Raw genomic sequence first — 72,089 nt, 5'->3', positions numbered from 1 at the left:
TGTTCTAATTTTGTGTTCTCTGAATATTTTTCTGTTTAATTGAATTTTTAATGTTTTAAATTAAGTTTTGAACAGTTTTATGGTGTTCTAATTTTGTATAAATTGTTTTGTGTGTCTACAAGCCTATAGCCATTGTTTTTCAACTATATAAATGGATAAGTATTTAGCTTGTAATGATGCTAGATGCTTAAGTGTGTAAGGTATTGTTTTGTGGATTTGTGTTGTATATTGCCAAAATTCTTCTGAAGATTATAAGTTGGTTTGCTCTGAAAACTGGATTTCTCATTCATAAGCAATAGATCCATTCATAGTTTATCAAGAATCTACCATTTTGGAGCCGATAACTTCCTTTAGGTTAATAGGTGTGAAATGCTATCCAACCTTTTTAGGAGAAATTGGTAGCATGGCACAATTTATTTCAATTCAACCGAACTGCGTTGGTTTGTGTTGGCGAAAACTTCCAGTAAAGATCAAACTCTCAAAAAATTCACACTCTGTATCGAAAGAACCACTCTGTTTCAATTTTTTTTCAAACCTTACTATTTTCCCAACCAGAGAGCAATTTTGAATACCTCAAGGGCAAATCAGATTATTGTTTGTATAAAATTGTTTATCATAATACATTAGGAACCAAGAAGAGCATCAACATAATAAAAAATGTTTAAAACATGTATTGATTACAACAGCCAAATTAGGAGTAGTGTTGTTGTTCTTGAAAATATATCATGATCATCAAAGTCCTAAAGTGTACTTCTTATTCATCATTTCCAAAGTCAAGAACAATGTTGAAGGAAAATATTACCTTCTTTAATTTATTATTGATATCAATTATTTTCTAGATGCGGATCTATTCCTCACAATATATAATTAAAATATGATTAAAGTTTGTTAAAATAGCTAACATCATTATTATATGTATTAGGTCTGTACAATGACAAAACAATTATTTTTTTAATTTGGAAGTTCAATTGCATTAGCTTCACAAACCATTTCCAAAAGATGTATTTTCTCTTTACTAGGTACCCACGGTAATTGCTAACTTATAGTCTATATTAATATTTAATATTTGTAAATATTTAATCTAGATTTATGAATTATTAAATGATGCTGTTATTAAATTATGATTTAATCATAGATTTTTGGTAATTTTTTGAGTAGCGATTTTCCTTGTTTTATTCCTCCTTCTATACCACCCTTACTTTGATGATAACAAAGGTTACCAGAATAAAAATAATAACATTTAGTGGCAGGACTACAATAATAGGTGCTAACTGCATTAATTCAAAGAAGTTTGTGGCTGTGCAAATAAATATAGTAGGCTATACCTAGTTATAACATCAGGTCCCGCAAATAGAATAAACTCACTAGTACCGTAATTTACATCATAATATAATGACTAGCCGTTGGGCTCGCATCGCTCAACATATCCATCTAGCAAGGGGGCTCCGCCCCCTGGCCCCTGACTGGATCGTCCAAAAATGAGATTCGCTCGCCTGCATTTTTCATTTGAGCATGCTTCATTCCATCAGAAAGTCAAAGTACTGAGAAAACGCAGAAAAGCTGAGAAAAATGTTGATTTTGGGCATATCTTTGATGAAGTGATAAAGTCACCTTATCACAAAATTTTTAGACCCTACCTAAACCTCTGTATCAAATTTGAACATTTGAACATAGACATTCTGTCTATTACTTGATGAAAGAACAGAGAAAACGAAAAAAACGCTAATTTTGGGCATATCTTTGGCGTTATTTCAAATTCCTTCTAACACAACATTATTCCCCCCAGTTGAGCTTAACATTATTCCCCCCAGCTGAGCTTCTGTAGTGAATTTGAACATTTTCTGTGCATTAGTTCTCAATAAAGCTGAGAAAGCGCAAAAAACCGCTGGAAAAACGCAGATTTTGGGCGTATCTTTGGTGTTATTTTAAATAATTCCTTCTAACACAACATTATTACACCCTAGCTTAGCTTCTGTACTAAATTTGACTGTTTGAAACATTTTCTGTTTATTTGTTCTCGATAAAGCTAGATTAGATTAGATTAAAGGTAGATTTTTAGTTCTGCGAGTGCGTGAGTCAGTCAGCCAGTCAGTGAGTGCCATTTCGTTTTTATAGCTTCCGAGCTTCGTTCTGGAGTACAGAAGCATAAAAAAATTACGAAAGAAGAAATTATAATAACATTTATACAGAAATGTTTTATCTAATCACAGTAAATTAAGATTATTCCCAGAGGAATGCAAAAATTTCCCTCACAAAGACCCAGTTGCACAAAAGCCGGTTAAATTTTAATCCTGATTAACTTCACGTGAACCAAATCAGAGAAGACCATTTAAAAAAGATGGATCCACTGGAATTAATCAGGATTTAAAATAACCCGGCTTTTTTGCAACCGCTAGCACTGAGTACCTGATTGAATGATTACAAAAGTTCAACAGCTGAGTCATAATTTTGACACAGTCCCACTCACTCACTTCCATCACCAACAGAGGACGAAATAATTATTATCAGCAGTTTTTCAAAGGATGAATAATAATTATCCTTTTTATTTCCTTCAGCGAGTTTTCCCAGGGATGACACCTAGTGCAATCGAATCTTTATATTATAAACCTTACTAAGTTCTGAATTTCGTGAGAATCGTTAGAGCCGTTTTCGAGATCCGGTGAAATACAAACATATGAGCATCTAAACATATTAACATAAGTTGCTCGTTTAATAGTATGTAGGGTAGATATATTACCATATTTTTATGTTTATTTTAGTTGTGGACTTGCTGTTATGAGTATCTACTAAATTGCACAGACTTGTTTGATCGAGAATGAGCGCTTTTACTTTTATATTAATAATAATAATAATAATAATAATAATAATATTTATTCATGCATGTACATTTTACATTAAATGTTTCGCATTTGTCAGTTACAATAAAATCATATAATCTGTCAGGTCATCAAAACCTCTGTGAATATTTGAAGTCCAAAAAATAAAGATGACATCATCTTAACTATTATAATATTTCACTTAGGTTTATTTCTCACACTGTATATGAGAAAAACTCCAGTAAACTGTAGAAACATCTCTCTTGTAGCCAACTCCTCAGTAGTCTCTAATACTAATATTAGTACTAATACTAATATTAATCCAGCGCACATAATATGATGTGACTGTTAACTACAGTTGTGCGCGCAATTGTTTAGTAACCTTGGCAGTGCATTAAAGATTGAAGGTAGGTTGGTAGGTGAGCGTTTTTCAGGGCCGTTTGCATAGTATCCTACATTAAAAAGCTGCGTTTACACCAAAGGTATTAACAAAATGTTAATAACTTAATCCTCATAGATTGAACATAACTTTATCATACACATGATGAACATATGTGTTTGTCAAGTTCCGTTCAATCTAATAAAATAAGGATTAAATTTTTAAAACTTCGTACAGTATTTAACTTTGGTGTGAACCGCCCAGCAGCTTAATATTAGTAAATCTAAAGCTGGAATCAAATCTGGTTTTTCGTCTAAACTAAGTACTATTTTTCATTTATACACTTTTACTATTGCACAGTGCAACTAAATGTAAAAGTAAATTAAATCTTATCATTTTTTGAGAAATTTCTCAATCGCTTTACCTCTCCTATTACAGTAGGCTACTGTACCTATCAGAGTAGGCTACAGCTCTAAACACACAAACGACGAATGAGTTATTAAAATAACCAATGAACTGCTGGTTTATTGTAAACAAAAAATAACTAATTCCCTGAAGAATTACATTAGGAACCGATTCAAGTTTTAATTCTGTTCACTCAAACTCGATCAACTCAATCTATATTAGTTTAGCTAGCCTATCTAGGCCATCTATGTAAACGGCATTTTAAATTAATATACCCTACTGAAACTGATACCCTACTGAATATACCCTAATGAGTAGAACTTAGACATCAATAAGCTACTAGAACTCTAAAACTCAACAATTTCCATAAAATTGGGTTATTGTTGATAATAGCCTGTTACCTTAAACCACATTATTAACACTGAGTCTCAAGTTCATTTTGTTGATTCTTGTAATTCAATTCAAATTGTAAAATAGAATTCAACATCATGAACACAAATTAAAGATTCAAATTCAAATTATGAGGCACAAGTCAGTTAATCAGTTTATACAACCAATTTTCTGTATTATCAAAGGCTATACGATATCGATAAAGTACAATATATCGATAACAGAATCTCGATATATATTGTCACATTCTGAGGTGACCGCATTTGTCGTGTCATGAGGCGACAAATGCGGTCGATTTTCATTTTTGCACCTCCCAACAAATGCGGTCAGCGACAGAGTGGGTCACATTCCTGAGGTGACCACATTTGTTGTTTCATGAGGCGACAAATGCGGTCGAAAAAATGACCCACTTTGTCGTCGACCCAGTTTGGCGCTATACCAAAAGGAAGAAGCCTGAGTGCCTGAGTGAGGGGGCGCGACAGTCGAGACCGACGACATTCGACGACATTCACTGTAAAACAGTTTTACAGTCCTCTACGGTCGTAGGCCTCGATTGTCGGGAGTGTACGAAAATTAGAGTGGCCTCAACTGTCGCCTAATGCAGGCGACATTTGAGACCACTTTTTCAGGAGTCCTTTCCCGTCGTAGGTCTCGACTGTCGGGGCTGTACAAAAATTAGAGTGGCCTCAACTGTCGCCTAATGCAGGCGACATTTGAGGCCACTTTTTCAGGAGTCCTTTCCCGTCGTAGGTCTCGACTGTCGGGGCTGTACAAAAATTAGAGTGGCCTCAACTGTCGCCTAACGCAGGCGACATTTGAGGCCACTTTTTCAGGAGTCCTCTACCGTCACTGGCCTCAACTGTCGGGCCTGTACAAAAATTAGAGACTCGCTTGCAGCAGGCGACAGTTGAGGACACATCCTACTGCAATTCCAGACAAAATACATTTTATGATGATTATAACTTCTGATTTGTTGAAAACTAAATAATGGAAACTTCCTTCATAAAAAAAGCATATGAACTTTGAAGGTAGACAGTGCTTATCCTTGAAGGATTTTCAGAACGATCATCTTTGTGAAGAATTACAGCTTAATCAGTCAAGTATTTCAAGCGTGATGAGCTCACATACAAACAGACAGAAAGGCAGACACCATCTCGTCTTATAGATGGATAGAAGATAGATAAATATTTAGATTTGTCAATGAAGGAGGCATAATGCAGTAGTAATGGATTCCCATTACTTGAAAATATGTTTAGGGACCATCATCCAAGTACTGGAATGTATATGACTTGACCACCTTTGTTGACGAAACTCAATTGGAGGATGGAAAGATGCTGGTATCTTTATTTTACATGCTGAACTTTCAAAGTTACACAAATTTAAAGTTATAAAGAATTTAAAAGTTACAAAATTAATAAGCTTCAGAGAATAGAAAAAGGTTATTTACAATAGTATGATGCTTAGAGTAATGAATAAATTTACCTTTTTATATAATCTAGGAAGTTGATTTGAAAAATCAACATCTTTACATAAACATTCTTCCTTAAAAATATTTTTTACTGTGTTTTTGAGGGGGCGCAACAGTCGAGACCGACGACATTCGAGGCCTACGACCGTAGAGGACTGTTTTGTAAAACAATGGTCGTTGGCCTCGACTGTCGGGAGTGTAAGAAAATTAGAGTGGCCTCAACTGTTGCCTTACGCAGGCGACATTTGAGGCCACTTTTTCAGGAGTCCTCTGCCGTCGCAGGTCTCGACTGTTGGGGCTGTACAAAAATTAGAGTGGCCTCAACTGTCGCCTAATGCAGGCGACATTTGAGGCCACTTTTTCAGGAGTCCTCTACCGTCGCTGGCCTCGAATGTCGCCGGTCTCTACCGTCGCTGGTCTCGACTGTCGCAGGACTCTTCTGTCGTTTGCCTCGTTTGACTTCGACCCCTGAGTGGTTTAAAAGACTTGACACTGTAGAGCGACCCAGCATGCAGCAACAGTGCCTTTGTATTCAATCATAGCACAATGCGCAGCAGCTTCTCTTTGTCTCAGATACAGAGTAACGGCTAGCAACGGTCACAGTTATCACATAGTTATTCAAAAGTATTCTTTGAGTATCTATAGTGAGGTCCACGTTATAATGGCAGTGTGTGATTAGCAATGGTGTTGCTATCCTTGTGTATCATTCAACAAAGCAGATGGCGCTATCTCTTTCACCCATTGCAAGGTTGCCACATCGTTTATCAACAATGTAGAAATTCAGACAGAGAGTGGTTTGTCAATGCGCTACCTCATCCGCTCTTTCATGACATGGCCGCGGAATTGGAAATATCTGGAACTCAAAATATCAATGTTAAATGTCCTATGCTTGAAAACTGTTGATGGGTGGATCTCCGAATATTTGTCAGACAGCGGAATTGGAAATATCCGGAACTCGAAATATGTTGCTAGGTGGAATTGGAAGTATCTGGAACTCAAATTATTTGTTTGTCAGATGGCGGAGTTGGAAATATCTGGAACTCAAAATATCGGTGTCAAAGTGGGAGTACTAGTAATGTGTTTGAGATTGAGAAATGGTTAAAGTCTGACTTATTTTCTGGAATGATATGGTCTAATTAGCTGACTTAGCGTAATATTCATAGCTCATTATATATTAATTTTGGATGGAAATATTGGACTTGAACTTTAAACAGTAAAAACAACTTGGTTGTATATTGTTTGTATATTGGTTTATCAAATAATAGTCATGTACATATTATGCAAGTTCTCAAAACTCTGCTATCTGTTTCAAACAAGACTGACAACTGTTGATGAATTTATTTTAGGTTAACTATATAGAATACTTCATATTTGTTTTGCGATAAATTTGTTTCATCACACATGTACTCAGTCTCGCTAATAACGATCGATATTGTGAGTTCGATATATTTCCAATTCCACCAGCTGACAAGTTATTTAGCAGCTTCTCTTTGTCTCAGAAACAGAGTAACGGACAGCAACAGTCACAGTTATAACATAGTTATTCAAAAGTATTCTTTGAGTATCTATAGTGAGGCCCACGTTATAATGGTAGTGTATGATTTGCAATGGTGTTGCTATCATTCAACAAAATGTAAAAGATTTGGTGGTTAGGTTTTATTTAGGTTATATATAATAATTTTTTATTAGGATAGGTTAGGTTTTTGCTTTAAAATTGCAATATGCTAAAAGGGGCTAGGGTCTAGGTAGAGTTATGTTTTTTTATGTTTCAAAGGTAAAAGGATAGGTTAGGGGGTTAGGATTTTGCTTTGAACCACATGTTTGTGAACATGTTCATGAAATGAACCACATGTTTGTGAACATGTTTATGAAATGAACCACATGTTTATGTTTTGTTCTAAAGATGACAAATAAATCTAAAGTATAGAATGTGAAAGGGTTAGAGGTTAGGTTTTATTTAGGTTATATTCAATAATGTGTTATTAGGATAGGTTAGGTTTTAGCTTTGAAATTGCAATATGCTAGAAGGGGCTAGGGTGCAGTTAGAGTTATGTTTTTTTATGTTTCAAATGTGAGAGGATAGGTTAGGGGGTTAGGATTTTGCTTTGAAATCTGAATTATTAAATGTGAAGGGGTTAGGGGTTAGGTTTTTTGGATTATATTTAATAATGTTCCATAAGGTTGAGTAAAGTTTTCGCTTTAAAATTGCAATATTCTAGAAAGGGCCAGGGTCCAGGTAGAATTATGCTTTTTGATATTTCAATGGTGGAAAGATAGGTTAGGATTTTGCTTTGAAATTGCAATATGCTGGAAGGGATTGGAGGTTTTTCAAATAGTTATGTTTATTGATGTTTCAAATGTAAAAGGGGAGGTTGAGGGTTCGGTTTTTGTTTTGAAATGACAATAATTATGCTGACTTAGTTATAGTGTTTTTTAACATCAGTTAAATAACAACTGTTATATTTTATTAATTATATTTTTCAAAAGTACTCTTCTATCAAATAAAATGATAATATTTGCATTATTATATTGAATTTAACGATAAATCATCATTGGATAATAATATCTCCATCAAATAGAATGACGATTGGCTCCAGTTACAGTGCTCGGTAACCATAATCACAAAGAACGTTACATTCAAAGAACTGACTGAATGGAACGGGAAAAACCAGTTGCTAACGCATGCGCGATACGGTGCTGTCTGAGACAGAGAGTGGTTTGTAGATATTTTGAGTTCCGTCGGCCTGCACGATATTCGGAGTTCCGCCTGTCAACATATTCGGAGTTCCATATATTTCCAATTCCGGCTAGCTGCAAGATATATTGAGTTCCAGATATTCCCAATTCATACGACCCTTCATGACTTGTCTCATGGTCTCATAGATACAGCGCGAATTTGAGCGAGACTACTACACCTCAGAATTTTGCGTGTGTATTATATGGCATTCCTATTGCTTTCTCTCTTAAATAAATTAGTCTTCCACAATTTGAATAGGCTAATAATATTATTGTACCTGATAAACTGAAAATTCAGTCAAAAAATAACTGATAATTCAGAATAAAAGAACAGTCTTTATAGTCTACAACTAAAATAGTTGTTGATTTATTAGTTGATTCATTTTTATTTTAATGTATTGTAATCTTTGAAACCCACCAATTTGAATTATACAGAATTCCTGAAAATTAAGCTAAATATTTATTTTACGATTAAAATTCAACTGGCACTAACACTTTGAAAGCAACAGAATTTGAATCTGAATTTTATTTCATCTTGCAAACTTCAATTTCGTATTTTTATTTTAAGTTTCATATATTATTGAACATCAATTTGTAGTGTTAGTAGGCCTAAATTGTAGTAGGCCTATTCCTATAACTGTTGTCGTAATGGAGCTTTACAATAAGGTTTTAAATAGGTAGTCTAGTACCGTAAACCGGGGTGAAGTCGGACACTTTTTCAGGTTTTTTAAATATTTAAGTGGTTTATATTAAAATGATCATTTTCATACTTGGAATATAAAATCTACTGTTCTTCCCGGTGCTTTCTATCCCATTTTCATATTTGTACACCAACCCGTTTTTTTTTTTTTAAATCCCAAATTGTGTCCGGATTCACCCCATGGGTTGGGGTGAAGTCGGACACAGGTTGTTTTGCATTTATTTCCGAATTCTGATGACACTAGGGGCTATTTCGGACACATATTTTCGTTTTAAAAAAAAACAGAAAACCCTTTAAAAATAATTAGAAGCATTTATCCATAAAATTCACTATTGAAATTTACTATAATGCAAAATCAATAATGCAAAAAATCAAAAATACAATCAGATAATATGAAGGAATGAATTGAACACAATCAGATAATATTAGTATACATTCTTAATATTTACAAAGTCTTCTAGTCCAGGGAACATGAACTTTTCTCTACGCAGTTTTTTGGGTTTCAGTTTTGTTATGATTGATCCCAGTGACACAGTTTCAATGTCTGGGATATCAGGAAAACTGAAAGTAATCTCCTTTTTTCCATCCTTCTTTCTTAAAAATCGAATTTCATATTCGGTGTTCTCTGTATCAAGGATGTTTTCGATTCTTCCAACATAAACTTTGTCCCGGTTATCTTCTTGTGTCACGAATTTAACAAGGACGAAGTCACCTTCAGCCTTGTGCTCATCAGGGATGTCGACCAGCTCTTCATGGGAGGTGCCAGCATCACTTTCTTCAGACTCAGATGCAAAGATTCCTTCCTCTTCAGCCATAACAGTTTGCAGGACGTTATTGTCGGTGTCATTATTCAAACATGTTGTTGTGATGCTCTGCCCTGGATGGACAGTCACGCGTTTCCCACGACTTTTAGGAGTGTCACCTTTTCGTGTCTCCTCCAACTTTTCTCTTAGAGCATCGCACCAATTTGGTGAAGTATCATCTGCTTGCTTAGGTAGCTTCTTGAGCACCTCCTCTTTGTCTAATGGGATTAGACCAGTAGCCCTAAATCCAGCAATGATGTTCGCTCGAAGTTTGTCCCCCATGGATTCTATAGCTTCACGCAAAAGTCTGGGGAACACAGATTTTTGCACAGCACCTCTGTTCCTCTTCTTCCACTCTCCTAATGTGCTACGCCAGGCAGCTTTCATGCTTCTGAAAACTGCAACATCCAACGGCTGGAATAAGTGGGTAGAATTTGGCGGAAAGAAAACAAAATCAATGCCATTCAGCTTACACAGTCTTATAACCTCAGCTGAGAAGTGACTGGCTAGGTTGTCACCAATCAACAACTTTCTCCCCACTTTGTCACGAAAATAGACGAGGGCCATCGTGATGAACCATTCCTCGAACAGGCGCATGTCAAACCACCCACTCTTGCTACATCCATATCTCATTCCTGGGAGACCACCCTCTATCCAGGTGGGGTACAAAAATTGAGATTTGTACACAGTGAATGGTGGCAGTAGATCACCCCTCCCATTTACTGCCATCATAACACTAGTGGAGCTTTTAGAGTGGTCCATTATTCTTTCTGGACGGCGGCAGCCTCGACGCACAATTACTTTTTTGGATCCGGGGTCATCGGAAAAATTTGTTTCATCGAAGTTCACCCAATTTTCAGGTGGAATTGCAGCACTTCCTTCAGGCTCAAGAGTTTTGTCTAAGTGTTCAAAATAGCTTTTTACTGCCTCAGCATCAACTGCTGCTCTGCACCTCTTGATGTTCTCCGCGAACCTATTGGTCAGTTGGGGGTGTCTTTTTAAAAAATTCCAAGTCCAATCCTCTCCAGGCCTATTGTCTTTGAAACGCTTCACTACCCTACCCTCCCGGTTCAGAAAAGACTGCACAACATCTTTCACGTCTGCAGCGTGTAGTGGGTAACCCCACTCTGCACATACAAGGAGTCCATCCATCAAACATTGTTCATCATTGTTTGACAAAACAGGTTGTCCCCCCGGTTTACGATGCATTTGTCCTGAACGGCTTCTTTTCAGATAATCTGATAGCGTAGACCTTGGGACCCCATGTTTCTCTGCAGCTTTACGTATCGTTAGTAATCCAGTCTTCACCTCTCTTACAGCTTTTAGAAGTGATTCTTCACTATATTTCTTGTGGCCAGTTGGCCCAAGGACTGGCTTATATTTCCTTGTCATGTTGAAAACCCTTAAAAAAAAAGAATTTTGTCAATGCCTGAACTACACAATATTGACATGTTGTACTCCACAAAAAATATTTTTGCCCCCCCCCCCCATTTTAAAAAAGTAGGTCACGGTACGCCTCCGTACCACTAAGCTAATAATAATGAAACATTACACTGTAACTCATTTTATCTAAACATAAAATAATGAAAAAGTTCACAATATTGGCATGTTGTACCCCCTTCAAGAAAAAGTTATTCTACTCCCCCCCTCCCAACAATAAAAGTTGATCACAGTACACCTCTGTACCGACATGCATAGAATAGGTAATAAAAATGTAGGTACACAATAATGCATTAGCTAAACATAAAATAATGAAAAACTACACAATATTGGCATGTTGTACACCCCTTCACTCATAAAACATTTTGCCCCCCCCCCCCCAAAAAAAAAGTTTGTCACGATACCGTATCTGTACCGCAATGCATAGAATAATGAAAAATTACGTTTGTTTTGACATTTAAACTTTAAACACCATTTTACAACCATTCTTGGCATGTCCGAATTCGCCCCTGAAAAGTGTGACTTTTCAGTATTTATTATATAAAAAATACTAAAAAGTCGAAAACATAGAATGTGAAAGTTTGGTTATGTAGCTGAGAATATGTATTATCGAAGAAAAATAAGTGCAAGCTTCAACTTACTTTAATATCGATGATTTGTGGAGGTTTTGATCAATATAAATGTAAATCAATATTTTTGGCACTTCAAATTTCTATTTATTCACTCGAAATATCACATGTGTTGGTTCTTAAAACATGTAAACAACATTCAACAGCTTACTGCCTTCTCGAGTCACCACTTTTTGAGGTTATATCGAGTGTCTAATGCCTCCAAATTCAAAATCAGTAGACGCGGGTAGCTCTGTCCGACTTCGCCACAGTAGTCCGAATTCACCCCGGTTTACGGTATATGTTTTGATGTTTATTTTCCAATTTCCACGTAACAGGTATCAAGCTGTGTCGTGTGTAATTGATAACAAAGTACCTAAATAGATTACTTATTTATTATTACAAATTGCTTATTTATTATGCATAAAAACCTAACCATCACCGATAAGAATCTAAACACCATAGTACCCTACCATTTTTGAGATATTTTTATTATAAAATAAATTAGAAACAACTAGTTTTGATGCTTAAATTATTTTAAAGTTTTAAAATAACAGTAGGCCTAATAGTATTATTATACGTCACCTTGTGAATAATTAACAATCCACCTTAACCTCAAATGTTAGCGATTTATTAAATAAATCGTATTGTCAAATTAATTCATCACATTGTCAAATATAGAGATTAGCAGTAAAAGTTTGGGCAAGCAGTGTCACTGTCAGTGGCTTTTCATGCTACCACAGAGAAGGGATCAGAGGGAACATTCTTACCGACTATTGTTTCGCCTAATGTGTAGTATCACTTATACCGGTAGAAAGCGCTTGTATACGCAAATGACGATTTCTGTCTGAGCTGGATTACTACTGTAGTAGGGGGACGTAGTGGGGAGTCATTGGCATCCTACACTTCCCTCTCCACAAACCAGTTCACACCACTCTCTCCCCCCAACAAAACAACTGCTGACAGCATTTGTGGGTTGAGGCATGCATGTCATTGTTTTGCTAATAATACAGTCATAGACTAGACATTCATTTTTCTTATTCTAATCACTTGCTACTCTCAACTATCCAGATCGCATGAACGCTGCGTCTCCAGTGACAAAGAGGATTAATTTTTATTTCTAATCAACAAGAACTAGAAAACAATAAGTGAATGAGTGGCCAGATAAACTGTTGTCCATTATAAAAATGTAATATAATCCAAACTTTATTACATTATGTACTTCAATTCAATAATTGAAAAAATTTAAATCAATCCAATTTAATCCACAATATTGCGATTTTGAACTTAAAAATTGAGAAAGAGCATGGAATAATTTCAATCATGACATGTTCTTGAGGTGCTGTGTAATGCAGCATTATATTTCTCTATTATTGTTCTAAAATGATTTTAATAAATGATGTCAAAACTGCTCATTAACAATAATATTGTTTCAGTTACTTTTTTTTCATTGAATAGCCAAAGATTGTTAACCTTAATAATATTATTTCAGTTGCTTTTTGTTTTCATTGAATAGCCAATGGTTGTCAACCTTTTTCATGGACTGTACCCATAGTGGAAAGTTCTAATTTTGCATATTAGCTAAATGCTGTTAGGCTAGCCGTCTAGCGGGAGATTGGGGAAGAGGGAGTAATTTGAAAATTCAATGAATCTCTCTCATTATAAACTTATAAGAGCCACTATCTTCTTAGCATTCAGTAAAATAACATCCAGTTTCATTGTATATTATAAGGAGGAAATTGATTGATACTCTTTAAAATCATGTATCAAACATTTTAAAAAATCTTTGAGTGTCAAAGATGTTGAAGCGACAGAGTAATATTTTTAGAGTAATTTTTCATTTCAAATAACATTCCCAATAGAAACTGCTGTCAAATTATTATTGTAAGAGAAATATTTAGCAGCTTTAGTAATTTTCATAAGCTCTGTATAATCAAAAGTTGAGGGTTTCAAAGATTACAATGCAAAACAGTTCTTGAGCGAGTTCTCTAAACCACGGGGATCACAAGTTCATACAGATAGAAAAAAGATAAATTCTTTTAACCGTATATTATCATAATATGCTAGAATAGTATCAGTAGTTATTAGTAATTTTTCATATAGTGATAGCTAATAGTGGGTTATAGTAATTGCAATAATAATAGACTATTTATTATTTGATATAGCCTATTACTAAATAAGTTTCATAGAATGTGTAAATTATTTATTATGCAGATTTTTATATAATTTGCATTCATCAATTCCATTGAATTAAATTGAATTGTCATTCTGGGATATATTATGTCACACACTGTCAACAAATTTATTACTTTATATTTCTTTTCTATAAAATATATTATTGAAAGGAAATAAATTATGGAGGTTTCTGTTTTCTTCGTGATCTATTCATTATTTGAGTTTATGAATTTTGTACTCAGAAATAAATATGGCTGTCTAGCAAGTAGTCAAATAGAAAAAAGCATGAAATATTTTTTTCTGTATACCCAGTTTCCAGTAAGTTACAATTAATCCAGAAGATATAAAGAATAATTTTATTTGACTTTAATTTTTATTAATGGACTAATCATATGAATAGATGGTATGGTGATTTAATAATAAATTATTTGATTTGAAGTTTCACTTTGAATTGAAAAAAAGTATAACAATAATTGATGGAGCCTCAATTTAATCATTGATAAAAATTAATCTGGAAGGATCTCATTATCAGATTATTTGCCAATGTGTAATAGAATTGACTCATTTATTTATTTATTTATGCATTCATAGAAATGAAATAATTCCAAACTTATTATGAATTATATTGGAAAAGGAACAACAGCTTTTATGTTGATATCAGCAGCATGAGATAATACTGAGAGGGAAATTATGGAGTACTGTAGTATCACACAGAAAATATATTTTCCTTTCTCCTCTCTGAGAAGTTACTGTACTAGTGTGTGATTCACTGTATGGTGTGTGCATGTGTGCGTGTATGCGCTTCATAAAATTGAAAAGACAGCAGAGCAGAGCAAGCCGATCATCTACTAGTAATATTGGATAATTGCCAATCGTGACTTGTTTTTATTTTGTTGAATGTGGATGTGGAATGACAATAGCGGAGCAAGGGGAGTAGGTGACAGAGTACTACAACTGTTGGTGGGGGATTTCTGAATTAGCGGGGAAGGCCTGTCGATGGTACTGATCTCTCGTAGCGAGTTGACGAACTAACTGTTAGTCACCCATTTTACCCCCCTCCACACCCACTCAACACTGCTGGTCACCCATTAAGCGCAACATTAGATGAGTTCTCTGTCCCTTCTCTGTGATGGTACTAAGACCAAATACATAGCGCATGCGCCGTTGCTGCATGCTGGGTCGCTCTACACTGTAGACACAGAATAGGTATTCTGTGTATATTGTGGTATAGGTATTCTGTGTATATAATTTGTATACTGTGAGCTGTAGAGAGAGTCTACACTCTACAGTGTCAAGTTTTGAAAAGTGATGGTGGTGGCCATGGATGGTGTGGGTGAAACAAACATCAATGCATTTTTAGTTTGTTTCTTATTTTAATTACACTAGAAACATTCCTGGTGAAGTTTAGGATTGGTTTTTCATTAATAGTAACCGCTATTGTGTTTCATAACAAATTACACTTCGTATCGCGTTTGTCCTAGAATTTGAATGGGACATGTTGTGTGAGATCTCAGTTACTTCATTGAGTTGAGTTTTTCTTAGTTTGCATTCGCCTCTTAGGTGTAGCAGACAATCAAAAATGGTTCGAAAGCCTCCATAAAATTCTTCTTTACAATTAATCAACTCAGCTAATCGACTTTCAACACTTTCTGTTTAAAATTCATTATGATTTTTCACCATACTTTGTTTTTGTTATTTCTATTCCATGTCTGCAATAGTAACATTTTTCAATGTTTAGTATGTGAATGTGACGATTCTGAAAAGTTCATGAATTGTATGAACAAAAGTTTGAATGAAATCCCTAAAAATATTCCCGATTGGATTGAAGTCTTGTAAGTATTGTTACTTCTATATCTTTGTATTGTGCAAAAAAACGTCTTATTAACCTGCATGTTTGAGGTTAGGTAGTAAAATGTCATGAGTGTTTCCTTCATTGTATTAGAATAGAAAATATATTTATTGATACAAGAAAAAACATAACATGACTATCAATTGATAATAATTTGATGATTACAAAAATATTATATTTTATGACATGACCTGTTGGTCGTCTGCCAAGTTGAGCTATTTTATTGATAATAAATTTACATGTAAAAATTTGAAATTGAATTTTATTCAATTTAAAAGTTCCAATTTTGAATTCAATCAACCAAAGAGATCAGGGCAACAGAAGAATTGAATATAATTACATAATTCTGCATTATGCAGGAGTAAAGACAGCAAAACCATTTATATTCCTGTATTACCATTTTTTTGTAAGCCAAGGCACTCCTCACAAAACCTATCAGCGCCCTCCAATCACTACTATTCATTGTTTTATGTTAGCAATTTGAATTATGGTCAAATAGGGGACAGTTCCGTATCTGATGTAGGCCTACAGGTATTATCGATTTTGAAAATATCGAATGTAGCACTATAACTGTACACTGCATTTTGTATAGTATTGAAATGGGGAGCCGTCTAGTTGTCACCCCGACTACTTTACACCTGGTCATTTTGGCCATAGGTGACTACTTGTACCCTCGTAGAAATATGCCATTGCCGTCAAGTTGTCCCCCCGACTACTTGACACCTACTGGACCAAAGGTGCCAACTAGTCATGACCGTAAGCGACAAATTGACACCTCGCACCCTCGCGTCAGGGTGTCCCCTCGACTCGTTGACACCTCCTGAGAAAGGAGACAAGTAGACGGGAATGGCTCACGTCTACATGACACCTTGCACGCTGGCGTCAAGTTGTCACCCCGACTACTTGTCACCTAAAGAGCACCAGTTTGCACGACTTACACCCCCGCGGCATAGGGAGAAGTGATCAAGCAATTTTTATTACTGGTTGTGATGTAGAATTGAATTCCACTTTTGGTTCAGTAACATTCTCGCGTCAAACGCACGGTTCGGGAGATATTCGCCGTCTTTGCTATTTTTAGGATAAATTTTTTCGAGTTGGTTGAAAACTGAAAAAATGAATAATAAGCCCTTTTGATGACTGAACCAGATGTAGAACACAATTCTAAACACATTTTGTTCAGTTATATTTTCCCGTCAGACGCACCGTTTACGAGTAAATTGAGCCTAAAGCTAGGACAGTCAAATTTTCATTCATCAATGAATGATATGGCAGATGAATCTATCAGTCTGGTTATCAACTGAGGTATTACATGAAGTCTGGTAATTAATATAAGGATAAATAATTATTTATACACACTTGCAAGACTCACTCACAAAGACATGATGTTGAAAATACAAAATTAGGAATATTAATGCCTTTTCATATAGAACTTGATAGTTTGGCTTCATTTTCCAACTTTCAAATGAAGAGCCAGCCGGAATGGTGATTCCTTGTGGAGTGGAGTCGAGGGGATAGGTTGTCGTAACCGTAGACGACTACTTGTACCCTCGTAAAAATACGGTATGCCACTGCTGTCAAGTTGTCCCCCTGACTACTTGACACCTGCTGGACCGGAGGTGTCAACTAGTCCCGACCGTAAACGACAACTTGACACCTCGCACCCTTACGACAGGTAGTCCAGGCGCTGGCTTACATTGAGCATACATGTGAGAGGCAGAGAATTTGACTTCGGATTATTGTTAGGGGGTCTTTAGTGTATATGAAACTCGATGTCGTCACGTCCCAGGGTGGTCGACAGCTTGGGGGGGAGGGGGGTAAGTTGTAAAAAACGCGCGCTTATAAAATCGCCTGTCCTGCAGTTACTATTCATAGTACAGCTTTTAATTTTTTCTCAAAATTATGTACACATGACTGGCTTTCAATGTGGTCCTGTACATTTTTGCGATAAACCGCACAGTTTTTCCGTAAAAAAATAAAATATCTCGAAAAATGTATTTTTTTATTATGGACTTTTTGTTATTTCTCGAATATTCAAGTCATTAGCCGACTTAGAGGAAAATGCTTCCAATAAAGGTTTTAGGCAGTTTCTTCCCGAATCCAATGATATATATAGTATGGGGGTTACGATCATAGATGCGGCGGTGGGAGGGGGATAAGTAGCACTGTTACATATCTATGAATAGATACTTTTCATCTGGCTGAGTTTGACTGATTGTCTTGGGGTGGTACTTGAATGAAAGTGGAATGGGAGATATCTTTGTTGAATTTGATATATTTGGAGAGAATACTGTTGGAAATCTATTGAGGGGAGATCAGTATTATTAAGGTGTGAGAGCAAGCAATCAATTCAATGAAACAACTACAAGGACTCATGAACGGTTCAAATATGAGAGATTGTCAAAGTATATTTGAAAGAAGTCAGGAGCTATTTGTGGATTTTTTTTAGAATCACAATGCAAAATCAATGACTACTTGAAATTTATGACTGATTATTGTAACATAGTTTAAATTATCTTAAATTGTATTCATGCTCATAAGGAAGGACTCTGGTATTGCACATAGAAACTGTACGAGAAAAGATCCCATACTTTTTTCATTCAATCACACAAACTATGTTATGGAGTCTGTGTTATATCTAAAAAATTCAAAAAAATACCCATAGAAGTAGAAGATAATTTCCAATAAGGAAACATTAACTCTATACAGTCAATACATTGACACTCTGTCAAATGAAACCTTGAAAATTTAATAAATGTGACAACCGATCATGCTTTGAACCCTCATTCGATCATCCAAAACTGAGTGAATGGAATAGCTAGTTCTTCAAAGGCTTTCCTAAAATGGCTGCTAATATATAAATCTTCCATCAAAGATATTCTGTTCAAGTATGTTGACATCTTTATGGATATCACTGGAGATTGTGAAGAAAGTCATCGAATGGAGTAAAACAAGAATAATGAGAGATGAGAATGATTTTCAGAAGCATAACCTTCTCAAAAGAACATAACATTTTTCTTCAAGACTCTGATGGACAACAGAATCTGCATAATGTTATCAATGGTCTGGAAGAAAGTGAAGAAGTGTGTGATTCTCTTTTGAACGTATAGAAAGAAATAGTTATTCGGTCTCCAACGGATTTTATCTGAACATAGTTGTGGCAAATTGTAAAAGTGTATTCTCACCTATAAAAAGAAACAGAGTTCTTTCATTCTCCACGATGCAATCAAACAAAAATCCTAGTCTTAGTTAATTCTAGAACAAAAAGATCTGATCTCTGTATTTTTACTAGGTAGCTGTTTAAAGATAATTCAGCATTGAAGTTTTAGTGCAGCATGCATTTCTACAATAACCACAATCTCTGTCAACATCTCATGGATATTTGAAAAAAAAACTCTTAATCTCACTTGGCCCATGAAATTGTAAGTGAAACTAGTTGTGGATTTGACTAAATCCCTAAATATCGTTGACAAATTCGCATAATGATGACATGGCTCTCCTGAATTCAACTCCTACTTCACTTTTCAAAACTTCAATACGCTGCAAGATTATGGAAACTTTGTGATGAGAAGAGTTATGAAAATTCTCAATAAAGATGGAGTGATACAGGTGGACATAGCTTTTCATGTCTATGGTCTAAAATCAAACAAAGGTACGGTAGTGAACATATTAGAAGCAGCAGAGTAAAAGAATCACTCCAATAATATGCTCTCCAAACCATCGAGACTTGATTTCTAAATCTGTGGCAGAGATTTATTAATGTGACATACAAGAATCTATAAAGGAATAATCCATAGCTAAGTGCAGGAATACATACATTCATTCATTCATTTGTGGATAAAATCATATAAATATGTTTGGGGAAGAATAACAGGCATGGCCCAAAACTATTCGAATCCACAAATTTTGATACTGAATAACTTGTTACCATTTCAAAACAATCTGAACGGGAATACCATAATGGATGAATCAATCAAAAGTTGGTGAAATATCATTATAAAAATACTGTTCCTCAAAATATTATATTTCTTAAAAGTTCACGACAAACTGAAGATTCACGAAAGATTAACATTTTCATTCTAAACATAATCATTATGATAATGAATGAATGATGAATTCCATTTCCACCATGAAGAACTAAGAAATTCCACAAACATTTCATGGAAATTAACTGACCACTATATCAAGTAAGCGTGGCCAGTGTGTAATTAATAATTTTGCCTGCTGCACATGACAATAAACTAATTTGAAATAAAACATGAACACATATAAATATTATCATTATTCAATCGTAATATATTTCTTGAAACCCAAGTTTCGTTTATTTCTAACGTCATTTCTTAGTTTCCTTGCAGACTGAGATGAAGTTTGTAATTTTGACCATAATTTGTATATTATGATGAGAATTATCAATTATTGAGGCTTGAGAGTTGAAAAATCGTGTTCAGCGACCGAAAATACATAAGATAGCGTTCCTGAAATACATAATTTGAATGCATAGACTAGTAGGAGCAATGCGATAGACAGGCCATTACGCGCATTAATCATGAGGGAGGACCGCGCCGCAGCGTAACAGTGCTACTTATCCCCCTCCCACCGCCGCATCTATGATCGTAACCCCCAAACTATATATATCATTGGATTCGGGAAGAAACTGCCTAAAACGTTTATTGGAAGCATTTTCCTCTAAGTCGGCTAATGACTTGAATATTCGAGAAATAACAAAAAGTCCATAATAAAAAAATACATTTTTCGAGATATTTTATTTTTTTACGGAAAAACTATGCGGTTTATCGCAAAAATGTACAGTCATGTGTACATAATTTTGAGAAAAAATTAAAAGCTGTACTATGAATAGTAACTGCAGGACAGGCGATTTTATAAGCGCGCGTTTTTTACAACTTACCCCCCTCCCCCCAAGCTGTCGACCACCCTGGGACGTGACGACATCGAGTTTCATATACACTAAAGACCCCCTAACAATAATCCGAAGTCAAATTCTCTGCCTCTCTCATGTATGTTCAATGTAAGCCAGCGCCTGGACTAAGGGTGTCCCCCCGACTAGTTATCACCTTCTCAGAAAGGATACAACTAGACGGGTATGGCTCACGTCTACTTGTCCCCTAAAAACCGGTTTTAAAAGGGTACAAGTAGTCGGGGTGGCACCTAGTCGCGTACTCTCGAAATGTTGCCATTTAAAAGGAGAAACCTAACCTTTTACCTTTAAAACGTTATTCAACAAAAAACATACTAGGTTCTGAACAGATTTATGTTATTTGATATTTTGATGTACAATCTATAATAGGCCTACGTACACCTAAAGGTCTCTGCCCACTGCACCGTATCATACTAGGACCGGTATAGGAACGGCACATACAACAAAGAATAGTTCACGTGTATTAATTATTGCCTGGCAATGCTCACTAGACCGGTCCGTAACCGTACCGTATAGGAACGTACCATGACCGGTCACTGTACAATTTCTCGGAGAGAATATTTTGCTGATTACGTACCGTTCTACAACCGGTGTATAACCGCGTATGGACCGTATTGTAGACCTGGTTGTAACTAGTTATAATTTTTCCCAACAGTTCATGAAATTGAAACTTTGTTATCCGAAAATACTGGAGAAATTTTTCTTCGTCGCCAACAAGATGCCTATACAACGTCCAATATTCTCCTTCGGATTTTCGTTTCCTTAGAGCGTCATGAATCCAATAGCGTTGGGTAGACTTTTTGTGGTTTCTTTCTTCCTCCTCATCCAAAATAATGGCAATCACTGCTAGTTCCCTTAAATACAGCTTATTTAAAGGCATAGTTTAACCAACCGATTACACTTCAACTAACCAACTAACGATAGTTCAAATAACTGAACTGCTTCACCAGCATGGAAGACGTGTTCACAGAGCATATAGTACACAAATGAACAGACATGCACTGTGCGTCAGTGGAAGGGGTATGCACGGTCATCATACGCGTTGTATAGCCGTTATAAACGCGGATATAACCCGTTTATAACGTGTATGTAACGTTGTCGATACATAGCAGTGGGCATTGGCATGCATGTTACGTGCCGGTCACGTTCCTATAACGGTCCTAGTATGATAAGGTGCAGTGGGCAGACACCTTAATACAGAACTGTACCCGTCAAAAGTATATTAAATGACAATATTTTTATATTCGAAAGACAGTACATACAGTAGTTATCATCGTATAATGGTGCTGCACTCGATATTTTTAATTCCAATATCGATTAGGCCTATAGTTACACCAGATTCGGATTTTTCCCCAATTAGCTTAGAGGCGTTCGCGTACTCGAAAATCTCTATTTTGTCAGCCAAAGTTCTGTAGTGAGGTTCATGTTATTCATCGATATTTAAATTATAAAGTCAGTGGTAGTAATAGGAACGCATTGCTGCCACTTTCCCGTTTTCACCACCTTCTGTATTACATGGCTGATAGCTGTGATCAAGTTATCTCAGTATATAACTTGAATCACTCTCATATTGTTATCTCCCACACACCAATAAAAGTGAAAATATAATTTCCATGAGTTCTGATTATACTATTTCCACTCAGCACGGTCTAGTGTGCATGATCTCATTTGAACTTGTGGAAATGAAATTTTCACTGTATCGATCACATGGAAATGAAATTTTCACTGTATCGATCACTGTCACTGGTGTTTGGGAATCCAGCTTTAATTGTAGCGTGAAAACTGATAATCAATATTATTCTAAACAAATCTTGATTTACTGAACCGAAATGGTTTCTAGTGACGTCAAGGTAATGACAATACGCCAACTATATAGGTATAAAGAATGTCATTGATAGATAGATAGATATATATTACGTCTGGTTGGCCTCAACGGCGTCAGACAGGTCAAAGTGCTAGCAAAAGCGAGACACCATTAATTTTTCATGAAATTTATATCTAGTATATAATTACTATTTGTCTTTGACTCTATTACAGTAATCAAAATAGTCCTTCAGACTATAAAAGCACTCCTCCTTTAGAAATAATTTCAAACTTCGTTTAAACTCTTTTATCGTTAATATTTCCCGCAACCGAATTGGTAGTACTTGGTAAATCTTTCTACCAATATAACTGGATTTTTCTTCATACAAAGTCAATCTATGATATTCCGATATTTATTGATAAAATATTAATCCTATTTTCTCTTTCACTTTAACCATTATTAGTCAATAATTATAATTTAATGCCCACTATTAACAGATATATAACACCAATAATGAATGTTTAAGGAGGCTCTTAATTTATATAAGTAGGCCCACTAGGCCCGGTTTCTAGGTCACTTATTGAATCCGATGCACTATCAAACCCATAGATTTAATGCTCTATTAAATTGAACAAGTATATTATAAACCGGGCCTTTAAATAATCAACCTTATTTTAGCGCTGAACCCGAATCAAATTTTTCACTTTCCTGCATGTGCTCCAGCCGTGACGACTCTAGCCACGCGGGTCGAATCCTCGATTCGTCGCTAAGGAATTGCACCTCAAGAGTAGTAGAAAAAATTAACTAGATACAAAAAACTGCACATGCAGGATTTTTTCTTCCATATTGATGTATTAGGGTCAATATTTCTGCTCAAAAATATTGAATACAATTACATTTTTCAGCTATAAACCTTCAATTGTTATAAGAGTAGACTCGCTCACAGATTTTTTCTCTATCTTTTTTCCCTTCTTGAACTTTTCTCCTTTAAACTTTTTCTCTATAATTGTTATAAGTAACCTCGCTCATAATTTTTTTCTTGTCCTTTTTTTACTCATCTTCGCCCTTCATTCCTGACTTTTCCTAGATACAAAAAACTGCACATGCAGGATTTTTTCTTCCATATTGATGTATTAGGGTCAATATTTCTGCTTTAGGGTTATTTCTTCTTCTTAAATTTTATCAGCACACCCCATCTTGAAGCCTATTATTTTCTATTTATATTTTGATTTTACTGTTTTCTGATCATTATTTTTTGTAACTTTAGGTCTCCATTTCCATTTAGAATCCATTTCCATTGACGTTTAAGTATACCAAAAGTAATAATTTTATTTCAAATGTCGAAATTGATTTTTCAACTTGAAATCTTTATTATTAATCTCATTTTTTATTTTATATGTAACTTACTCATCTTCAAATGTTTCAGAGATTTTAGTGGGAATAAACTAACTGATGTCATTGCCCCTTTGGATTTCTCAAAGTTTTCAAGCCTTGTCGAATTGTGAGTAATAAGTATATCAGTTATATATTTCACAAGATAAATTTGTCATCGAAAATAGAAAATGGATAAATGATGTCTTGCTTCCTCAAAGAACTGCTTTTTCGGGGTTCTCAAATAGACATAAACTATTTTATTTTTATTAAACTTACTCGGTAATTAGTAAATTGTTTTACTACTGCTTTCACTATTGCTACTGTATTTGTATAGACAATTTTCGTAATGGATGTGATGCATTAATCATAACTATCATTGTATGAATCAGAAGTTTGTAAGAACTTTTAATGAATAAAATGTATTGTTACAACCGTGTTTTATATCTAGATAAATTTGCTCTCATTCAAAGTGTAATTTTATAACATTTGATCAACAGTGAATTATTCTGTATGCAAGAATTTCAAGAGTGATAGAAGAGTTCATTAGATTTAAGTTAGTAGTTGTATAATATAAATCACCATATCTTAATTTAAAATGAAATTTTTATTTTCTTCCAGAAACTTGAACAAAAATCTGTTGCATTCTATTCCAATTATGGAGACTGATGTGAACCTGACAACACTGAGCATGTGAGTTATTCCTCTATTTAAAACCAACTGCTAAGAAATGTGATTTGTAGCAAATTCATCTGTACAAATGGACTAGTTATCGATTCCATTAACTAATTAAATACTCTAGTGTAACTGGCAACTGATGGTGAATTTAAGTAGATTGGTTCTTCAGGGAGTATTCGCACATTGTCATCAGAAAAATATTAGTCTGGTAAATGACGGTGAGAATCAATTACCGAATTAGCAACATTTTCAACAACTTATTTACCTTATTCTACGCAAATTCCAGCAGGCTATAACGTTCTGAGTTTGAGGTTTGTGCAGTTAATACTGACCTCTCTGCTACACAACCCTCCACATCCAGTGAGTTTAGAATGTAATAGAGCTGCCTTGCTCATAGCTGAATGCAGAGCGGAAGCGTGTTCGACCCCCCAACTCTCTGGTTGGGTACCTCGCCTTAGCCATCTCAAGGCTTTATATTGAAGTGTAACGTGAATTGTCCATATATCTAGTTCTATTAGTTCTATAGAACTAGTTCTATCTCTAGTTTTGGTACATCTCACAGACGTCACTCATTCCTCATGTCTGAGTGCCTAAGTTATGTAGACCAATACGAGTAGACTCATGTTAAGACAACCCAAGAACCATGTTTTTGTACTCGGAGGTCAGTGAAGCTCTCTAGAAGATGAGAAACGTAGGCTGTACTTTACATTTTTCAGATTTGTAACTTCTTCATCTTTCTTTTTAGTTCTGAAGCAAGTATTAAAGCTAATGATCATTTCTCACAGGTCTCATAATAGAATTTCGACCGTCAGTAAAGGAAGGCTTGAAAAATTTCCGTTTCTGAAAAACTTGGATCTCAGTGGCAATCGTATTGACGAACTGAAACATGGCATGTTCCCCAATTCTTCTAACATTGAAAGCTTGTAAGTTATATTCATAATATAATACTTCAATTTCATTATAAGTTGATATATTATTCCTTATTTGTGATTTATTTTCCTAGGAATATTCCAAATAATTGTTATTAATTTGATAGACTACCCTTTTTCTCTTCATTCAAGACATGACCATTTTCGGATAATTTTACATGCCTTGAATGGAATAATCATCCGGAACTAGCCGTGTCCTGAGTTCAAATTTAAAAAAATGTATTTCTTGTTTTCTAGTAAAATGTCTAAAAGCTCAAAAAAGACAAATTGAAGTAGGCTACATAAATTCACTACCATAGTATCAATAATCAGGACATTCAAAATGAACAACTAAACAAGCAAACAAACTCTTTTAATGGATTTATTTTTATTAATGAGTAACATATTAAAGCATACAATCTTAAAGCAAAATATGGAAATGCAGCCTACTTTTCCAAATAGTATGATAGTGTATCAACTATATTTTAAATTAAAGTGTTTGTTCATGTTGGTACTACAATCATACTTACGTGATTTTCCTAACCTAACACAAATTCTACCAAACGTTCCTGTTTACTGTTGAAAATATTAATTCAATGTTACAAAAAATCATTATCCTAACAAATCATTCTTACAGTTAAAATACTGACTACATGACATTGTAAAGTAGTGAAATATCACAAATTCAATTTCATGATAATAAAGGCTGATAATTCACAAATCAAATAATGTTTGTCAAATTCGAATAAAATAATATTTTGGACCGAAATAAGATTGTTTTGTTTCTTCTTACGCATTTTTGCCCATAACAAACTCAGTGTGAAAATAATACATTCATTTGATCTATTTTTAATACCTTCTTGTCTGTATATTCAATCAATAATCGTTGAAATTCAGGAATTTATCAATATGTATGCTATTAAAATATGCCGTTAAATTAAAATGTTCCTCATTGTTTTTATCCTCTTACAGAAATTTGAACAATAACAACATCTCTAAAATTGTGAATACAAGTTTTGATGGTTTGCGATCTTTGAATGAATTGAAGTTGAATAGGAACAATTTGACTTCGCTGAGCACTTACATTTTTTCCCCTCTTGTAAAACTGGAAACACTGTGAGTATTTTGTTTCATGTACATATTTTTCTCATTAAAAATTAATTGATGAACCCCGCATAAAAATTTGATGGACATACAATCACGTAAGACATATTACAATTATGAGGGATATCATATTATAACATGATCAAACGTACATTTTAAATTCGTGAGTGTCAATGACAGCTGGTAAAAAATTGGAAGGAGATTCTGATATTTGTCAATTTGGCTATAGTCGATTCATCAAAAGGAGAGCCAACAAGTTTGCACTTGTGTGCGTATATAAGTGATGACTCATACATCCTATTAATTGCTCGACTCGTGAATAACAGTTACAGTATTACAACACCCCTTTGTTTCAAAGACCTTACAAAGTATTAAATCATATTATTTAACGTATTTTTGAGTACCAAAATTTGTGAATTTTTGGTACTTAAATTTGCATTGTGCAGTAACCTATTTATAAATAACTCATTCATGGAAGGATGTTGATGGGAAGAATATTCATTTATTAATGTATTCATTTATTCAGAATTACACAACTTTCAGAAGAGTACCATAGGCTTACTTACACCTAAAACGGTTCCAATTCTAAATTATACAACAATCCAAAATGTAGCTAGGTTATGTGTCACTTCCACATACAATATTCTTGTTATTATTTCTCAAGAATGGACAGTTATTTGTTCAAACCTCTACCAATTTATGTTGATATCAAACCATATTATATTAATCTATAATTGATTTTTATCATATACTTTCATAATTATTCAGTTCATTCTTCGTAAATTCATTGAAATCTTTGTTGTATTGTAAGTTATGTATATGTATACTGTAAGGAAAGAATTTGCTTATACATGTACAGGATACGAAGTACATATTTGACACATCATCAATTCAATTTCTGAACTAATTAACTTGAAATTTTGCAGAATGATTTAAATTTACCAAGGATGGTTATAGGTCCATTTACATTTTTATTGATCAATTAATCATAGTTTCAATAATTGAGAGAGATTTATTCAATTTGTGATATAAAATTCAAATAAGATAAAAGCCGAATTAAATAGTTTTTTCTGTTGTAAATTATTACAGTTTTTACTTCATTCAATATCAGCATGAAACTATAAAACTAAATTCAATCTATTTGTGCTTCAAACAAACCCTTGCGGACCACGGGCAACAACACCTGCTCATCACATATGACATATAAGCCAGCACCCAGCATACAGAGTGGGTGAAAAGTCCGAGAACGGCTTAATATCTCATACACAAAAGTTATTTGACGGTGGGTGTGATTGGGGATCCTACTCAAATTGAAAATACTACTTTACTATGACTTCAAAAATCTGGTCCGCCATCTTGGATCCGTCATGATGAATGCAACTCTATTTTTTTAAATAGGAAGGTGGTCATGCGATACATGATTTCGATACGAAATTTCAAGAAAAAAAGAATGGCGAAAACAAATTTTGTCATAATTCATTTTTTTCAGGGACCTGAATCAAAACCAATTGACTGAGATTACAGCTTATACATTCTTCAATCTAGTGAACTTGACTACTCTAAGAATTCGCCACAATGCTATTCATACTCTAAATGATGGTGCTTTCTTCAAACTGATAAATTTAAATGTTTTGTAAGTAGATAATTTTAATTTTTTTTTAATTTTACCTTTGAGTTTTTACTTAGTATTCTTAGCTCCATTGTTAGATTAATGCTTTGATGGGGCATTACTCGATTATTTTCATAGCAGCACTCCTAGCTTTAGTTGTGTATTATTTTATTTCTACGTTCGTCACCTGTATCTGTTACAGTCGATAGTCGTTACTTCGGTCCAGGCGATAGTTGTATTGTAGATGACTTGATATATGTCATCTACATCCCCTTTTCGAGTACTCATTGTCTGGACTACTTGTATTCTTCTCCTGTTCGTTGTAGATTCAGTTAGTCTACTTGTATTTTTCTAATTTATCACTATCAATCGTTCTATTAATGAATCGATTTGAACAAATGACGCTTTGTTACTTACAAGTTTTTATGTAGTTGAGAAGTTGATATTGTGGTAATTATTCATATTGAATGAAAAAGACTAAGAAATTATCAAAAACCACAGATTTGTTGATACTTAGAAAGACTGGTTTCGGTTATTACACCATCGTCAATCTCTGATAAACAGAGATCTCTGAGTTTATCAGAGATTGACAATAGAGAGGTGTAATAACTGAAACCGGTCTTTCTAAGTATCAATAAATCTGTGGTTTTTGACAAATTCTTAGTCTTTTTCATTCAATACAAGTTTTTACATAACTTAGCTTTTATACTTGTAGATTCTCAACATACCATTCCTGATTTGTATTTCTTGCTTTATAAAATGTATGTGTTCACTCTTGTCATTGAATAACTTTTTCAGTAGGAATAAATTTCAGTGTGATTTATGCACAGTGCGAAACTTAGAAACTTTGACCAACAAATAGCGCTCTATGGCTACTATCATCCAACTAGTTTTAAAATGATTTTTTTATTTTCAGACAACTTGACAGAAATCTAATAAAAAATGTAACAAAAAATTGGCTCTATTCTCTCAAATCATTGCATCGTCTCTCTCTGAGTCATAACGCAATCCGTGAAATCGAAGGGGACTGGGAAGACTGCAGCAATATCACTGATCTGTAAGTATTATCATTTAATAGATTCAATTGAATACGTATTAGTGAATACAAATTTAAACTGATTGAAGATTTTCCTAGGATATCAGACAAAGAATACTCTTGAAATTTTACTTTTGATTCTGATCCAGTACTAGACTGACATGGTGCAGCTTTGTTCTTTTCACTTTGGCCGGTGTATGTAGTACTGTAAAAATGATATGTACAGTGTTATTCTAAATGAGGATTCATATTTACTGATATACTAATCAATGTTTGTTTCCGTTACGAACTGCTTGTTAATAATCACTATTGAACAAATAAATTTCGACATAGCAGTCAGGTGTTTATAAATAAAAGCTTTCATTAAATACCTGACTGCTATGTCGTAATTTAGTTGTTCAAAAGTGATATACTAATCTGAAATGAATAGTCTTTATATCAATGGACAGAGAAAATTCAAAAGTTTTTGTACAATAATCTATCCAGGCAGCCATGTCACGCATCCAGCCAGACAGGCGGTCGCTCACTCCGTCACCGGCCTATGATTTTAAACCAGGGCATCCACGTTTTAGCTACCAGTGTGGTTTCCCGGCTCGGAAGCAAGCTGGCAGCCAAAATGTGGCTGCCTGACTGGTTTCACAATTCTAAAAGCAATGCCTGGTGACGGTTTGCGAGACTGCCCACTTGACTGACGTGAGTGACTTGGCTGCGGGTCCTGGCTACCTACCTGTAGTCTGTTCTGGGGGCCGAGAGACAATTTAAACAAATAAGAGTGGGTCTTGGAATAGCAAATCGATTCACTGTAATAATCCAAACATTTTTGTCATAGACTGCTGAATAATCACAATATCATTGTCAGTGTCATTGTGAACAATAGTTAAAAGCGGTTATGAGTCGTCACTGTTAAACGCATATGTCATTGTGGCTCTCCTGTCGATGAATTAACTATAGTCTAATAGACGCCAAAGATAATTATTGTAAAAAACATTGAGATTTTTTCTTTCAATTACTAAAAAGATCATTCATTTTAGATCAGTACTTTAGTTGAGCTCTGATTTTATTAGTCCATCATTTAGAATAACTCTGTATGTGTAACTCTTTAGTATATTCAGAAGCTCAGGAAATACGTCCAGAGATTTCTCTGCATGTACTTTGTATTTTTTTTCTTGATTTTTATAGCACCTAGTTAAAGACTAATAAGCTATTCTATTTTGACATAAATTGATAAGAATATTGTTTGTGAAGGTAAAACCCATTGGTTAAGCCTTCTATATTGGTCAAGGATTAAATAAAGATTATTTTTAGCATAAAAGGATACAGTATTCTGCCTTTGCACTTCCAATTGAACACTTTAGCACTAAACTAATTCGTGTGGCTTTCTGCGTTGTAGTCTTCTTACTCCATGCACGTTGAGCAGCTGGATTGCTTCCACGTTCACATGTTGATGAAGTCTTTTCTCATGTTTTTCTGCAAATATTTGGATTTCACTGATGACTGTCGCCACTCCCAGGTCGCGGTGGAGATCAGAGTTCGTGATATACCAAGGAGCGTCTACACAACTTCTGAGTACTTTGTTTTGGAAGCGCTGGATGATGTCGATATTGGATGGTCGGGTGCAGCCCCAGAGTTGAATTCCGTAGGTCCACACCGGCTTGAGAATCTGCTTGTAGAGAAGCAATTTGTTATAATTTGACAACTTTGATGTCCTCCCAAGTAGCCAGTACATTTTCTTGAATTTTATGCCAAGTTGTTCTCTTTTCTTCTTCACATGCTCCTTCCATCTAAGCTTGGCATCCAGCGTCATGCCTAGATATTTTGCAGTGTTGGAGTAGGGTACAATATTCCCATTGAGTGTTAAGGGGATATATTGAACTCTTCTGTGTGTAAAGTTGACTTGAACTGATTTTGCTTCATTCAATTTTATAAGCCAGTGTTTTGTCCAAACATTGATTCTGTTGACTGCCACCTGCAATTTCTCTGTAGAAACTTCAACAGTTTCACCAACTGATAAAACTGCTGTGTCATCAGCAAATGTTGCTACTGTTACGTTTTCGGGTTGAGGTATATCAGATGTTTATAGGAGGTACAAGAGGGGACCCAGCACACTTCCTTGAGGAACTCCAGCCCTGATTTCTCTGAGAGATGAAAAAGCATCATCTTGTTTTATCCTGAAATAACGGTCTTGAAGATATGATTTCAGTATCAGACTGTATTCTGTTGGTAAGAACTGGTTCATTTTGTAGCACAATCCTGAATGCCATACTTTGTCGAAAGCCTGTGCTACATCAAGGAAAATTGCAGAGCAAACTTTCTTTTCCTCCAATGTATTTTCAATAATATTTGTTATTCTGTGCACCGGATCTATTGTACTATGTTTATCTCGAAATCCGAATTGATGGGTTGGTATTAATCCATTATCGTCCAGATAAGGCTTCAATCTTTTCAGTAGAAGTTTCTCAAATAATTTTGATATTACTGGCAGTAGTGAAATTGGCCTATACGAGGTTACATCATGTGGTGGCTTTCCAGGTTTTGGTATCATGATGACATCGGCTACCTTCCAGAAACTTGGCACATATTTCAATCGGAATGAAGCGTTGAAGAGATGGCATAGCTTCACAATTGCTTTTCTTGGGAGCTCCTGTAGAATCTCTCCAGTTATTAAGTCGAAACCTGGCGTTTTCTTTCTGCTCAAATTTTTAATCTCATATTCTACCTCCCTTGGCGATGTTGGAGTGATAACTCCTGCTCCAAGATGATGAGGATTCTCATCTAAAATTGTTTCCTCATGAGGTGAGAAAACCTTTTCCAGATGATCAGCAAACAAATCGGCTTTCTCTTTATTGCTCCTTGCCCAGCAATCTTGATTCTTCCTTATCGGTGTAACTTTTTCAAGAGGTCTCTTCAGTTTCCTGGTTGATCTCCATAATGAAAAATTTGTAGTAGACTCATTGGTCAACTCTTCTAAGTATTTATTGATATCATGTTGTTTTACATCCTGTATCAACTTTCTCAGTTCATTAGTAATTCTATTAAGTTCTGTTTTAATTCTTGGATTTCTTATTGATTGCCATGATCTTCTTGTTCTTCTTCTTTTTTTTATCAACTCTCTTACCGCTACAGGATAGCAATTACCTTTGAAAATCCTGCTTTGAAGTAGTGGTGTATTTTCCCAGGCACATTGTTGGATATTGATTACAAACTCCTGGACTTCAGTTTCTAGTTCATCTATAGTTTGCAGAGATGTGTTCAAGTCTATTTTAGAGTCTATCATATTTTTAAAAGTTTCTAAATCTGTGTACCTGTTGATGAGTCTAGGTGGCATTTCTTTTTTAACAGCTGCACTGTGCATTGTCAAAACTATTGGCGAATGGTCAGAGTTGAGATCAAATTTTTCTTCAACTTCAACACAGTTTGGTGAAATATTTTTTGTGATGAAAAAATCTATCAGGTCTGGAATTTTTGTTTTGTCTGTTGGCCAATAAGTTGGTTTCCTTGTTGAGTGAACATCGCAGTGGTATTCATTAACAGCCAGTAATAGCTCCTTTCCTTTAGTTGTGGTCAGTCGGGACCCCCATTGTGTATTCTTTGAATTGAAGTCTCCTCCGATGATAAATTTCTCTGTGAAGTTGCTTAGGAAATCAATATATTCTATCTTCTTCAAATTAAATCGTGGTGGACAGTAGACGGCTCCAATTGTGATCGTACCAGATGGTCTACCGATAAGTTTGACTTTGATTGAAATCGACTGGAACTCCTGCAGTTCTATCTTCTTGAACACGTGATGGTTTAGCTCTTCTCTTACAATAACCGCACTTCCGCCTCTAGCGCTGTTGTTGGGATGTATGGCATGGTACGTTTTGTACCCTCTAATTTTAAAGTAGGATTCTTTGGTGAAATGAGTTTCGGAAATGAGACAGGCATCTATTTTATGCTCAATTAGAATTGCTAATAGATCATCTTTGTGCTGTAGTAATCCATTAGCATTCCAAGTCATAATTTTGAATCTATTTTCCATGCTTCTTGTGAATGACTTCTGGAACTGAAATATTTTCCAGTTTTTCTAACCTACTTAAAATTGATTTATTGAGGCCTTCTTGCACAACTAGTTTCTCAAGAATCAATTTAAGTTGAGTTGTAATGCTCAGTTCCAAATCTTTACTCAAGTTGTAATCTTGAAGACTTGACTTTTCGTTACTGTTGATAGGTACTTTATTTTTCAGCTTATCAGCATTGTATCATACTTTGTATGAATGTAAAATTGTAAATTACTGAAAAATACAGAGCTAACACTTTCTCTAGCCAACAAAAGCAAGTCAGTTCTAGATACAAAGCAAGTACATGCCAACCTGTAAGTAACTTAGAATATATTTCTTATTTTTGACCCAACCAACGTAATTTCAGTCAAATTACATATGAAACCTGCACTTGTAGAACCGTAATCTTTGAAATCATGATGTGCTTGCTCGAATATAACGGTCTTACTCGCAATCAATAGTTAATACATGAAATTTATTTTTATATGTGAAAAAGAATTAAAATGTTCACAATATTTTATACAACTGATAACAGATGTTGGTAGAATGATAACAGTTGACAATCACGATGTTGGTAGACTAATGCACAGTTTCTGTCGTTTAATGGATCAATTAAGTTGATGGCCTTGTTACTGAGCTGATTCCTATTATATTATTTTTAAAGTATTGTTGAATTATATGTGATTAATTTTGAATGCTTTACAAATCAGGAATGGTATTTTGAGAATCTACAAGTATAAAAGTTTAGTTATGTAAATATTAATTGTTATTCAAAATTCAGTCAATTTTATGAGTAAATACAGTTCTCATTCGTCTTTGAATACTTATTTGAATTAGAGCGTAGTTGAAGAAGTAAACTTGACTAAAAAATCGCCTTTTGAATACAGCTTCAGTCAGTGGCGGTTCTAGGCCTAGGCTGGGTAGGCGGCCGCCTACCCAGTTTTTATGAGATTTTTTTTAAATTTTTCATGTAAACCTAAAAATGTTAAATAAACAATTTTTATATTTATTAATACATCTTCATTTAATACCTATATGCTTTGACGTCTTTTTTACATGAATTACTTAAGTAGCCCTACCCTAGGTCTATGAATAGACCTACAGTATGATAAGTTTTGCCTACCCAGTTTTTTATGTCTAGAACCGCCACTGGCTTCAGTGCTGTAAGCCAACTGCTTATAACAAAACGGCCGTAGAATTTTTTTTAATAGACCTCTGTCGGCCCATTAGTTTATGAGAAGAATTTATTTTAGAAACCAATTGAACATTGAATTCAATGTATATTATCTATAGTTTAGCCTCGTATGTCGAAAGCTGTCAACCTCAAATCGTATTGTAAATTTTTTTGCTTTTGAAATAATTATCATATAGGCTATTTAATTGATTTTTAACATTCATAAAAATCAATATAACAATATTTAAAGTAGGAATGATGATCGAAATTACCTCAACGTAATAATGGTTTAGAGATTTGATAGAGCTTCAACTTTAATGACCATTATGTTTAATAAGAGTTCTAGAAACTGGGTACAAGATAATAATCAACCTTTGATTAACTGCTGATGAAACAGCCTTAGATCCGAATCCCACCAACACGTGATTGTTTGATCATCTAATATAATTAAGCAAGAAAAAATTAAAATCTGAAATGGCTGACATCCGCCAAAAATCAAAAATCACATTTTATCTTGAGAAAAATTCTTTTAACAAGAATAATTCCATTTTATACTAAATTTTATATTCTGTGTGTTAGATTTTTATTTGTGAATAGCTTACATTGTGTTCAGCTAAAATGAATGTTTTTTGTCACAGCGATTTATCATTCAACCAAGTACCTGCAATCGAGGAGAAAACTTTTCGATTCCTTAATAAATTAAAAAAATTGATTCTTAACAATAATCATATAACGAGTATTGCAGAAGGAGCTTTCTTGCACACGCCTGAATTGATTGTTCTGTGAGTAGTATAATTTTATTACCTTGGTAGTGTAATATAAACTAACTGAAATTATCAATAGTATGTAAAAATAATTCAATCCTGAAAAATATGCCACTTTGTAGACTTGTTGTCCAAACGCAAATAATCCTCGACTATCTCGATCCTATACTTTTGGACCTAAACCCAATTTATCTTCAACTATCGAAGGTTGAGTTCTTGGAATCACCTTCTTCGATTTTCAGCTTTCACATTTATAACGAATCTAACGCTCTAAAATCGTCTCTTCATTTTACTGAGGTAGCTGAATTTTAGGGAAAATGTATTAATCAATAGCAAAGCATTATTTCTGAACACATGTGGAGAATTTTCGATTATTTTGTTGAAATATATAAAACGGGAACGCGCCACCTTCGACTTCTGACACACCTTGAACCTGACAGGAGTCGACAGCGACTATCTCATCCAGAAGCAAAGGACTGTTTTGTGGAGTGTGTCGAATCTGCGTGTAGCGCCAAACTCAGACTCTTTTACATATGCACAGTAGCGTCAAAGTCACACACATCGAAACACAGACACTCAAAAATAGGATGGTTTTGTTCTACTTCTTGGGCGGACTGTACCACAGAACTCCCTTGGTTCCATACAATGGTCATTGTTTTGATGAATCCTCGCAGTGATATTTCTGTTGAAGTAGGTTTTTCCCAAAAAGACCATTTTCATTGGTCTTTGTTTATATATAATTCTATCTTCTGAAATAAATTATTTTTACTCTTATTATCGAATTTTCTGTAGTTATTTGGATCTTACCTAGAATCAATAGTGAATTTCTTAACACAAAACAAAAATTAGTTGACTTAATAGTACAATTATCAAGAGTTCGTTTTTCTTTTGAATATCACTTCTCTCAAAACTTTGGGATGTTAATATAAGTGAGCATTTTATATCAAAATAACGGGGTCAATGTCTTTTTTTATATTGGTGTCTGAATAATTTTTATCCTACCTATAGTTATTTTTTAATTAATAATTAATTATGTATGTGAATGTCGAGACATTTCAAGCAGAAAACATGACATTTTTGACGGGCTAGAAACTTTTTTGCTTCTAAAGATAAGTGGGTGATGAAAGCGAGAAAGTATCTCAGAAATAATTGAAATTATTCTTTCAATTATTGCCAAAAGTAGTCGGAAGAACGAATTGTGGTTTTGAAGGAATTTTTTATAGTTAGGAAAGTGGTTGCATGGCATGCATTGTGTAATTATATGCTGAAGGCTTGCAATATACAAAATATTCGACTGAAATATTTCAACTGGAAGCAGCTGGTTGCAATGAGAAAGGCTGCCATGCAACACTGCTTGGATTATTCGAGGCAACGTTGTCATATTCACTGTTCAGTAGTTCACATGTTCACTGTTCTCGAAAACGGATCGTATTCAATTCAATTCAATTTTATTTCCACATAAAATTACAAATTTGTACAATATTGATAAGTTACAATAAAACAATAAATATAAAGATAAATTACCTTACTATTTTGTTTAAAATTGTAACATTATTAAAAAGTAGGATCTCCCAAGAAGACTATACGTCTGTGAATGGGGGAGAGTTCCTATGAGCAAGCTATTAACAAAAAGTAAATTAAGTTGAAATAGTTATAAGCAAAAAATTTGTCAGGACTCAGGTGTTTCAATTGTTTTTTAGTAGGGTTTTATTCAATATATTATATTAATCTACTACAACATCATCTCCGCTACAAGTAGAACATTTTAATGAGTATTCTGTATGGCTGATCTTGATGCAATGTGTTTGTTTACACTAAATAAAGGAATGAATATTTTTCAGTGATCTCAATAACAATAATATATCATGGACTTTCGAAGATGATAGCAACAGCGCTTTCATTGGATTAAAAAAGTTGCGAAAGTTGAACTTGGCTGGCAACATGATAACCACCATTCATCCGAATGCATTTGCTGGATTGGACAGCCTGATGGAACTCGACTTGCAAGGCAATCCCATCCGAATAGTTCTCAACAATTCTTTCAGTTTGATGCCTCAGTTGGAAGTTCTATTCATGAATAGCAGCTGGCTATTATGCGACTGCAACATTGATTGGCTGCCTGAATGGCTGTCCCTCAACGTCAAACCTATTCCCAACTTGAAATGCGAATATCCAGAAAGATTGAAAGATAAGACGTTGGTGGATATTCCTCGCAGTAGTTTCTTGTGTGGTAAGCTGTTTATTTTCCTCATTTACGTTTTACGGTTTGGGTTGATCAACGAGCGTCACTATGATGTAAAATTGTCAATGTCAAAACTGTATTCTCACTTGAAATTGATGTCATTAATATCCAGGAAGGTTTGAAGACAAGCTTTTGGTAAATATTCCATGAAGTAACTTTGTATGCGATAAGCTATTTACTTATTGTTTTTTTGTTTTTTTTTATGATGCTTATCTAAAGTAATGATATGAAATTGTATTTGTGGATATCAAATATAACTTATCATGTGATCGAAAATATCTAGAAAGAATAACTTTGACTTGTATATCTAGAGTGAAAAATGCCCGAGGCATCGTTTTATTTCCCATGCAATGCCAAGGACAACAATTTCCCCGAGGGAGAAAAAGCAGTTTTCACTCGTGATGAGTGAAAAAATAAATAAAAACTAAACAGATAAAATAATTTTAAAAACTTACATGGTAGGTGAAAATGTTCTATAACATAACCTAAAAAGTAACCAGTCGGCAAGCTGGCACTGCCGTCAGCGCTATCTGTCAGCAAAAGTTGTAGCTTGAAACAATGACCGACTGCCGACACCAATTTTGCATTAGAGATTTGATTAGCTGATGAAAACTATTTGTTGGCTGGTATTTTGAATAACATGAAATATTTTCAAATATGTATACATTTTGATTGTCTACTAATATTATGTAAGTAATAAGTATAGCATACAAACATATCTTTCATAAGTTGATCAAATTTCTGGTTGAGCTCTTGAATTCAGTTGGCTCAATGGCAATTCCACATGGTTTCTCATCTGAGCTCCGACCTTCCACCCTATTTCCAATGCAAGCTTTTAAAATGGACAAGCTTCCCATTTTATTTAAATGGAGTTACTTTTAGTCCCTAGAGAGTTTTTTAGTTTCGAGAGCAATAAAGTGACACTTTACTATTATTTTCCAAGGAGTAAAGTAAGTAATTTAGACAGTAGGTGGAGGAAATAGTTATTTGTATATCTAGAGTGAAAAGTACAACTTTTTCTCCCTGTGGGAAAAAGTTTGAAGCCCGAGGCGAAGCCGAGGGCAACAATTTTCCTGAGGGAGAAAAATTATTTTTCGCTCGTGATGTACACAACATTTCTCCTCCATCTACATTTTTTTATAGAAACTGCAGATCAAATCATTTCTATAACTTACGTTATTGGTGACAATGTTTTCTAACAACATAACCTAAAATCTAAAACCTAAAAAAGACCGGTCGTCTGATTAGCACTGCCGATTGCGCTATCTATCGGCAAAAGTTGTAACAATTATTAGCTGGGCGTCAAAAATGGCTGACTCCAGATCGAGATCACGCGTTTCAGATTTGAATTGCAGATGAAAAATATTTGTTGGCTGGTATTTTGAATAGAATAAAATATTTTAAAATATGTATAAATTTTTATTTTCTACTAATATTAAGTATGTAATATCATACAAACATATATTTCATGAGTTGATCGAATTTCTGGTTGTGGTATTGAATTCAGTTGACTCAATGACAGACACCTCTATTATGCATCTGAGCTCAGACCTTCTAACATATTTCAAATGTAAGTTATCAAAATAGATATGCTTCCCATGCTATTTAAATGGAGTTACTTTTATGCTCTAGGGAGTTTTTCTCTTTTTTGTCCCGAGAGCGAAAAAGTGACACTTTAGTATTATGTTCCAGGGAGTAAAGTAAGCACTTAAGACAGTAGCTGGAGGAAAAGTTAATTTATTCTCAGATATTCTTTGTAGTAATTACGCAATAATCTATTCATTTTTCTCATTGTGATTTGGTTAAAAACTCTAACTTGTCGATATGAAATTATAATTTTGAATATCAAGCTTATCCTGAAATTACAATGTTCAGAAATAAGTTTTATGTATTGGTGGATATCCATTTATAATGATAAATACATTTAATACGCTGTATAATTTTTATGTGTATTCTGTATGGCTACGTTCAATTCAATGTATCTACATTTATCGATACACAATATTATAATTATTGATATTCTTTGTATTAATTTGATTCGAAAGCTCAAATTGCTCAAATTCGAACGCTTGGAATTTTTCTTTTCGTCCCTTGAGTTTCAAAATATATAGAGTAGACTATTCTAGTTTAGTATAAGAACTTTGAATTATTATAATAAGCATTTCTATGCTCTCAATTTTCTAGCTTCAAAGTTCTATACCAGTTTTTTGTGATTTTTAGTTGATTCTCCAAAGCCTCACCTAGTTGAAGAGCCGACCTCGCAAGTTGTATTGGCTGAATCGAATGTAACCCTGTCCTGCCGTGCCAAGTCGTCTTCGGATAGCCCAATGTCGTTCATTTGGAAGCGACACAATCAGGAAATCAGCCGAATAGTAACGGTTTCCGGAGTCGAACAGTCAGCACAACTAAACTTGTACAATGTGTCGTTCGATCATTCTGCCAAATATCAGTGCATTGTGAGCAATAAGTTCAGTACAACCTACTCACGCAAGGCGGAATTGAGTGTTGTTGGTAAGTGTACTTTTACACAATAACTATTTTTACTGATAACTTTTTGAATGATTATAATGGGTGATGAAGCGTAGTATATGTATCGACTTTAAAATCACATTATTCGTTCAATACAAAATTCAATATCATATACAAGAAAATGGCAATATAAAAATGAGAGAAATCTTGTATACACTCATTTATTAAAAAAATGGGTAACTATTTTCGGTTTCTACACCATTAGCCTGTCAATATTTATTAAACAGTACACTGTACGTAGGCTGGCCACTAACGCAACGTTCCACTTTTCCGATACGTCTGTACACTCGACATAGGTCTCTGCAGGCAAAGTACCGCTGTACAGGTGAACCTAGTAGCGTTTGTGTGCTCTTTCAGGTCAGATGAACACGAAGACTCGTCTGACAGTCTTATAGAACATATGAAACATAAAGTTAGTATCTAGCCTTACTCAGTAATAACATTCGGTGCTCGCTGAGTTTATCATTGACAATGATAGTAATTTTAGTCAGATTTTTTTAGTCAACTATATTTCTCAAATTCATTTAGTTGTTGAAGGCAAAAAAATAACAGTACATTACAAAGTGTAGCTCAGACTTATCTCCACTCACAGGTGATCTTCGTGGAGGAGCTGCATGTTTAATTATTTCATTTCCAAATGTGTGTGCGTGTATATATATATATATATATAATATATATATATATATATATAATATTAATATAAACAGGATACACACGACACGGATAAATTAAAAACACTTAAAAACTTACATTTAAACGAGAATTTTCGGGGGCTGGGCCCCCTTTGTCAATCAACCCAGGAAGTGAAGTGGTGCAGATTTGAACATTCTAACGGTCGTGACCACAGAGACGCGGTAGAGATGTTGTGTAGACCATAGAGCACAGACGAACGGAGGCGCACTGATTGAAGGAGCATTATGGGATTAGTTGGTGGGCCATGATGGGTTATTTCAAGTGGGAGATTTCAAATTTGAGTGGGTTACGGATAAGGAAAGGTGTGGATTATGAATTGATAGAAAAGATAAGATTTAAAATTAGAAATCCGAAATGAAGTAGAATAAAATGGAATTATAGAATTGATTTCTGAATCCTCCATCAACTTCCTCGATGTCAACGTAATCCTTTCCAACTCCAATGCCTTATCCACCAATACTTTCCCAAATCCACCCACACTCAACAGTTCCTACACTTTGAGAGTTGCCATCCCTACCACATCAAAAGATCCCTCCCACGTTCCCTCTCCATCCGAGGCCAAAAAATTTACAGTGATCCCCACCACCTTGACCAGTACCTCAAAAAACTCCACCAATCCCTCCTGAAATGTAACTACCCTGAAAGGTTGTTACAAAAACAAATCTCCTCCAAAACAGACACTAATCCAACCACAAAAAAATTCCCAAATCCCACAAACTCCAAAGCTCTGTACTACCTACTTCCCTGGAATCGAAAAACTCAAGCCTGTCCTTAAAGATCTGTTCCATGTCGTCTCCTCCAATCCCTCTACCAAACACCTTTTCCAGCAACCACCCACCCTCATTTACAAGTAGCCTCCCAACCTCAAAATAATTTTTAATAAAAACCAATCACTCACCTCTGATGAAATCCCAACTCCACCTGGTACCCTACCCTGCAAACGCCCTCGCTGTAAAACCTGCCCTATCCTTCCATCTCCTTTACCAGTCCTATCACCAACTACACCCATCAAATCCATCAATCCAGTAATTGCATCTCCAAAAATTGCATCTACCTCCTTTCCTGCAACTTTTGTCCTGCCTTCTACATAGGTGAAACCACCACTGCCCTAAACCTCCGGATCAACAATCACAGGGCTTCCTTTAAAAATAATACTTCCCTACCCATCCCCACCCATGGCCCTGAGCACAACAAGAACTTTGACCAATGCTTCAAAGTCATAGTCCTTGCCACTCCCTCCCACAGCCCCCTCCATAGATGTCAAGACGAAAGAATTGGCTTTTATTTGGGTGCTTGGAGCTGCTTCCAGTCCTGGTCTTAACAGACAGCAATAGTACCTTAACTATCAACTCTACACCAACTGTCCAATTAAATTGAAATAAATTTCGTCATTTATAAGAAATTTCACAGCTATCAAATATATAATAAATTTTCAATAAAAATTAAAATAGAAATAAATTTAATTCCAATTCTATTCTATAATTCCATTTTCTAATTTTATTCTACTTCATTTCGGATTTCTAATTTTAAATCTCCTCTTTTCTATCAATTCATAATCCACACCTTTCCTTATCCATAACCCACTCAAATTTGAAATCTCCCACTTGAAATAACCCATCATGGCCCACCAACTAATCCCATAATGCTCCTTCAATCAGTGCGCCTCCGTTCGTCTGTGCTCTATGGTCTACACAACATCTCTACCGCGTCTCTGTGGTCACGACCGTTAGAATGTTCAAATCTGCAACACTTCACTTCCTGGTTGATTGACAAAGGGGGCCCAGCCCCCGAAAATTCTCGTTTTAATGTAAATGTAAATGATCAATTTAATGAATACGTAAACAAACTAATTCAGTGGTATATCATATTTTCTTGGTAGAACATAAACGTTAAAAAGTCATTGGTTCTTAGAGTGTTTAAACCTTGAAGGAGAAAATAAACCATTCAAGAGAGCAGAAAAGAAAATGGAAAACTAATGTTATAAAACCTATTGGTTTTCAGTGGAGTGAATTATAGAGTGGGGCAGAGTCGATTGACGAGTTTGGAAGCAGGGTGTCCACGCGACGGGAAAACCGGGAAATCCGGGAATTGTACGTGAATTTCATTTGGGCGGGAAATGTACGGGAATTTTGTCGAGATACGGGAATTTTTTGACACTTCCATCAACTAGCTAATTGTATATTAATTAAGGACAGAGTTGAAATTTAGCCAGTGGATGAGTGTTGTATTAGTGATGGATGATGCAGGTTGGTGTATCAATGTGGCGTTTTATAAATATCGTGTATCGATACGCCGTTTTATCGGTGCTGTGTATCGATAGGTTCTATCGGAACGAGTAGGTTTTCTTTCGATATTCATTATTAAGGTATGTCCACACATGCCGAACCAAACCTCGAACAGCGCAGTGAACCGTGCTATTCTAGGGTGTCCACGCGGCGGGAAAACCGGGAATTGGACGTGAATTTCATTTGGGCGAGAAATTTACGGGAATTGTACGGGAATTTTGTCGAGATACGGGAATTTTTTGACATTTCCGTCAACTAGCTAATCGTATATCAATTAAGGACAGAGTTGAAATTTAGCCGGTAGAAGAGTTGTGTATTAGTGATTGGTGATGTGGGCATGTTTGGGTGTTGTGGCGTTTTATAAATATCGTGTATCAATACGGCATGTTATCGGTGCCGTGTATCGATAGGTTCTTTCGGAATGAGTAGGTTTTCTTTCAATATTCACGATTGAGGTATGTTCACCTCGAACATCGCAACGAACCGTGCAATTCGCCGCTCAGCGAACTCAAACAATAAAATGCTTTCAAGTGGTGAATATTCTCCAATTCTATTAATAAAACATCTCTTCTGTTGATTTATTTTACTAATTTCAGCTTCAAATCATCAGTTTTCGTAGTGCCAATGATATCTGAAAACATAATTTCAAGATATAATATATGTTTCAATTACAGATTTTTTCTAAACATGATTAGAGTATTATTTGATTTGAATTCTCTTATCATACTTTCTTGTGAATCAATAATTGATTATTCATTTTAAATCGATAGGTACTAAATAAATTGAAACCAATAGGAGAATTCAATCGAACAGGGTCTAGGATATTATAATATATTTGGTAACAAAAGTATTTGAGTATTTGTAATAACATTTGAAAAATCAAATTTCGAGATTGAAAAATCCACCTTGCTTATCCGGTTTTGATCAAGGACATTTCAAATAAACAACATTGGACATTGGATAAACTGTTTTTTTCTGCTTAATGTTTTTGTTTTTAATTATGTACCTGCAATGCAAAACGCATTCTTTGATGTGTTTATATTTGCATCAATAAACTGTAAATCTCTATCTCTAAAAAGCCTAAGCATATATAATCTCTATAAGATTTTTATTCAATTATAATTTCTTCAACCCCTTTTTCGTTCAAGTCACTGATAAACTGACACTGTACAGTCGGCCGAAAACGTTGTGTAGTGTCGTGCAGAGTACAGCAGTACTGTTCTGAATGTTACAATTCGCATGATAATCGATTTATATTGATTTCTTCAGACCAAATTGCGAAAATGACGAAAAAATTAGAATAAACCTCCCTTATTCCTTGATCAAGACTTGTTATTGATTTTGGCGAGCCTAAAAAGGTCCTATGCACCTCTTTGATATCTCTTCAATTGCAAAAGTACGTTTTTTTGGGTTACCAAATCTCACCTTTCTGGGGGAAATTATTCAGCTCTACCTACTTTTTTGTAAAATAACAATGATCAATGTTCTTACCAACAAAAATCGATGGCAAGTGGAAAATATTTATATATGTGTCACTTTTGTGAGTTATTAGTATACACTGTAGTATTTATTAAAATGAATAATATATGGAAATTACAGAATCTATTCCAGTCAACTTATGGTTAGTTGGTGAAATGAATTATTAGTTTAAATATAACAAAATTATTATAATTTTAAAACGAAATAATTGTCATGATACTGAGTTCTTGGTCAACAATATTTTTATATTAAGATGTATCCAATCATTCATAATTTATTTTTCATAAATTATTCTATTTGCATTAAACATTAAACATGTTTACCGATTTCTATAAATTCATTATTCATGTTCAAAATAAAATAAGAAGAGGCCTGTACTATATTAATGTTTGCGAGAGTATTAGCATGTTTTCCACTTGTGATGGATAGCCAAAATTGGACCGCGAGCTGCACTACGAATTGTAGTCGAAGGCTCTGATTAGCTGAAAAGTTCTGAATTCGGCGAAGGGCGTGGAGAACGGAAAAAGATACTACCTCTGTAAACAAAGACCTAGTGCATTCGTGTGACGTCAGCACAGGTAGGGCTCCTAAACCAATAAAAACACTAGCTGATATAGATCAGCTGAAATCAACGAATTTTTATTGGTGTAGGAGCCCTACCTGTGCTGACGTCATACGAATGAACTACGGCTTTGTTTACGGAGGTAGTGAAAAAGAAGTGCTAGTGGCACGACGAACGGTTCGGAGAACTGCGCGACGGTTGTTTAACAGCTGAGTGTTAACATTATGAAACATATGGCTAATGTTCGATGCACGGTGGATTGTGTGTACATACCTCTATTTATTCATTTGAGGTATAGCTCCGTATCTGGTGTAGGTAGTATTGATATTGAAATTCTTGATAGTAAATCAAATCTCACATATTTTTTCAGAACCTAAAATGTTCTGTTTAACAAGTCCAGTCAATATAGATATGAAAAAGGGGATGTGCTTGCAATATAAATATTGTAGCTCTGATTTTTCAATTATATTGTTTGGATACATAAGAGAAGCCCAGAACAGAAGCCTAGATACAGAATGGCCAAAACACCTCGTATTTTTGGTTAATTTCCCAGTTTTTAGCTATTTCCGCCAAATCCAGTCATCGGACTGTAAAATCTGCTTTCGCCTTTTTCCAGATTACTAGTAGTTCTGTGAACAGTAGACCTCGTGCAGTTATAAAACACAATCTCCTATAATACTGTCCATCAGAGTAAATTCTGCCCTGTCCTGACGTGTCGGGGAGATATCGGTGTATAAACGACTAATGGTTGTTTGGTTTGTTGTATCGACAATGCTAATAATTTGATGTAAACAGCTTACCATCAAAAGCTTACCGAGTTGAAAGCAGAGAAAAGTCGGCAGAAAATACTGTGCTACTTCGAGTTATCAATTACATTCGTCATTGCATGCAATTAATAATCCACTCGACAGCTGATTTCTGATAAAAATTCCATAGTCTTATTTTTACTCTAATGTTGACGTATGAAGAAGGCTTTTCCGTTTATATTATCCTTAAAATGCAATTCTTTTAAAAACCTTGTGCATATGCATGCCGCTCAATTCAAAAAGGAACATACCTGTCAAATTTCACGAAAAGCTATTACCGCGTTTACGCCGTAAATGCGGAACATATAAACATGCATAAACATGAATGCAAAACCATCGACTTGGATCTTAGACCTCACTTCGCTCGGTCAATAAAATTCTGATAAAATGAAATCATCCGGAGCTCACTATATCTAATGTGTACTGAGTTACAAAAACGAGTTTCAACAAATAATCAATTTTAATAAATTTTAGTTTTTAATCAACAATATCTTGCGATTGCCACAATTCAAATGTATGATTCAAAATTCGACTGGGTGTAATTTTGTGCGCTCTACCCGGTCTCACATTGAAGACCAACATTACACATTTGAATTGTGACAATCTGAAGATATTGGAAATTTTGCATGCATAAATTGCTTCTAGACTTGTCTAATGTATTCATTCATTCATTTATTTATTTATCGTCACATTACATCAATTTTTGAGTAACACTCATTTGACTGGTGACATGTCAATACTAGAACAAAATTATATTTAAAAGACTTAGTTCTAACTTCTTGAAAGTAAAATAAATAAATACACTCTATGATGTATCTCATCAAATTCACATGGAAAACAATATTGAAAAATCACAACTACAATATATATTGCAAACACCAATATATAATATATAGGCTACTGGTAGTGACTGGACTATAATGTTTTAAAGTTTAAAGGGTAGGTTAGGGAGTTTCGTTTTTTCTTCTAAATTGTTTTTTTTTATATTATTCAAAATACAGTGTACAGTTATAATTGTATAATGGTGCTACATTTTGATGAAAAACCTACGTGTGCACTTTTGAAATTGTTATTTAAGAATATCACATTTTCCCAAACGGACCTCTCTTTTGAGAAACCCTATTCGACCCCCCCCACCCACCTATATTTTCTTACATATTAATCATGTGTTTTAAACAGCGAGGAAAACCGGGAAAATGTGAAACATACGGGAAATGTACGGGAATTGTACGGAAATTTTCTGAGCCTGATTCAGTGGACACCCTGGGAAGGGTTATAAGTAATGAACCGTTCAACTTAGAAGGAAATTCTTTACTGGGTTCAATTCATTTTGAAATGTAGTTTTATTGTTAATGTTTTGGAAATTATATCAGTTGAATGTCGGCCATCAGCAGCAATATACTGATGTAGCGTATTATTTGAAGTTTTAAAACGCATTTTGGCACACTGCAATTTGTAAGGCCTGGATCTCTTCTCTAATTGAATTGGATTGAATTGAATTTATTGCCAAAAATTACAAATACATATTTTTACAATACAATATAAATTCGATCCTTTAGTTCTTCCAAGGTGTGTGGGCGATCTTTGAAAACTTATTTCTGAGGTAATCTCATAGAAAAATCTCATATGCTTAAATGAGAATCATCCGGCGTGCCGGCCACCTCAAGTCCACCCTTAGAGAGAGTAGCCGCCTTGGGAACATTTATCTTAACACATTAATTGAAATGTGGGCTGTAGCTTCATCCTGCTAAACCATATTTCTCCCAAGTCATGTTCCTCAGCAAGTTCTTCCAATTTGGGGCGCAGGAACGTTTGTAACATTGTCACATAACGCTTGGAGGTGACATTGATGGTGATGTTGCCATTCTCAAAGAACTATGGCCAGCACGCTCACCCGATTTAAGCAATTGCGATCTTGACATTACCTCAAAAATAAAGTTTTCAAAGATCGCCATCACACCTTGGAAGAACTAAAGGAGCGAATCAGAGAAAAGATCCAGGCCTTACTAATCACAAAATCGTGTACCAAAATGCGTTTTAAAATTTCAAAAATACGCTACATCAGTGTATTGCTACTGATGTCTGCCATTTAACTGATATAATTTCCAAAAAATTATCAACAAAAACTACATGTCAAACTGAATTGAACACATTAAAGAATTTTTTCCAAGTTGAACAGTCCATTACTTATGACCCTTCCAAACTCGTCAATCGGTCCTGCCCCACCCTGTGTATTAATAATACAACAAATTCAGCTGACACCACAATTTGTATAAGATTTTTTCCCGAACATAAGTTCCATGATCTATTATCTATATTTGTCGTTTTCGTAGTTTTCCCAGTTTTTTTGAAGAAACCGTCGAACGTGACAATAAAAGTTGGTTCGAACGCACGACTGGAGTGCGCGGCAGACGGGCATCCGGCTCCGCAGATCGCATGGCGAAAAGATGGCGGAAACGACTTCCGGGCCGCACATGAGCGGCGCATGCGAGTCATGCCCACTGACGACGTCTTCTTCATCCTCAACGTCAAACCCTCCGACTCGGGAATCTACACCTGTACTGCCAACAATCGCGCTGGCACTGCCACCGCCAACGCCTCTCTTACCGTTCTCGGTATGTACAAATCATTAATTTTTTTTAATTATCCTCAAAAAGTAACATGTTTCAAACATTAAAAATGTAAATTGTACAATAGAATAGTGCTCGTCCTCACTTAGAAACAAGTCTGAAAGCCTTACGTTTCAAGGAATTCATGTTCTATTTTGGCAGAACATAAACGGTGAAAAACCACGGGAGAGTTTATACCTTGACGGATAGAATTAACCATTTGTGAGAGCAGAACAAAAACTGTGAGAAATTGTAGGTTTTTCAGAGGAGTGTTTATACCTTAAGGCTGTGGTCACTAACGGTAAAACATGCATGATACACAGTTGTCATACATTGTTGTGTCATCACAGCTGTGATCACAGCGAAACTCTTCGAGCAAAATTTTTGAGGCTAGGTTTTTGCATTAGGTTGTTGATTCTTTCTTCGCTGCTCTATTTCAGGTTAAATTATTGTAATTTTCAAGTGGTTTATTTATTGTTATTGGTTGTTTATTTTATGTTAGAAGCCTCTCGCTGATGATGAACATGAGTGTATGTGCATGTTAGTGGTCAGCCTAATGGACAAAACGAATAATTTGAAGCACACACTGTCGTTCATTCAACTATTTTTTCAAGGAATATCAAAACAAAGTTATTGTGTATTATTTTCCTTACAATCAATCTTTATGAAAAGTTTAGAATGATTTTTTTTTCTTTTTGTTCTTGCTTTTCTGCAAGATCTGAACAGAACAGATAAAATTTAGATATATAGAGGTTTATATAATTGATAGTTGTATGAGGAATAAAATTTTTAAGGGATTTTCATTGAAAATTGTAATATTTGAGCATTAACGTTTTATCTCCGTGGTTAACATATTTTTTGAATGTTCACTTTCCCTTATCACAATTCCTACACAATTATTTAAATCCTCACGTAACATTTTTATGTTTTATTAAATCACAGCATGTTTCGACTAATAAATTTTAGCAATTTTCAAGTGCTAAGCAAACAACATTGAATATTTTTTGGGCTACTTTTAATATAAATAAATAGTTATTTGTATATCTAGAGTGAAAAGTACTGTTTTTTTTTCTCCCTGAGGGGAAAGTTTTAAGCCCGAGGCAAAGCTGAGGGCAACAATTTTCCTGAGGGAGAAAAAACATTTTTCACTTGTGATATACACAACATTTTTCCTCCACCTAGATTTTTATAAAAACTAAAAAGTAAACAGAAACAGCTGGCTTGTAATCACAGTTCTCCGCCCACAGCGCTATGTGCTATCTGTCGGCAAAAGTTGTAACAACAATGGCCGCCACAACTACAGCTATGATGAAGTTCCCGTTTCAAATTTGATTAGTTAATGAGGAATATTCGTTGGCTGGTATTTTGAATAACATGGAATAAAAAAAAATTATAAATTTTTTTAGTATAGTGATATGAAGTTTGTAATAATTTTAGCATACAAACATAAATTTCATATACGGTATTGATCAAATGTCTACAACTGCACAAACCTGTTAAATTACTTATTATATTTGGCGGAGTTAATAATAATTCGTCTACACTGCAGAACCGGTAGTCCGGTACAATTACCGACTTTTTAGGTTAAGATCTGACCTACTTTTGGCGAGCTGCTTATCATCAGCTGATTAGTGAGCGTAAAGAAACTCTTCTGCGCATGCGCGAATGATTAGTGAGCGTAAAGAAAATCTACTGCGAATGCGCAGATGGTTAGCGAGCGAAAAAGTAGATTCTCCTTAGGAATAAGCTGTTTTACGAGGAGAATTGAGTATGTAAATTCTTGTATTACGCGCAGTTGTAGAAAAAAGTTTAGTATTATGTTCCAGGGAGTAAAGTAAGTACTTTAGACAGGAGGTGGACGAAAAATATAAATCTCAGTACCCTTTTAAATTATTCTGTCACAACATTTAAAAGGGTACTGAGATTTATATTTTTATTTAACATTGAATGTATTTAAAAAATTATGTTTTCCCGCTTTACGTTAAAAATTAGGTTCCCGCTTTATTTTTTTCCAAAGAAAATATTTTGCTAATGTCTGAAAACACCTTTAAAAACGAATGGTGTTTTCAATAAAAAAATAAGATAATTGTTTTGCGTACATTTTCTAGTTCAGAAACCAGTTGACAGAAACCAGTTTATTTTCCATTCAACTAGTATATTTATCCTTCTCCTGAAGTAAGATATATAATTTTCTGTTAGTAGTAAAGTTTATTACTAATAGTAGACTATTTATAGTTTATCATCTTAATTCATATATACGTACTTAATTCATACTCCCGTATATGGCCGGTATATTGTAATAATTATATTGGTATGAGGTTTGATTTGATTGTACATTATAATGAAAAAGCGTTCTATTCCAACATTTTTCGCCTTTGCAGAAGCTCCATCTTTCGTCAAAACAATGGATGAGAATAGGATAATCACGATAGGCGAAGCTGTTGTGCTAGAATGCAATGCATCTGGTTCTCCGAAGCCAAAATTGACTTGGAGAAAAGACGGGAAACGATTGTTTAAAACGGACCGGCATTTCTTCACTTCGCAAGATCAACTCCTTGTCATAACTAGCACTGTTCATAGTGACGAAGGTGTTTATGAATGCGAAATATCAAACTCGCTTGGAGTCGAGAAAGGCTACTCACGTCTTACAGTACTGCAAGGTAAGGTCCAAGTCTTACTCATTTCTAAATTAGTCCTTTCGTTGGTCAAGTTACTTCAGTCGGGGTTACTTGTTCAAACTTGCACCTTCTTCATCCACTTTTCAAGTTAAGCAAGCCATGAATGAACTTTTCACCTGTAAAAATGGTTGCGAAGTAGTTGATTGCATTCATTTATAGTACTCGACCCCTAGATTGAAGTGGCAAGTAGCAATAGAAGAGTCGATTCTAATGAATTTGGATGAAGGCTTGTATTTTATCTGTGATTTATTTCTAAAATGATCCTTATTTATATATTTCTGTTTCAAGTAAACAAACATCTCTAATTAGAACCTTGACTAATTAGAATAGACTCCATCTCTCCTTCTATTGGGAACATTGGGGAAATAATCAAAATGTTGTATGTTAACTATAGTCAACCGCACGGAAATTGCAGTCCGATGGAAATTGGATCACATGAGTCCAACGTTGCCAAATGAGAAAGAGTTGATTAACGTTGTTCATAATGGTAATATACCTGACGGATTGGTAACGTCTATGGGTGCGGAGGGGTGAGGGGGGACTAATGTGTTCCAATTTCCATCGGTCTATTTTCGTGCAGTTGGCTATCAGTAGTGTAACTTGGTTATCTATCAAGTAGTTGAGGTAGGTTTGATTAGATTGTATTGAGTAAATAACGATGTTTTACTATTTGTATTAAATAATAATAATAATATTCGAGTGACCTGGCTGGCTCAGGTCTGATCAATTTCAGGGCCTCTGACATGACCTAACGACTGCTTTCTAGGCAGCCGGGACCGACGGCTTAACGTGTCCATCCGATACACGGGAGTGGCCTGAGATAAATATCTTGCCCGGGCCGGGATTTGAACCCGGGCCTCTAAATCATAAAGCCAGCATCTGATCCACTCGACTACGGTCACTCCAAAAAATATATTCAATTAAAAATTGTATGAGAGGATTTTTCATGCTTGTCACATTAACTAATACACTATCTAATAAAAATACCTCATTCTTGTATGTAAGTCTACCTGTGGCAGTATTAATAACGTATAATTCTCTGTATTCAAACATTATATCCAAATTGTAGCTTTTGTATGCAGCATACGTTTGGATACTTGAAGCCTTTCAGAGCTTTTTTATACTTATTACAGTAGTTTTAGTAATGTATTCTTTGTTTCTAAACAACACCTAACTAAAGACCTAACTAACTATTGTTTGTTTTCAGCTTACGCAGTCACGGGAAACGATGAAAACTTGACTGGTGTTATAATGATGACGTTTGTATGCTGTGCTGTCGTCACCTCTGCCGTATGGGTTGTAATAATCTATTACACCAGTTTACGTGCCAGACAAAACAGCGAAGCCCCTGTACCAGTGCAAGCTCTCAAGTCTTCAGCCTCTTACCATTCGGATAGTAAATCTGATAATTCTAATTCCAGTAAAGACAGCGGGACTGGCAACTCCACTAACAAGGGAAGCAATGAAGATTTGCTGGCTGCTGGTATGTATACTAAGTATTTCCATCTTTATTTTGTCTTCCTAATTTTGTCACAAAATACAAGAAGTGACACCATAATGTGTACCATAAAGAATCTTATGTATAATATCAACCAATAATAATATCATTATAGTAGACTCATCAGATATAGCATCTTTCAATACGCTTATTTGTAAAACGGAAAAATTAGAACATGCAACTCCTCCACGCAGGCTGATGCCTGTGTGTGGAGAGTAGTCTTGATCTTGACTACACCTAGCAATATTATGATAAATCTGTTTCTTAGCTTTCGAAATTAATTGGAAATTAAGTTACTCGTATAAACTACATTGTTTTTATTACGTTTTAAATGGTATATGAAATAATGAAACTAATAAAATATATTGAACAAAGAAAAATATGAATGGATAGCAAGAAGCTGAATACTGGAACAATGATTTTTAGTCTCTAGCAACGAGAACATGACAATCGCAATCTTTACATCAAATTAGAAATTCATCTACCAAGTATCCAACTAATCAGAATAGAAAAGATTCGCTGCGTTTATTTTGACCTAGGAGAGCGGAGTTAGGACACAACCGGTCCTCTCTCACACTCAACTCTCCAATACAATATAATGCAAATCCAAAAAGTAGGGAAGACCAAGAAAACACTAGGAATCATAAAGCTGGAATATCTACCAACCATAATTAACTTTTTCCATTAGCCAGTAAAGAAAATTCCTCAGGAAGCTGGAAGAACGCTCAAAGTATGCAAAAACATAGTAAAATATTATAAGTATTTCGTTTGTTTTGTTTTTTTTTTGGGGGGGGGATTGTCTCGCTTTTGAAGGAGGAAGGGTGAAGTATTCAAAACACAAAATAACACGTGTTGTAGTCTAGAGCGTTGATATCCTTGAGAGATTTTGATTTAGGGTGTGATATTGAAAACATTTTCTTAGGTAATTGGCTAAATCAAATTTAAGAATTATAGGACCATTCGTTTCCGAAGAAGTTGAGAAACAAAATAACCACTGAGGAATTGAATAATAGAAATCCTTTCAACAGAATCTTCACTCCTATATTCTCTACAAAATTTCAACTATTTTTTGTAAGTCATACTTGAAAAATAAGGAAGAGTGCAAAAGCCATGAATTTTGGGCGTATTTCAGGAGAAATTTTGAAATACTTCCATAGCATGCAGATAGAGACCCAACCATAATATAAAGTGAATTTATGGATTCAGTTGAAATCAAGAAGCTTTTATCCGCCATAAAATCAGAAATAAAAAATTCGCTGTTATGAAATTATAAAAAGTAGCCATCATTGTCATTCCATTGCTTGAGCTGCATCAAAACTAACATTGTTGTTTTTCTAATTTCTCAACATTAAAACTTTTATTTTAGCTCACTTAATTCCATTTCTAAGTAGTTTCAAGTTTCGTAGATGAATAGTAAAAATATTATTGCTAAATGAAAAATCATCATTTGGCGCCCCAAAACCCAGCGCCCGATGCAAATGCCCCCTTGTACTCACTCCCCTGTATCCGGGTAGTCTTTACATGGTGACTTCATATTACAGTGTAATGGGTCCCTTATATGAGTTTTCACTATCCCAACTTAGTAAATAACAGTTAACCGTTTTTAAAGCAACATCGTGAATACTCCTACATTTTTTTTATAATTTTTCTCATTTCTTATGATTTTTTGTATTCAGTGAAGTGTGCTGGAGGCAGTCGACAAGCGGAAGGCGAAGTGGAAGGGGTGGTTGGCGGGGGAGAAGTGAGTCTACCCCTACTGACCCGCGCGCTAGTCATGCCCACTCAAGCATGCTGCAGCAACATGTCGCAGTCCGCAACACGCACCGACCATAATCGATGTTGTCGGCATCATCACAACAACCCCAACTCCTACCTTTGCCTCTACTTGCCTCCTCATCAAGCCAACTGACGGACTGTCACTTTTAATTTTGTACAATATTTGAAAAAAATGTTTACTGATTAACTCAAGGGTAAATTATTGATATCAATACTGATTGATACTAGGCATCTATGAATACAGATCTACACTATCGATAGTGATGAGACTTGATAACTTATCGGTACTGATCGTCACTTTGTAACTTATAGACGTTTAGTTGATGTTTGGATAGTGATACTAAAATCAGACTTGTTACTGTTACTTACTATAGGATTAGAAACAAACAAGCATTATTTTAATATATATTTTTTAAATCAATCAAACTTCTTTTGAGGGTCACCTTTATAGTGATACGTGAACCAAACTTTTCACTTTCACTTCAGTAGTAAATCATTCAAGGATTACTCAAGTCATATTTTTAATCTATTAAAAATATATTTATATCACTTGAAGGTCCTTTATCTATACTACTTATCCCCTCATTCTTCGTTATCACTTCAGCAGTAGAGTAATATAGTACTCGCAGACTACTGCAGCAGTATTATATTATTTTCTACATTTTATTCATTTTTTTTTTTTAATTTTTGGATGTCGCCTGTTATTAATATTAATATTGAATTTACACTTGACACAAATAACACAGTAGTAGAATCTATCATGGACTTATGAAGCAGTATTTTTAATCGTAAACCTTGAATTATTTTTTGATTTCAGGGACTTTTTAATGATCATTTAGTGATATCACCTACTGTATACCACATGTATACAGGGCTACTTGTTTTAGTAATACCATAGAGAAGCAATAGCGTAAGTAGATATCCCATGGTATAGGACATTTATGTCGCAACTTTTACTGTTATCTCAAGCCGATTACTGTTGATTATTGTCGAATTTTACTGTTTTGTTGGGGTGAGAGTGTATGAACGGCACGATATGAGAGACTATCAGTGTCTCACAGCTTCACGGGAAAGAATTACATGAACTAGCGGCTTGAGATAACAGTAAAAGTTGCGACATAAACGCCCTATACCATGGGATATCTACTTACGCTATTGTTTCTCTATGGTAATACTTAACAAGTCTTTGCAGAGCGTAAAATTTCAAGAGATTTCAAAAAATAATTTTTTCATGTCATTTTTTTTCTATTAGATTTTATTCCTCTTGGATATTCAATGTTATCTTGATTTTCGTATTAGAATAATTATTTTGAAACGAAATTATTTTTTATATCCTTGTGTATTACCAATTGATGCAAAGTGTTTTAAAGTTCTATTTGCTTTTCAAAACGGTTTTCAGCTGAAAGGAAATATCTACAATAGTGTGTATTTCAAAAAAGGATTTCAATATTAATTTATCAATTTAAATAGCAATGTATTCATTTTATTTATTAAATATCAATGTAAATATTCCAGTATCAATTTGTTGTAATTGATTTACTTCTTGTGTAATAGTGGAAGAATGACGTCAAATTTATTGTTTCTAGTTACGTTTTTAGAAGGCTTAGATAGCCTTGAAGCATGCTACTTTTAATGTAACTTTTTATTGTTTTTTAATATTTCAACACTTGAGGATCCACGCTTTCGTTTTATTTTTCTGTTTTGACAGCAAAATATTTGATTTCAACGCAACTTTGCACGTTTCTAAAACGTCTGATCATTTCATTCTTATGATAATATTATTATATTATTATTTCTTAATATAGTTGAAATAATTTCAATTTTGTCATTTTCATAACTTTACCAAACTTCCAATCTACCGATCATTTTTAAATCACTAGGTATGTATATTTTTAAACTGTTAAAACTCTTTCAATTTTGTTTTTTAACTCAATAGTGTTTGAACACTACCAATTAATGTTATCACAATTTATCGATTTTATCTACTACTTTCAGCTCAAGAATGCTATTGCATATTTTTTAATTTTGTCAATTTTATCAAAGACAATATGATCATTGTTATTATGATTCACATGATTTTTTTAATACGATTTTATTATTCATTCAAGTTTTATTCTATAGCGATAATTAATATATTCACTTATCGTGAAGTGGTTGGTAATAACCAACTGAAATTTAAATTCAAAACTATATCGAGAAATGTAATCTTTCTTGAAAGTTCTGGATGAACTAAACTAATTAATTAATTGACAAATTAAAAATTAATTGAGTTAATAATCTTGAGTGTATGATTCTGATCTTGATTCAATGTCATTGACTGTTGAATTGATTCTCTGTATGTAGAATATATCACCACAAATTCGTCCAATAATTCCGAAAACTGTGTATTGAAGAAATTTCAATCAATTTGATTGGATGCACTTAATACTAATGTAATTCTGTTGTGTATATTTGCACAAATAATATGTTCAATTATGTGACTATTAGTTTGTATATAGAAGTTTTAGTATATGAGTTGTTGTGATTAGTTAGGTTCTAGAAGATGTGTTAATAAGAGCAACATGTTAGTAAATTATGAGTAGATTGTACATTATGCATAAAATCCCTCGCACACTTATACAATGCTCCCAAACATGAAATTTATAATTGGTGGTACGGGGTTTTTAAAATATAATATTCAGCAACTAACGCTGGATACAGACTGTAGTAATATTATTGTGAGCACAAAAAATATAAACTATTTTCAAAATATACGTATGATTGAATACGTTCCAGCAGTATTTTAAATACAGTAGTGTATGTCTAGTATTGATGCATACAGTTACGTTTCATTTCTTCAGTATTTCATTGACTTTACTTGAGAACTAATCAAGGATTAACTCATTTATTTCAAATAGATTTCGTTTGATTCTTTCTTTATCCTGTTGTGGATTTTTGTTCTTTTGTTTTATCATATACTATATTGAAGTATTCTCTTTTTTTATAATAAAGTATGATTTTTTATCTATAAGTAGTTTTGAATAGTTTATTAGAACCTTTAGAGTTCTAGAAAGCGTAATATGTAAACATGTGAATTCAATTAATCTTTGAATTAATGGCGATTAAATGAAAGGATCATTTATTACGAAAGCCAGTCTATACCATGATACTGTAGCAGCTGGGTTAATTATTTTGTATGATTATTATTATTGGTAACGTTATTTAGTATCTAGTGTTGTGACTTGACTTCTCTTAATTTCAAGGAAGCTTTGTTTTATTATGTTATTCTTCAGTTTATTTTGATTCAGAACATTTTTTAATTCCATTTGGTTTGTAATATCTATAAACATATTCAACTCTTTGGTCTTAAAGATGGAATAATGTGATATAATTTTGTTTTATTCCTGGTTCTGGCAGTTACATTTTATCGTCTAATTTGTATTTTATTACATGAAAACTTCATGAAAATATATCATTTGTTTTCACTTTTATATTAATTAACTGATACATTTTTATTTGTTAATTCCTATATTGACCATAAATATATTATTCATGTATTATGTAATGTAAGAATATTATAATTTGATAATTTCACAGTTCATTAGGACGGAGGTATAGTCTTATAAAACTATTGTTGCAAAACAAAACATCTCTGCAAAGGCACAAGTTTGAGCGCAGGTAAGCTCTACTACTTCATAGAAAGCTAACAAAATTGCTTAGTAATACAATACTTACCATAATAATTTACTGCTGAATTATGTCATGAATTTCATGATGTTTAATGATGAATTATATACACATATATTTACTGCTGTAGTAATACATTGAAATAGTAGTATTCATACAATATAAGTAGCATTGATTCGTAGTTTATTACTCATCAAGTACTCTATTTTGCTCTATATTTGATTGAACATAATTATCAAGAAAGTACAAATTAGTTCTATTTTACATCTAACAAATATTGTATTCTGACGTGATGTTGTTGGGTATGTGTTTTAATAGTTTTAAAGTTCAATTTTAATTGTTCAACTTATTTTGTTTTTAATTTCAGTAGCCCATTTGTAACTGACAATGCAATAATTTCGTTGTTGGGTTTGTGTTTTAATCGTTTTAAAGTTCAACTTTTGTTTTTAATTTCAGTAGTTCATTTGTTATTGACAATGCAATTATTTATTCAATAATTACGTATTCAAATATCGTATTTTGACCTGATGTTGGGTTTGTGTTCTAATAGTTTTAAGGTTCAATTTTACTTGTTCAACTCATTTTATTTTTAATTTCAGTAGTTCATTTGTTATTTACAATGTAATTATTTATTCAATAATTTCGTCCATTTATTACAGTATTGTAAATGTAAAACAAACAATATTCGTATAGAGTTAGTATATGAGGAGTCTCTTAATTTGGAGAAGTTGGATTAATTTTTTTATCAATCCAATATATCGAAATGGTATGTCCCTCGTCTAATTGAAACCTCAAGTCCTTGGAAACTATTAAAAAAGTTAACTATTTATAGTATTCAAATGTATAGGTTTTCAATATTCATGTTTTGCATTCACAAAGATTTTAACATTCTTATATTCTATTATGAATCAATTAATCGTTCTATCTCATTCAAATTCTGTCTATTTTATCTTATTAATCGTACACTTACAATTGCATCATGTTTGAAAGTGATATGAAGAAACTCCTCAGGTAGTAACCTTGAACCCCCCTCCAACTACATTGGTGCTTTCCTCTGTGGAGTTTAGGAGAAAATTGAAATAGGACAGCCATTTTTCATGTTCTTTGTTGGGGAAGAAAATAAAATTATGTCGTAAATAGATAGATTATTTTTAAGATGCAATTTTATGCCTCGAATTGACAATTTATTTTAGGCTCATTGTAGTTAAGATAAGTATTATATCTGTTATTCCATGAATAATTTTTCAATTATTTTTGAACCCAAAATCGGAATTGGTAACTCAGCCTAGTATTAAACATTAATTATATCTTCAACCAATAATAGAATCACTGGGTAAATCAATATTGTATGGGTTTTTATCATCTTTTAATTATTTATTATTGTTACTCACACATTCATGGTTATGTCTTTATTATCAAAATTATTTCAGTTTATTCTACTCGAAGTTTGATTTTAGAACAGATGTCATGCTTTTATCATTTTCAAAATAAAATTTTAAAACAAATCAAAAGTTTTGATTTTTAATGACTCAAGTTTAAACTTATTTTAGATATGCCACCAATTATCATGAGTCGAATGTTCTGTTCACCAACTGCCTCGTTGGAAGGCTGCAAATGCTAAATCCTCGCATTAAATATTATTTGAAGTATTATTTAATTTATTGAAAATACAGTATTCATTCTAAATTTTTTTTAAGCTATAATATGATTTGATTTCAATACATGTTTGTTTTATTTTTGTAGTATGAGAGAAGGATATGGACTACTTGTATCGATTTATTGACTGGAATTATATTTTTCAATATAATATTTTATCTTGGTGTATCCAAATTTAATCATAGTATTATTCTATTATATTATTCATGCAATTTTTATTAGTTCATGATGTTTATCATGCCTGCAAATCGTACAATGGCCTTCACATTCAGTTTGAATTAATTTTATGAAGTATACATTTTGTTAAGATATTTTAATACTCTTATTATTACACAAAGGAACCAAAAGTATTTTGCAGTTGATTACATTCGGCTGTATTCTAAATTATTTTTATATTTTCCACTTATTTAATATTATGGTATTATGAAGTTTGATTTTGCGTTTCTACTTGGATTGATAGCCTACATTAATTTCATCGCAGAAAAACAGCATTTCTACTTGGTTGAAATCCTTTATTTAGATTTAGTTATAGATTTCCCTACAATAATTTATATGATAGCTAAGGGCTGTTGTCAGAGTTCTCGGATCGCACCTGATCAATTCCAGGGCTTCTGACATGACCTTACGACTGTTTTTAGGGAATCCGAGAAAATTTCCCGGTTTGAATTCAATTCGGTTTCAAATTTAAATACGGTATGGATTTCTGAATTATTATCGAAAATTTTTCACTCAGAACCCTTTTTCGATCATAAATTTTACTCTAGAGAAACTTTTAAAAATCGAATATTTCAAAATTGATTGTATTGTTAATGAATAAAGCTTTAATTTTAGTTTATAAGAAAAATTAGTTGAGCTGTTTAAGTAGCCTATTACGTTTTTTATTGTTCAAATAATAGTTAACCCTATTGTACAGCTAATGTATTAGTTTTACATTTTAAAACGACTGAAATTACAGTAATTATTATATTACTTTATTTGGTAGACCAGTAGAAATCGCAGGTTGAGTATGAATAGTTCTTTTGGTTTCTTGTTTTGAATAAAGGTATTTTATTTTGCAAGATATTATTGTACTTTTTCATTCCACACAATCCTCTTCATTATGTAAATTTTATGATTTTCTAATTCTAAAAACACATAAATCATCACAGATCTCTGTAACTTATTTCAAGTGTATTGTACGGTTTTTTCTTGTATTGCACTAACCTCATTAACAAATTAGAATTTCTTGTAATACTGCGTAAGTGCTCCTTGAACAATTATCCAACGTTGTAAGGATTCTCAATTCGAATAAGGAGTGATTTGATTTTCCTTTATTGGAGAAACATATTGCTTAGTTGGAACCTAGTCAGTATATTCAAAATATCCATGATTTTTTTTGTTTCACAAAATATTTTTCCAAGGTAATTTGATAATCAATGTATATTAGTGCTGACTAATATCATGCATGTAATCTACAAAAAGTTCAACTTCACTGGTGTTATTTTTAATGCTAAAGTGGCAACCACTTGCCCAAATTAGTTTTCTTTTTCTCATTTCGAACATTGATTTTTCAAATAATAAATTTCAACTAAGTGAACTATTTTTCAACTGTCTTATTGTTTGACATGTCTGCTTCGTTCAAGCAGTTCTAATAAAGCGAAAGATTGCATCAGCTGTATTACTTGTTAATTTTCTTATTTTGAATCAATAAACCATCACTCATTTCGTTTTACTTGAAAAAAAAACAAATATCTGAACTTGTAGGGCCACTAACAATTATTTATGGCGCAAACGGCTTGTAAATTGACAAGTTACATTACAGTAAAACGTTCTATGTGAAGAATGTCTCCAATTAAAAATACAGTATATACATTACATCAAACAGTATTACTTACTTACTTACTCCTCGGCTCTACAACCCATTGAGGGTCTTGGCCTCCCGCAATATGCCTCTCCATTCGTCCCGATTTTGAGCTTTCCTTCTCCATCCTCTGATACCCATCTGCCTCAAGTCATTCTTCACGTCGTCAATCCAACGCATTCTTGGTCTTCCCCTCAGTCTTCTTCCTCCAGGATTCATTCTGTGGACTTTCTTTGTGCTCCTTGAGTCATCCATGCGCTCCACATGTCCTAACCAACCTAGACGTCTAATTTTTATTTCAACTACAATGTCTGGGTTGTTGTAGAGCTTTCGCAACTCTTAGTTAGTGCGGATCCTCCACTCTCCATCACTATAGGTGGGTCCGTAGATTTTTCGGAGGATCTTTCTTTCCCAGACATTGAGTATGGTCTCGTCCCTCTGAGTAAGTACCCAGGTTTCTGCACCATATAGTAAGGCTGGTCTTATGACAGTGTTGTAAACTTGCACTTTTAGCCTTCTTGAAATAAGTCGGGAATTGATAAAAGTTTTTAAAGCATAATAACATCTATTCCCAGCTGATACTTTAGCTTTGATATCTATTGGGACTTCGTTTTTTTGTGTTATTACAGCTCCCACGTATTTGAATTCCTCAACCTTCTCAAAACTACTGTCTCCAAACACAAAACGTCTTTCATTCCCTTGGGTATTTTTTCTACTATTGTGCATATAATTATTTTGTCTTATTATTATTAATTTTGAGACCTGTTTGCTCAGATCCAGTCTTAAGTTGGTCAAATCCTTCCAGTAGGGCTCTTTTATTTCTTGCTAGTAGGACCACATCATCTGCGTATGCCATGTACTGTAGAGTCCTATCCATGATGGTTCCATTTGGGTTAACTGTCAAACTCCGTATAACCTTTTCCAAACTAATATTGAATAGCATGGCCGATAATACATATCCTTGTCTAAGTCCATTACTTGCCAAGAAACTGTTGGACAGGCTTCTCTGGATCTTCACTCGGTACTTTGTACCTTTCAAAGTCATTCTCACTAATCTTGTAAGTTTGCCAGGTATACCGAATTCAATCATACTTGCTAACAGACTATTCCTTTTCACACTATCAAATGCTTGCTTATAATCTATGTATAATTGGTGCAAATCAATATTATACTCATGGCATTTTTCCAAAATTGTACGGATAGTGAATATATGGTCTGTGCATGATCGGTTTGGTCTAAATCCAGCTTGGTAGTCCCCTAAAATTTCTTCCACATAAGGCATCAACCTTCTACCTATTATCTTGGTTAGGACTTTATAAGCAATATTCAATAAGGAGATACCTCTATAGTTTGAGCAGTCAGTCTTGCTTCCTTTCTTATGGATAGGGCAGATTACCGCCATCCGCCAATCTTCAGGCATTTCTTCTTCTCTCCAAATTTGAACAATTAAACTATGTAAAGCTTTGAGAAGGGGTGGACCACCGGCCTTTATCATTTCTGCAGTTATTGTATCTTCCCCTGGGGCCTTATTATTTTTCAGTGATTCAACGGCTTCCTCTACTTCATGTATCTGAGGGTCTTCAATGAATGGTTCTGGACCTATTTGATTGCATTCCAGTTGTAGATCCTCCTCAGCTATTCCTCCAAGCAATTCATTGAAATATTCTCTCCACCGCTCAATGACTTGTTCTTCCCCTCCTACAAGATTGCCATCACTATCTGTACAAAAATTTGTTCTTGGTTGGAATCCAGCCTTTCCTTCTCGTATTCTCATATACATTTTTCTCACATTCTTTGCCTCAGCAAACGCCATTATCTCTTCCAACTTACTTCTTTCAAAATCTCTTTTCTTTTTTCGGCAGAGCTGTCTGGCATACGCTCTTTTTTCTTGGAATAGGTTTGTTGTTGCTCTTGTTTTTCTGTTCAGCATGTTCATTCTTGCTCGGTTTCTGTCTTCTAGGGCTTGTAAGCATTCCTCATCCATCCATGCGTTTCTGGTTTCTCTTTTCTTATATCCAATGGTCTCCTGGGCGGTCTTTACAATATTTTCTCTAATGCCTCTCCAAATTTCTTCCACTGATGCGTTTTCTGTATTCAGAGGTTCCCTCAGTCGTTCTTCTAGATTTTGCTGATAACTTCTCTTTATATTCTGGTTTTTCATCAGCTTCTCACAGTCAAACCTCAGTTGTTTTTTACCCTTGGTCAATCCAGCATTATTAATTCTTTGCCTATATCTTAATCTGATGATGAAGTGATCTGTGTCACAGTCAGCCCCACGAACACTTCTCACATCCAGGATATCAGAGCATTGACGCCTGTCTATCATAACATGATCTATCTGGTTCTTTGTTGTACCATCTGGTGATGCCCAAGTAATTTTCTGGATGTCTTTATGTTTAAAACATGTACTACTGATAGTCATGTTATTATCGCCTGCAAAGTCGATCATTCTTAGGCCATTTTCATTGCTCTCATCGTGTAGGCTGTAAGGACCAATAGTTGGTCTGTGGCAAGCTTCTTTCCCAAGTTTGGCATTGAAATCGCCCAGTATCAGTTTCACGTCATGCTCAGGAGTATTCTTATATACATTTTCAAGCCTCTCATAGAACTGATCCTTAATATGTTCATCAGATTCATTTGTGGGTGCATGAACACATATTAAACTGATGTTGAAGAATTTTTCCTCAATTCTCATTATGCACATTCTTTCATCTATTGCTTTAAACCCTATAATTCTGTCTTTATAGCATCTGTGCACAACAAACCCTGTTCCAAATGTGTTTTGTTCGTATCCACTGTAGAAAATAGTGTGGTCTCCTAGGTCCATGACTCCTTCTCCTTTACATCTTATTTCTTGAAGGGCCACAATTCCTACTTTATATTTTTCCAGCTCCTGTCTCAGTCTCATAGTGCTACCAGCTCTGTTTAGACTAGTAACATTCCAGGAGGAAATCAACAAATCTCGTCCTTTTTCCTTTCTCTTTGCACCTATCCGTTTCCTTATCAAGTTTTTGCTGCGTTCCAAGTCAATCCGAGTGTTCCTGTCCGTTTCCGAGGCTATATTAGTGGGTTTCGTAACGTAGGTTTTTTTCCGGGGTAGGGTTGTTGGCCCTACGCCCAACCCCCAACCTGGAGGACCAGTCCAGTTTTTGTTTCACGGTGGCTATTTAATTTCACGACTACCCCCCGGCGCTGCTGGCTGCAGGGCCGGTGAGCTTTCCCCAATTCCAATGGGGACGCGCCCGATGGAGGTAACTGGTAATTCCCCACACGGGACATCAAACAGTATACAATTACAATATTCCTTCTAATAAACGATTTTTCAATACACTACTCTAATCAATATCAACGTGTATGGTTTTTGAGATTTGAGCACATTCATACTTATAATGAAACAGCTCTTTTCAATGATTTTTAGGTACCTATAATATCTCTCAGCTATATGCTAGAGCATTGATCATGTAGATATCTATATTATCTATATCTATAGAACCAATTAGGATTTTTTTTTCGAATTCATCATAATTACTCTTCAAGAAACTTTTCTCATGTTGGTTTAGTCATTCCTAGAATACCAAAATCTATTAATCTAATAGATTCATTCCACAAAGCAAACATATTATACTCTAGATTGCCATCTTATCTGAAAAATCATGAAACATTCTCTTAAAATGTTTTTAAACGTTAATCGTGGTAGGGAGGGTAGGTGTTATTGATCTTGTAAAATCCAGCTATATTTTTTGAGTGTATGTTTCAGAACTAAACATTCCCTCTAAATAAATAACGTGTGGGTTACTGTAGTATAACAACATATGTTTTTGAATTTGTTATTACTGTTACTAATAAGTCTCTAAACAAACTCATTCCAATTCGAAACCTGTATATTTCAAGTTATTAAAAACCTTTCTAAAGGTATTGAATACTTATGTCGTGTTTACTCTCATTCCTATTACAATTTTAATAACTTGATATTGTAAAATGAATACGATACTGAAGCCAGACAAGTTTAGTGTTGATCCAAACTTATCAACTGCAAGCAAGGAATGGACACATTGGCACAAAACTTTCCAGAACTTCATTACCAGTATCGCACCACAATCATCAGACTCTGAAAAGCTCAAAACACTTATCAACTTCATCACTCCAGATATTTCTGAGTATATAAGCGAAAGTGGTACGTATAACGATGCTATATCTTCTTTAAGGAGAATCTATGTAAAACCTGTAAATGAAATATTTTCAAGACATAAACTATCTGCACGTCAACAACAGCCTGATGAGACTATTGATCAATATCAGAATGCTGATTCAACATCACATAATTTAGAAAACTGTTTAATAGCTGCTGCTAATGAAAAATTCTATTTTTGTGGTAATCTGAGACATCCTCGGGTCAGCTGCCCAGCTAAAAATACAATTTGTCATAATTGTGGAAAATAGGGGCACTTTGCCAAGGTCTGCAGGTCGAGTAAATAACAAACCAAACAATCAAAAAAATCTAAAGATATTATGAACTCTATTGACCTAGCAGCTTCGCCCGGAGGATTGACAAAGAGTACAGTACAAGCCCTAGTTAATGGAAAAACTGTCTCTGCTTTGATAGATACAGAGAGTTCTCTGAGTTTTATAAACAATTCTACTGCTCTTAACCTAGGTCTTCCTATAAGACCAGGTAGGGGTACTGTATTAATGGCGACTACATCAATCACATCCAATAAAACAGGGCAATGCTTAGTAGATCTTGTCATTCTTGATCACTGTTACAAACAAGCAAATCTTTCGGTCTTACTAGAGCTTTGTGCGGATATAATTGTTGGACATGATATTTTAGTAAACCATGTAAGTATTAAAGTAGTTTATGGTGGAAAAAAGCTGCAGTTAACCGTATGTAGCGTGGCAGCCTCAACTGTAGAACCGGTGTCATTGTTTTCTAATTTAAAACCGGAATGTAAACCAATTGCAATCAAATATCATCGACACAGTACGGATGATTTGAAGTTTATTGAAAATGAAGTTACTTACTTTAATGCTTAAAGATGATGTTATAGAGCCTAGCATTTCTCCATGGAGAGCTCAAGCGTTATAGTGGTTACAAACGAAAATCATAGGAAAAGAATGGTCATTGATTACTCCAAAACTATAAATCGTTTTACATTACTGGATGCTTACCCACTACCAAGAATTGATGATATTGTAAACAAAGTTGCAAATTATGAGTTTTTCAGTACTATCAACTTAAAAAGTGCATACCACCAAATTACGATAAGGAAAGAAGAAAAGTAAGTTACTATACAGCATTTGAGTCATGTGGTCAACTCTACCAGTTTAAACACATTCCGTTTGGGGTCACTAATGGAGTGGCAGTGTTCCAACGTGTAATTGACCAAGTTATACGGTCTGAACATCTACAAGACACTTATATGCTTACCTTGATGATGTTACAATCTGTGGCAAAACACAGGAGCAACACGATATAAACTTGAAAGAGTTTATCAAAGCTGCAAACAAAATACAACCTAACTATCAATAATGAGAAGTCTTCATTTTCATTGAAATCGATCAACTTGTTGGGCTATCTTACAAAACTATCACGCCTGACCACAGCCGATTGGAACCACTGAAAAATTTACCTCCGCCTAGAGACACTGCATCGCTGAGGAGGACTGGATGCTCCAGCATGATTGTTCATATGTTTTCACATTATGCATCACTATAATATACCAGATTATGCCACTCAGACAATTCCTCTTGCGCGTACTGCATTTCCCTTGTCTAAAGCAGGGTTACAATCGTTTGAAACTATAAAAAGTGAAATAATTGGATCTGTAGTAAGCTGCATTGACCCTGAAGCACAATTCATTGTTGAAACTGATGCATCTGAGAGCACCATTGCTGCTACTTTGACTCAATCAAACCGTACAGTTGCATTCTTCTCAAGGATACTTTCACCAGCAGAACAAAGACATTCAAGTGTTGAGAAAGAAGCACAAGCCATTGTAGAAGCACTGCGAAAATGGTGTCACTACTTGGTTGGCAAACATTTCAAGCTAATTACTGATCAGAGGTCGGTAGCTTTTATGTTTGATAACAACCGTCATGGTAAAGTGAAAAATGAAAAGATAATGAGGTGGAAACTGGAACTGTCTTGTTTTCATTACGATATTGAATATAGATAATGAGGTGGAAACTGGAACTGTCTTGTTTTCATTACGATATTGAATATAGACCTGGCAAAGATAATATGGCTGCTGATGCTCTGTCTAGAGTATGTTCTTCAATCCAAAATCAGGAAAATCTATTGGTTGATTTACATGAGTCTCTATGCCACCCAGGCGTAAAACATTTGTACCACTGGGTTTGGAGTAAAAACTTACCCTACTCAATTGATGAAATCAGACGATAACAAACTCCTGCAAAGTGTGTGCTGCTGTCAAGCCCAAATTCTTCAAACACAAAGGGACTCTGATTAAAGCCACTTCTGCATTTGAACGGCTAAATATCGATTTCAAAAGTCCTCTGCCTTCATCAAGTCGAAATCGTTATCTATTGGTAATAGTAGATGAGTTTTCATGGTTCCCTTTTGCTTTCCCATGTCCAGACATGTCATCATCTACAGTTAAATCAAAACTGAAAACCCTGTTTTCTACGTTTGAGGTTCCTAGTTACATACATTCAGACAGATGAACATCATTTATGAGCCAAGACTTGAAAAATTACCTAAACTCGCATGGAATTACAACTAGCAGAACCACTGCTTACAACCCAGCAGGTAATGAACAGGTTGAAAGATATAATGGTATTCTATGGAAAACGATTGAGCTAGCATTGAAATCACTTAATTTAGAAATAAATCAATGGGAGTCAGTTTTAGAAGATGCTCTTAGCTCAACAAGAACATTACTTTGCACAGCCACAAATCAAACTCCTCATGAGCGTATGTTCTTACACCCATGTAGATCTGGAAACAATGGTGTTTCGGCTCCTTCTTGGCTTCTCAATTCCGACCCTGTCTATATTTAAAAACAATCAATCGAACATCTAAATATAATATGAGCCATATATATTGAACTAAATTTTCATGTCATAATTCAATAAATATATGAATAAGGGATGAATTAAGTCTTCTGAACCTCCTGAATAGGAATTTCTGTAATCTAAAATCCTCATACATGACTTTTTTCTTGTAGGTGGACTTCTTACATAAACTTTGGGGGAGGGAATGTGGAGACACCGCTTGTCCGGCTGACAACGAATGAAGTTGCCACCAACTTCTGCTGGGAAGGCGGGAAAGGGAAGAGGTCCCTAAACAGCCTTCTGATAAACAAAATTCTGGAGAGTAAGTGTGCTTATAAGTGTTTTATTCTTCAAGTCTTTAAGTTATTATTTTATTCTTCAAGTCTTTTTAGTGTTTATAGTTGGCATAGCATATAAGATTGGGATTGGGCCGTTCATCCAAGAAATAGCAGCGTTGTCAGATTGTGTGAAATAATAACTTCTTCTAAGCACATTCATGAATTAAAACAAAGTTATATTGGTCGTATATGAAAAAAAATAAAAACCAATAGAAAGCACGAATTCACCTTGTCATTTTGATTCAAATAGTTTTACTCCTTTTAGTTCATCCCATGATTGTGAGAGAACTTCTCTCAGAAAAGTGATATTTGAAAGGAAAAAAATTGCAATTTTGAAAGAAAAACATATTTATGCAATTTTTCAATTTTATAAAAAATACAGTATTATTTCCCTTGAATCCTTTCACCCAGGAACTTTTTAATACTAACCTAACTTGCATACCGAGGATGACTTGCATATCGAGGATGGGTCTAATCGGGAATTTGAAGAAGTTCGAATTTCCCACAAACTGACAACACTGCTATTTCTTGGATGGAAGGCCCAATCCAAATCTTATGTTACCTGTAGGCTATGCCAACAACAAGCAGTAATAATAGTGTGATGCTTTAAGTAAAGAAGTACCTAGAATCTCTGGAAAGTTATTTTTGTTTCCCTCACCTCGAAAGTAATTGTTATTGATCCTTTCAATAGAAATATTCAGAATAGATTATGCTAGTGCTCAAAAAATCAAATTGATTGATAGCTACATTAAAATGTTGTTGTCCAGTGAGTGATTTATTCATTTATTGTAAAAATATCTGACTGCTAGTCGTTTTTTCTAAAAGCAAAAAGTGATACATTAAAATCTCACCTATTAAATTCTATTGCTTAAAATTTTGAAAATGTGGAGAAATATAGAATTATAGTTTTCATTCACTTCACTCCCTTTTATCATGATTATTTATAGAGATGATGTGGAACTCTCATCTATCTAATGAATCCTATCTATCTAATGGGGAATCTTATACCTGATCTTATCAACTGCTAGTTCAAGGTTATTTTATGAAATGGAATTGAATGAAAAATGTTATTGATGATACATAACTTGGATAGTACAGTGTATGGAAATGAATGTATCACACAAATAATACATGAAATTAATGTGTTTGTCAATAATCAGATGTATTAGGCAACATGTATAAATGAGGTACCTCAATTAAATGAGATATTTGTATGAAATACATATAATAGATGAAATAGTGTGACATATTTACGTATCAATCAATACATAAATTAGATTTAGTTTTCAATAGATAAAATAAATGTATAGGTCAATACATGAAATACACATATCACTCAATACATCAAATTTATGTATTGGACAATATGTTTATTTGACGTATTATTCAATACATTAAATATATGTATTGGAAAATATGTATACTATACGTATCAAGAAATAAGTATAGTATACGTATCAAGAAATAGTATAGTATACGTATAAAGAAATACGTATAGCATACGTATCAAGAATACGTATAGTATAGTATCAAGAAATACGTATAGCATACGTATCAAGAAATACGTATAGTATACGTATCAAGAAATACATACATATATATATATATATATATATATATATATATAATATATATATATATATATATATATATATATACGTATCAAGAAATACGTATAGTATACATGAAAAGTCGGGACATTTATACGTAAATGGGACGTATTCAATATCAATGTTATACGTATTATTTACTTTGATTGACATTGGCTAATACATAAATTTGACGTATTATATACGTCTGTGTGCTGACTGGGCCACTTGTTGAAGAGGGCCAACTTCTACATGGAAATGCTGAGTATGCACATGTAAAGCTACCTGATGAAAGAGAAACCACAGTATCAACACGTCATCTTGCTCCGGTTGGAGAGTACGAAAACAGAGATCACGAAGAGCAAACCGATTCTGAAAATGATGAAAATTTTCAATTACCAACTTCCCAACCTGAACTTGAATACTTCCATAATCCTCAAGCAACCCAAAACAAGGAAAACGAAACTAGTACTACTGCCGAGAGCTTACAACCTAGACAACAGACTACTGGACAAGAAAACCAAAATACACATCCAAGAAGAAGTTTTAGAAATAGAAGACCTCCTAATTATTTGAATGATTACATTCATTAACTCTTTGGGGGGAAGAATGTAGTATAACAACATATATATGTTTTTGAATTTGTTATTACTGTTACTAAGTCTCCAAACAAACTCATTCCAATTCGAAACCTGTATAGTTCAAGTTATTAAAAACCTTTCTAAAGGTATTGAATACTTATGTCGTGATTACTCTCATTCCTATTACAGTTACATTAAACTCATTTCATGTATATATTATTTCATTTTCCTAATAAGTCAATTATTACTACAATGTTATGTGTATATTGTTCTCATAACTGCAATTCCATTCAACTTTTAGTTTCGTGTTCAACATTATTTTGCGTGGATTAATTTTTCGTGTTTTGCCTCTTCTTGGTTGGAGCCAAATGTTTCTGCGTTCTTGGCTTGACAGCTTTTCTCAATCCCTCCCAGTAAATAATTATTTTCTTAGTCTATATTATGCAAATTCATCTATAATTTGGCTGTATTGTAAGCAATTGTATATGAGTGTATAAGCCAGTATATATTGTAATCTACATAAAGTACCCAATCAATCAATCAATCCCTCTTCTTCAACCCTTCCCCTCCTATCGGTTTTTTCTTTCACTCTCTAATTAACATCTTACACTTTCCTCAATCATCTTTCTTTCATAAATTTCATTTCATTCATTCTCATTCATTTTTCAATAGTATATTGAATCACAAGGATGATTTTTACTCGAGGTTTGGTTATGAAAGCATACATCTTTTGATTTTGTATTCATTTAGCCATCTCCTACCTACTTAAGTCATTTGCACACATATACTATATTATGCTTTACTATGGTTTGCTACGGTTATAATGTGATGATGCAACTCATTCCTGCTCACAGGCTTCAGCCCATGCATGGAATTATTATGTATCCTGTTTCTTTTTAATTACTGTACTTGTTAAATGAATAAATAAATAAATCTGGAGTTAACTTTGAGGGAAGATGGGATGGTTTAGTCTCACAATTACACTGATAATTTCAAGAGGTAAAAGTGAATAACTCAGAAAATACCATTGGTCAAAATCAGTTTAATTCAGTTAGGCCTCC

General features: G+C 34.3%; 2 protein-coding genes across 2 annotated transcripts; one reads left to right on the top strand and one right to left on the bottom strand.

The window, feature by feature from the left end:
* Positions 1-15,138: 15,138 nt before the first annotated feature.
* On the top strand, positions 15,139-60,728 carry LOC111054215 (leucine-rich repeats and immunoglobulin-like domains protein 3). Its single transcript, XM_022341193.2, has 14 exons — positions 15,139-15,752; positions 23,933-24,007; positions 24,499-24,570; positions 25,341-25,478; positions 26,436-26,579; positions 28,057-28,200; positions 29,093-29,233; positions 35,062-35,205; positions 37,029-37,417; positions 39,650-39,940; positions 48,117-48,398; positions 50,774-51,052; positions 52,278-52,553; positions 54,245-60,728. Exons 1-14 carry the CDS (start codon positions 15,586-15,588, stop codon positions 54,475-54,477), a joined length of 2,775 nt encoding a protein of 924 aa, XP_022196885.1. The 5' UTR covers positions 15,139-15,585; the 3' UTR covers positions 54,478-60,728.
* An 829-nt stretch (positions 60,729-61,557) lies between these two features.
* On the bottom strand, positions 61,558-64,414 carry LOC111054212 (craniofacial development protein 2-like). Its single transcript, XM_022341190.1, has 2 exons — positions 62,848-64,414; positions 61,558-61,775 (listed from the first exon to the last, which is right to left on the bottom strand). Exons 1-2 carry the CDS (start codon positions 64,412-64,414, stop codon positions 61,558-61,560), a joined length of 1,785 nt encoding a protein of 594 aa, XP_022196882.1.
* Positions 64,415-72,089: the final 7,675 nt, after the last annotated feature.

Source organism: Nilaparvata lugens, chromosome X (genome assembly GCF_014356525.2).
Source record: "Nilaparvata lugens isolate BPH chromosome X, ASM1435652v1, whole genome shotgun sequence".
Classification (NCBI taxonomy): domain Eukaryota; kingdom Metazoa; phylum Arthropoda; class Insecta; order Hemiptera; family Delphacidae; genus Nilaparvata; species Nilaparvata lugens.
The sequence above is the reverse complement of the archived record's forward strand: the minus strand, read 5'-3'. Positions and strand labels throughout refer to the sequence as shown.

Bases quoted from the DNA above. Each gene is read 5' to 3' on its own strand.
- LOC111054215 (XM_022341193.2), top strand. From the start codon at position 15,586: ATGATTTTTCACCATACTTTGTTTTTGTTATTTCTATTCCATGTCTGC. The intron at 15,753-23,932 runs GTAAGTATTGTT...CAAATGTTTCAG, and splicing joins CCCGATTGGATTGAAGTCTT to AGATTTTAGTGGGAATAAAC. The intron at 37,418-39,649 runs GTAAGCTGTTTA...TGTGATTTTTAG, and splicing joins TCGCAGTAGTTTCTTGTGTG to TTGATTCTCCAAAGCCTCAC.
- LOC111054212 (XM_022341190.1), bottom strand. From the start codon at position 64,414: ATGAGACTGAGACAGGAGCTGGAAAAATATAAAGTAGGAATTGTGGCC. The intron at 61,776-62,847 runs GTATCTCCTTAT...TAGGTTGGTTAG, and splicing joins TGACTGCTCAAACTATAGAG to GACATGTGGAGCGCATGGAT.